Raw genomic sequence first — 72,089 nt, 5'->3', positions numbered from 1 at the left:
AAATCTATAATTTTGCACCTTGCTATACTCGAAGATTAAATTTTTTGAAGTTTTGAATCTTCAAAGTATATTCAACTTTTGTTTGTATATCTGAAGGCACTTTTTGCTTTCTGCATTCTTAAAAGCAATGTAAACTCTACAAGCAAAATTTAACTAGCAAAAACAATAACCACATGAAGCCTATAAAAGAATGCAGCTACCTCATTGACAAACTTGTGAATCCTAACTAAAGTTCCTCAATTACCACATTCGGATATTCTTATAAAGTAAATGCATTACCTTTCCCAAAAAAAAAATTCAAACAACAAAAATACTAACAAATTAAGGCCAAAAAAAGAGAAGAAAGTTTCTTTGACATACGAGCTTCCATCAGGGAAAATGTAGCTGACCCAATTGAGGAACTCCTCAATCCTATCCAACTCTTCAATAACCGCCTTCGGGTTCGAAATATCATAATGGTTATCCGGTATAGCCGGATAAGGCTTCCGATACGGAACATAAAACGGGGCAATCCCCGGGTCCCGACCCGCCTTAATCTCATCCCTCACAATTTCCCAATCTTCCTCATCAGCCCAAACCGGGTCCCACCCGGGTTTGGTCATCTCCAACGGAGCATCCACCCAATACTCCTTCAAATCCTCTTCCCGCCAATTCTCGGGATCTTCTGGAAAGTCCCATAAGTCTTCGTAGTAAATGTAGTCTTGGTCTTCTTCTTCTTGGATTCTCTTGAATCTTTTACTCTCGAGCACTCGATTGTACTTGCGGATGTTGGCTTCAGGGGTGTTTTCGGTTTCGGGCAGGGCGTCTCCGGGTCGAGTGTAGGTGAGAGTCTCGGAATCGGATTCTTCGATGTAGTCGTCGGAGGAAGAGGAGGAGTAGTCTGAGTCGGAGTCGGAGTCTGGATATTGTTGTTGTGACACAGTGAGTTGTTGTAATTGCTGTTCTTCCTCGTCTTCTGGGTCTTGTTGTGGCTCAGTGGGTTGTTCTTCTTCGTTAGACATTATTTCAGAGGGGAAAGCAAGAGAGGAAGAAGAAGAAGAAGAAGAAGAAGAAGAAGAAGATAAGGTGGAAAGTGTGAAGAACGATAGTTACAAAGGGAAGATGAGAGCAGAGAGTGACAGAGTGGTTTATCATTTCAAAAGGGTTTTGGGCATTTTGGCCTTTTCCTTGTCCTCCGGTGATTTTGTCTTTTTTTGTTTTTTGAAGTATTATCCTACAATATAATCGACCAGTAGTTTTTTTTTTTCTTTTAAACATTTACAAGTTGTAAACTTATTACTGTTTATTTAATTATAAACTTATAAAGCTAATAATTAATTAGTCAATGTGTTTAATACATGATAAGTGTATAAATTAGTTTGCGAAGATTTTAAATTTAATTGTTGACATATAAAATAATAACAATTTATTTATTTATTTATTTTTAGCTTGTGATTAAAATTTTGGAAGGAATAGAAAATAATATTAATAATAATTATATTGAGACCTCCTATTTAGTTATCACTTTTTTTACCTAAATGAATGAAAAGAAAAAGGAGTAGCTTTATATTCTTTCTTAAAGTAAAAAAAAATTAACATTTATTTAATATAAAGTAACTTCTTATTTTTGTTTCCAAATTTCTTATTTACTTGCCCCTTCATATTTATCCTATCTCTATTATTTAGAAAGAAAGTATATTACTTTAAAAAATCTCTTAACTATTTATGAAATTTTAAATAAATTTTTATTTTTTATTAGATTTAATTAAATTTTTATATTTTTATTTTAAATCAAATAAATATTTATTAATAATAATAATATATAATTAACTATTAATCATAATAATTTATTCAATATAAAATAAAAATAAAAATTTAATTGAATATAATAAAAAATATACAAATACTTTTATGGAAAGTCTTTGAAATTTAATTTTTAAGTATTATGAATGGCTTAAATGTCACGAATTTTATATCAGTAAGAAATTAAATAAATTTTGAGTATATAAACATAAATTTTTCACCATTTATCAAGTACGTTTTTTAAGTTGAGAATGTGAGTTCGTGATTTAAGCTCTATTTTCAAGGTTAAGGTCATACAAACTTGAGTTTAAGTTATATATTTGATATTAAAATAAACTTAAATACAAAGATCAAGGTAAATCCAAATCTTTATTGATGTAGACCTAAAGTAGTGTGAAAGTCTCTCTCTTTCATGGTAAAAGAACTAATACAACGAAAATATTAAATAATTAAGTGAAATAAAATATCACAAATCTTATATAAATAATAGATGAGGTGAGTCCTAAGTATATAAATATAAGTCTCTCACTATATATTAGAGAATGGTTTGATTAATAGTACAATCAAGGCAACCATAGCAAAGCTCAAATCAGAAAGCACATCCAATAACAAAGAAACCAAGGCCCAAGTTGGATTCAAAACCTGACCCAGAACAGAGCCTAAAGCCGTAAAACCTTTGGAAAGTTGAGAACAATCCGGTTTCCTTGGACCTTGAAGCACAGTGAAAATCGAACTCATCAACCCTTCTTTTTGTTAAACTAAACCACCAATTTTATTGTTATCGTCTAACAGCAAAACCATCCATGCTGTTGTCTCCCAAAAAACCAACATTCACTGTTTTTCTCTTGTAAACTCTACTTGCCTCTGAATTCTATGCAGCATTGACTGTATCCAGTGAGTACAGTTTCAAAAGTTCAGTCACAATTTATAGCATCATCATAGCAAGAGCTGTTTTGGGCATTGTTTTTTTACTTTTAATGTTAATTATTTAAGCTGTTTCTGAAGAATTTGATTGCAACAAGCTCTGTTAACTTTTTTTATAGCTGGGTTTATGTATGTTTCTTTGTTACTGTTTTTGACTGCTTACTGCTCACCTGAATTACTCTTCTTTTACTGGCCCCTATTTCTCTGACTCTCTCTCTCTCTTTTTGTTCTGGTTTTGCTTTTTCTCAGTAGAATTTACGTGTTTTCTTTGGTTCTTAGGTTAAACCTGAAAAAATGTCAGGGTATAATATTTACAGGAGAACACCAAAAAGGGCTAAGTTTAGCGATGCAATGGAGGAAAAAGAAGGGAGGAAAGAACAATGCGGTTGGGTTCCAGGGACGCCGCAGACCAAGAACGTTTATGTTAAAAAGCGGTCGAGAAAGAAGCTTGCTACACAAGAAAAAGATTTCGACTCGCTATTTGGGAGTTCTTTTGCTACGAGTTCTTCATATGAAAAGAACCTTCTGTTTACTCAACAAGAAATTGATTCTGACAGACCATCTGTTACTTGTGTTACTATGATTTCTGCGGATGAAGAGAATGTTCAGTTTGGTTCTCGTGTGGCATTGACAGGATACGAAAAGGAGCAAAATTCTGACAGAACAGAAAGCACATGTTTGGATTCTGCAGCCATAATAGACTTGAACATGAGCTTGGATTCTCTAGGGACGATAAATTTCAATGCTAGAAAGGAGGAACAGGATTGTGCTCCAGGCTTGATAGATTTGAATGTAAGTATGAAAAAGGAACATAATTCAGTTAAAACCAGAGGCTCATGCTTGGAGTCTGCTGACTCCACAGGCACAAGCAAGGAAAAGGAACAGAGTTTCGATGGAGTAGAAAGGACATTTTCGGGTTCTCCAGGCTTGATAGATTTGAATATAAGTATTTATAGTTTGGAAGAGGTTGATGGTTCTACAGAGCAAGCAATGCAGACTCATGAGAGTGAATCCACATGTTTAGTTTCTGGTGGAGTGATTGACGGTTTAGGCATCTTGGACTCTGGGGAGTCGAATAAAGGTCTTAGTCATTGTGATTCAGTATTGAGTCATAATCCTTTCAAAGAATTCCTAAGTTTCCCAGAGCCTAAAGCTTCTCAGGCATCTGTATATGCAGATGCAATGTCACAAACTTTTTCAACTGACAGAAAGATTGAGAATTCCCCTCCCATGAAGGAGCCTGATAGTGAAAAATTAAGCTCAAACCTTAACTTAGTTCAGGGTAAGGGATGCTGATTTTGTCCTTTAGTGTCTCATTGATATATTTATGTTGCATCTCTATTTTCTTATTATAAGATTTCATGTTCTAATATAGCTAACTTTGGGTTCAGATGATGGCTTAATGCAAGAGAATGTAACTTGTGAGCAGATTGATGCCAAAGATTGCATAGATTCCAAGAAGACACAAAACAAACCAAAAAGGAAGAAACACAGGCCCAAAGTTGTAATTGATGGCGAACAAACCAAACCAAACCCTGCAACTCCAAAGCAAGCAAGGGAAAAGAAACCAAAGCTTGCAACTCCAAAGCAAACCAAGGAAAAGAAACCAAGGGTTTCAGCTCCAAAGCAAGCTAAGGAAACAAAATCTGAGCATGTAAGGAAGCGTAGAAGCTCCAGTTTGAAGGATGTCATCATTGAAGGCACAGCTCTCAATCCATTGGAGACCAAAAATCTATCTGACATCCAAAGCAACCTGATCATAGAGATCAAAGAAACCAAAGCACCTATCGCAAGGGCTTTGGATTTTCAATCTGAAAGTTTGGATGCTAAAGATGTGGGTTCTGCTTCTCCTACTGTACCAAACAAGAAAGGAAGGTCCAAAAGGAGAAGGAAATTGAATTTGTTCAGTTTCACTTTTATGTGTGAGACAAAAAAGGGCAAGAAGAGCAAGAAAAGACTATTAACTGTTAATTGGTGTCCGAGAAAAAGGAGGTTGCAAATGAAGAGGCCACAGAAGGTAAGAAGTAGAATTCACTCAAACTCCAGTTTTCTTAAACAAGTTACCCTAAACCTTTACTAATGAAGCTTATAAGGTGCTTTATTCATTGATATACTACAGGTAACTGAGAGGAATGCTTTACTCAGTGATAAGTCAGAGGTACCTGAGGTGGATGCAAAGATTGGTCTTTCATTTATTGATAAGCCAAGGGTAATAGAGACAGATACTAACTATGGGCTTCAAACTCACAATGCTGGATTTGCTGAATTTCAAGTTCACGACAACATTATAGTCACTTATATGAGTGATGATGCTTTAGTCTCTGATAAGAGGGATCTTTCCACAATGGGAGAGATGGAGGTATCTGCTTTAATGGAGAGGTTGATGGAGGCCCCTACTTTAAGAACAGAGATGGAAACCCCTGCTTTAACAGAGAGGTCTGAAAGGACAGAAACTCCAAAAGAGTTTGACAATAGTACATGCAAAAGGAAAGGTGAGGGAAGCACATCAGTAGTTCAGAAAAGTACAGGCAAGAGAAAACCTAAGGAAAGCACACCAGATGCCACTACCAAGTCAAAAGGTATTTCCCCTAGGCACAACACAACATAACATTAACAACAGAAAAGCTGTCTTTTCTATATTCTTGAAGCTAAAACAGTAAAATACATCATGCATTTGATGCAGGTCGAAAGGCAGTCTTAAGCAAAAAGGATATTAATCTAATTATTCAGAAACTGCAGTCTTTGCGTATCAGTGATGAAGGCACACTGGTTCCCTATCAAGGGACTAAGAAGAAAAAATCGTCGAAAGTTGACCTAGACTCGGAGACATTGAGAGTTTGGAACTTGCTGATGAACATAGATGATGGCGGGAGTGAAGAGGAAGCAAGTGAAGAAACTGAGAAGTGGTGGGCAAAAGAGAGAGAAATTTTTTTTGGTTATGTATCCTCGTTTAATGCGCGTATGTATCAAATACAAGGTACATTGAATCCTTTGCTAAGCAGCTTATCTCTACCTTATCTATGGAATCTTTTTGTTGATGATTATGTGTCTTAATAAGAATGCATTATTTTCAATATACATTTTTGGTTAGTGATTTGCACAACCTTACTGACAGCAAACTTTCTTCATAGGGGATAGAGGCTTCAGAAAATGGAATGGTTCAGTTCTGGATTCAGCAGTAGGAGTTTTCCTAACACAGAACGTATCAGACCACCTTTCCAGGTATATAACAAACTTCTTAGCTTTATTTTTATTTTTTTTCTCTGCTCTCTTTTTAACAGATTGACAATGAAAACTTAGAGATAATGATTGAGAATTTTTAGTTAATTTAATGCCTTTTTTGTCTTTCACAGCAATGCCTTTATGTCACTTGCTGCAAAGTTCCCCCCTCAGCCAACATGTCAGAACAGAGCAAGTGATGAAGTCCTGGAGATCTTACGTATCCAAGAGTCAGTTGGAAGAAGCATAGCAGCAGAATATGATGCTGAAGGTAACAAGTATTTTGTCAGTGAACCTGAACCAGAAAGGAGTATGGAATTGGGAAGAGGAACAGAGACCTTGGCTGGTGGGGTAGAGGGAACAAGCTCCACTGAAATTGAAGACATTACATCAGTGTGCATGCCAAATAGTTTGGAGACTTCTAGTGGTTACGGAGGCAGTCTACAGATTAAAAACACAAACTTGCCAGAGGAATCACGCTATAACCCAAATGTGATATTATCATGCAACAAGAAACCCGAAAATGAATGTAATGAGATGAAGCATGGAAATGAAACATCCAGTTCAAAGAGATCAGCTAACCTGAAAGGTAGCTGTGGACGTATCTCTCCGTCCTGTTCTCAAGATTCCCTTGATATGTCCCTTCGCACTTCCAATCTGGAGGTAGATCATCCAGAGATTTCAGAAGATTTAGAGGTACATAATGAAGCCAAGCGTTGTGTACCCCTTGCACCAAAGGAAGAGGCAGAAGCTGAAATGGGAGAAGTTTCCCATGCTAGACACTGCTTCCAAGAGGAGATGATGAGCTTCCAGTCTCAAAAGACGCCAGTTGATGCACCTGTATTCCCTGTAGACAAAGCAGAACAAACTCAGAACACTACGATGCACCATGATGATGCACCTACCATTAGCAAGAAAAGGGGTAGAGGGAAATCACCAAAGAAAGATGAATCTACTTCAAGGGGAAAGAATAAAAATAGTAAGAAGGCAGAAGACAATTTTGACTGGGATAGTTTAAGGATAAAGTATGCCACTGGCCCAAGAAGTAGCGATCAAATGGATTCTGTGGACTGGGAGGCAGTCAGGCTTGCAGACATTGAAGATGTAGCAAATGCCATTAAAGCACGAGGGCAGCACAGAGTAATTGCAGGGAAAATCCAAGTAAGGAACCTACGTATTAGAACACCATATTCAGCATGGTTTATTCGAGATAAAAATGTAACTCAGATGGAAAATTACTCTTACAAATATTCCCATTTGTTCATTTTTGCAGAAATTCCTTAACCGAGTGGTTAACCTACATGAATGCCTTGACCTTGAATGGCTACGAAACGTCCCACCTGATTTAGCGAAGTAAGCCCACGAATATTTGGACTTGCTAAATTTGCATGTACTCATGTTTATTCTATACCCATAGGGAATACCTGCTGAAAGTTGATGGACTGGGGTTGAAGAGTGTCGAGTGCGTACGGCTTTTGACATTGGAGAATGTTGCCTTCCCAGTAAAATTTAATCTAATAAAATAATGATTACTTGTTCGTTAATAAAATTGATCTCTTCACTCAAAAAGTTGGTTGTTTCTTCAACAAGGTTGACACAAATGTTGGTCGAATAGCGGTACGTCTAGGATGGGTTCCCCTCCAACCACTGCCTGAAGAACTTCAGATACATCTCCTTGAACAGTAAGCATCATACAGCTGAGAAGCAAAATCACTAATTTCTACAAGGGAAAAGAGGATGAAAGGGCACTAATAATATTTTTGTGCAGGTACCCTATAATGGATTCCATTCAGAAATACCTCTGGCCGCGACTCTGCACCTTAGACCAGAAAACACTGTAATTCCAAAGCTTCCTATATATTAAACAATCTTAAATGAGTGTGCTTAGATGACAGAATATTTGCTGATTTCATTAAGATTATTAACTAATACTTTGACATACTGCTTGATTCAGATATGAACTACATTATCAGATGATAACCTTTGGAAAGGTATTTGATCATGATACTGTCTTTTTCACTTATTATTTATTTTTATTGAAGATGCTAAATGGTTACCACATACTTCAAAATTTTTCCAGGTTTTCTGCACCAAGAAAAATCCAAATTGTAATGCTTGTCCAATGAGGGCAGATTGCAGACACTTTGCAAGTGCATTTGCAAGGTTTGTATCATATCGATAATTAAAATTACTAAGGCCAGTTTTATTTTGGATTTAATGGGAATGTACAGGAGACATTAGATGCTGAATAAGGAAAAACAGATTTCCCCATAGTTTTTTTTTTTTTTTTGAAAGGTAGATTTCCCCATAGTTATAGATCATGGAAATAACAAAACATTCCAAGATCTCAATTGTCATCCTCATGTAAGAAATAAAGAGGTACAGCTAGATGTTTCAGCATGCTATAAACTTCCCCTTTTAGATTTATATCATAAATAGCTTGTTCTTACAAATCAAAACTGCTGGATGCAGTTCAAGGCTTGCACTGCCAGGGCCATCTGATAAAATGAATGCGAGTCCAGCAGTTCCTGAAGGTTCAACTGCAATTTTCGACCCCCTACCATTAGTATCTTCATCAGAGGCTACACCATTTCATTGTTCTAGATCGCAAATCAAGATTTGTGAGCCTCTCATTGAAGAACCCATCGAACTACTTCCAAAACTTGAATCTCCACAATCAGAGGAACCAGAGATTGAATATGATTCTGAAGGAATTCCTATTATCAGACTAAATCTTGAAAACTTTAAGGCAAGTTTGTGCAGCTACGTGAACAACAGCAATATCACGTTTGAAGATGGTGAAAGTTCAAAAGCAATAGTTGCTTTGACTCCAGAAGCAGCTTCAATTCCTGCCCCGAAACTGAAGTATGTTAGCCGGTTAAGAACAGAGCATCTAGTGTAAGTATTCATCTTTCATGTAAACTTATTGTGTATCATTTAACTCAGGGTAGGAACCTAATATAAAAAGGTAAAATTATTTAGATTGTGCCAAATAATTAGCAATACTGTTTGAACTGTACGTTAAAACTTCATGTTCATTAGAAGATTATCTTTTTTTTATTGTTGGGTACAGATTATCTTGTTATTTCAAACATAGGCAATTGATACTAACAATTTACTTGTCTCATGCAGTTATGAGCTGCCACGAAACCACTTTCTTCTAGAACAGGTAAGCTAACCTAACGAATAAAATTGTTCTATGATACATGAATTTAAAGTCTGATTGCCTCTTATCTATTACAGCTAGAACAAACAGAATCTGATGAAGAAGTGCAGTACCATCTTGCTATATGGAGACCAGGTATTATGTAAAGTAAACAATATACATTCATGAACAAGCCAATTTATCTTAATAATCCGTTAGTGCATAAAGATTAGCATATGATTGATAGATGAAATAATATGTTCTCTGGACTCTAAGATGCATATTCCCCCAAGTTTTCAAGCCTATTCTCACATTATGAAACAATATGTTTTGCATTGGGGCAATATATGGTGTCAGGTGAAACTGAAGACTCATTGGTGCCACCAAAGAAAACATGCAATTCTATGGAGTTTGAGCTTTGCAATGATCAAACATGTTTTTCATGCAACAATACTAGGGAACAGAATGCCAACATAGTCCGTGCCACTCTTTTGGTGAGTGAACAAAAAATCACTTCATAAACCCCATCCCCGCCCCCCACAAAATGAAAAACTTAAATTGTATGCATATCCTTGCTAAAGTAGTTGCAATATATATTACTAAATTACTAATTGGATGAACAGATACCTTGCAGAGTAGCAATGAGACGTAGCTTTCCACTGAATGGAACATACTTTCAAGTGAATGAGGTGAAACCATTTATATAATGTTTTTGTATTTAATCAAACTCTTATCTGATCACTAAAATTGTGGATCAAAAACTTCTGCCATGTAACATTTGATCTCCTGCGTAGGTATTTGCTGATCATGAAACTAGTCTTCGACCCATTAACATTTCAAGGGATTTGATATATAATCTCAGAACTAGAACTGCATACTTTGGATCGTCAGCAACAGCAATATTTAGAGGTAGATAATCGTGATTCACAGTTCAACATGTAAACCTCAAACATTTTATTCATAAAATACCTTTTTAAACAGGTTTATCAATGGAAGAAATTCAGAAATGCTGTTGGAAAGGTACGAAAGAAGTTCCTAAAAACCATTCATCAGGGGTTTTATTGTTGTTATAGCTGATTGTGTCAAGGACAAGATTTACAATTAGCATCAATGAAAGGTCAGAGTGGTGCAAACCCAAGACCAATACCATCGAGACTGAGTGAATCTTTAACTATTGAGTCAAGCTCTTTTTAGCTAGCATGAGCCAGTTACTATATTTTGCCAGACATGTTTTATTTTGATCCTTGACATAATCTCTGGTAGTCAAATTTTAGTACTAAAACTTTTTGATTTTTCAGGGGTTATTTGTGTGAGAGGATTTGAGCGTAGTACAGGGGCTCCTAGACCACTCGTAAGAAGATTTCACTGCTCACCAAGTAAGATGGAGAAGGTAAAAAGAGAGACAAGGGAAGATGGGATGTCCAATAAAGGTAGCAAAAGGAAAGCAAAAGAAACACGACATATAATTGATGACAGAACCTGAAACGATTTTCATTTCAATCCTCAATTTGTAAATAATTTATCATTACCAAATGAGTGGTATATATTTCCATTTGTAAATTTTTGACAAATTTACATCAATTTGTAAAATATTTCCATTTGTGATGGATGGTATTTTTTAATTAGAGATTTCAACCTAAAAGGTTTTTCAAATTCAAACGATGGTATAAATGATGTAGAGTTTACTGAATGAAAAGAGAATTACATTTTGTTATTATAATAATTTATTCAATTAAATCAATATCAAGTTTTACATTTTAATAAAAAAGAAACCATATTCAATTTTAGTTGATGAGTTGACGTGACCAAAAAATTTTGATACATTTGGTCATCTCATTGGTTGAGGTTGAATCTAAAGACAGGTTCAATTTTCATTCAAATTAAAAGTTTATTTATTTAAAATTAAAATTTAAGAATTCATTTATTATTATAACACATAAACATTTTTAAGATTTAAGCTTTAACAAAAAAAAATTAAGAGCTAATTAAAATGTCAGCTGACATCCTTTTAAAAATTTATTGAAGTCTTCTTAAACAAATTCTACAAATAGATAATTCTCAATTCTCACCGAACTATGTTCACATATTAAATAGGTATGTTATAAAGTAATTATTAACAAAGTTAATTTGTTGAATTAGATTGACCACGCGGACGATCCATTACATTAATCATGGTTCTTTCCCTTTTAATGAATTTGCCAATTACGTAGGCACACATGCTAATATTGGTCTCACTGTGCGTGATACTGGCCATATTAAGTGACCAGTAAACCATTACAGGTCAAAGGCATCCCGCGTTATAAAATATTTTATTTCAACTACTGTGGAAATGGTCCAAAATAATTTCTTCTTTTCTTGTCTTTAGATGTTTTTGGTCAATTTGTAAATAAAATTGACCCTTCAAAAAAGCGTGTTTAACAGAAACTAAATCCCTTGTCTATGTTTCCTGTCTTATTGTATACTGTAATTCTCATAAATTGTCTTTTTTTTTTTTTTTATAATTGTGTCGACATTTATTTGATTTTATCTCAATTTTATTTTCAATAGAAATAACAATAATTACACGAGATAAATAAACAAAAATTGAACACTCTCCATCCATAATTTTAATTCAAGATCGAATTCTTCATGGTGAGATCTTCCCTTTAAACTATTTTTCGAAGATTAATAAACCAAAAAGAATCCAACCAATAAATCATGAAGCCTACTTTTTTTTTTTTTAAGGAAGATAAGCTTTTAAGAAATTATCTTCACGATTCCTTTGTAATTTCCGAGGTTTCGACTTTGATTAACAAAATCCTATATCTCTACGGACAAGATATGGACGGCTCAAATAACCTGTACCTTTTAAGCTTAATATTATAATAATATGACGCCTTGGAGTAATGTATGTGCAGTGCCGTCAACAAATTCTCGCCTTTAACGGTGGGTAACAGATTTTTGCATATTTTAAGATTCTAACTGTTTTAGTCAACATTGTTGTAGCTTCACACGTCATTCAAATATTATTAACTTCTAAAAAGTTTAACGTTTTAACCTTTTGAGGCATATATATATAAAAGTATTTTTACTCTTTGGTGCATTTTTACAAGCAACATCTAAATATTAATTAAAATAATCATATAACTATTTTCTTAGTTCACCTATTCTTTCAGTTATTCTTCTTTTAGAGACGAGTATCACGTACTGTTAAATATATAATATATTATATTACAAGAAGATGGCACTTTGTGACTTGATGCACCTCTTATACTTGTTATGCGTGTGTTTGACTTGCAGCCTAGGATTTTTCCAGGAAATTGTACTGCTTATTACCATCCTTGTGTAGCTTAATTTACATAAAAATTTTCAAAGCTAAATTCCTTTTTTTTTCTTTTTTCTATGTTACATGCAAGACTTGGATATTGTAAGTGATACATAATTTAATCAGGAATTGCAACAATATTTCAATCAGCAATTTTTTAAGATCGAATCCAGTCAAGATTAAAAGCTTAAAAAAAGTAGAGGAATATCTTAAAGAACGAAAACTATTACATGGATTTCATCACCTTAAACGCTGTCGTTTCTTAGAACCAGAATTCCGCGCCAACGGCTGAAGCACCGAATCCTTGTACCTGCACGGCAAAACCCGTGTCCTCCCGCGTTTCGTTCTGACCACCTGCGAAGCCTCGTCGGAACGTCCGTATAAATCTGCCACCCTACAGTCTCTCCCTTTCTCCATCGATTCCTTCCCGTTTATCTCCTGAGTTTCCAACTCGCTACTGAGTCCACCACGTTCCAACTCTCCATTTGCCGAACTTAGATCCCCTGTCTCAATAAGCAAATTAGCTAAAGAACCCCCCTCCTGTCCGAGCTCGCTCCTGCAAAACGGCTCCGTTTCCTTCTTTTCATCTTCAACGTCGATTTCAGGAACTGGGTTTCTTTTCTCTTCGTTTTCATTTTTCTCTTGATTTGAGTTGGCTTCAATAGCATCCGAATTGCTTTCAGTTTCAGGTGAAGAAGTCAACTCCAAGTTCAAGTCAATAAGGAAACCCTGATTACCAAAAGACTGGGCCTTATCCTGGGAGCTTGATGAGGCGGAGGAAGAATCAAGTTGAAGAAGTTGACGATGAAAAGATGGGTTGGCTTTTGAGTTTTGTTGATTTGGAGGAATAGAGCAGATGATGCTAAGGATCTTTTGCAAGCACATGTGAGCTTTCGAATATCCTCCTCCTTTACCACCAAGGAATTTATTCGAATCCATTGATGTAACACAGGAAAGAAAAAGCGAATAAAAGATAAAAAAGAAGACGAAGCCCCCTTTCCTTTTAATTCATCAGCGATCCGATCCGCTATAGCTAGAATTTGAACAGTTTTTTCTTCATCAGTTTCTGCAAAATCACAAGAAAGAAAGACACGCCAAATTCTGAAAGGCACCACGCAAAAACCAATCTCTTTCCTTAATTAATTCCTTCATTCTTTGTCGCTTCTCCCTTGCTTCTCTCTTGTTTCTTCCCTCCTTTCTGTATATAATGTATTTCTGACTTCTCCCCTAGAAAGTTGTTGAAGAGTCAAATGAGACGAGAGGGTTAATGGGGTTAATATAAATGACGTGGTGCATGCGGAAGGACGGATAGCGAGCAGTGACGATAAAAATATGATCACGTGGAAGGGAAAAAAAAATATGACCCTTGCTTTATCTGATCATCATAATGATGATGATATGGGTACTATGATGAGCTTTAAATTTCTGGACTGATATCAGTACGACGTCGTTTTGACTAGGCTTCTAGATTCTAATACCGGCTGCTGCGGCTTTTTCGCTTCTGTACCTTTGACCCTTGGCAGGCAAATTCTTTTTATATTTCAAAGAGAACGTACAGTTTCTTGGAAGCCGAGTTTCAAAAGCAGAAGATGAAGGAAAAAACCATTATATATCCTTCGGTCCGCTTCCACGAGGACGAGGGATAGCTGCTTTCTGCGGTGCGCGGTGACTTACGGTAGAGTTTGTACTACTAGCTAGGGTGTTTTCTTTTCAGACATTCACTTAACGAAAACCAGTGAATCTTACACTGTCATTTAAACTTTGCAGTCGGTTATAGTAGTAAACATCATTGATCATTGTAATATACTGAGGAGAAAAAACCCAATTCCGGGAAAAATAAAATTGTAAAAAGAACGTGAGGGAAAAGTTTGGGTTCAGGAACTGGGCCCTTACTTTGAAACATGTGACACTGTTTTTCCTAACCTGGGGAGCTTCACACGACAGAGTGAGACAATTGACCTTTCAGTTGTCTTCAAGCACAAATGAAAAATTCACTAGTACTCCTTCAATTTCAAAGCCAATAACCATGTCTAGACATAGTTGTAGACGCAGAGTGATAGACATAAACCAGTTTTCAGTTTAGTGAAGAGCATGACGTTTACTCATTAAACACATTATTACAAGGAAAAAGATTCTCCTCATACTTTAAGCCAGTGCTGACACCCGAAAATTATCACAGACAAAAGGAATTGAAAAATTAAAAAGATAAGCTAAAGGATTTATACTTTGTCAAAATCTACAACTGGATAATATAATTCAATACTGCATTAATAGCTACAAAAAAAAAAGACAAGAAAAAAAAAACATCTCTGTCACCCAACTTAACATTCTGCAGTCTGCATTTACCTTTGACAGTTGACAGACACCATAGTTCCTGATTTTCTCCTTTACCAAAGGCCATCTCTTTCTGCCACTTCGTAGTAACTCCCATAAAACCCTCCAACACGTAAACAGTAAAAAAAAATTCACTTTTTTTTTTACGGTCTTTCTTTTAATTTTTTTTTTTTTTACCTCGACCTCCGTTTCTTCTTTGAAACCACGGCTGCTGCTGCTGCTGATCTCTGTGGTCGCTTCTTCCATGGCTCCAAAACCGAGTCTCTAAACCTGTGTGGCAAAACCTGACTTCTCCCTCTCTTTGATCTAACCACCGGCGATATATCTTCAAATTCCCCGAGCCCTTCTTCTTCAACGTTAACCGAAGTGTCGTCCTTATTCCTTTTCATTGAGCCACCACTTTCTTCAACCTCTTCAACTTCCTTATCCTTTTCACTCACACAATAATCCCTGTCTGAAATCATGTCTGCCGCTTCTATAAGTAAATCCAAAGAATCAGTGAACGCTGCCGCCGTTTTAACTTGACCGTCAGTACCGCTTTTAAACTCGTCGCTTTTTTGCATTTCCGTGACATCAGAAGAAACATCAGTGGCTGTAGCTGTAGCTGTTTTCTCTTGAATTTCTTCAGTTTCTTCTTCTTCTCCATCTGGGTTTTTGCCGACGAAGCTGTTCTCGGCTAAAGACTCAGATTTTTCTTCACTCTCATCATCATTGAGAAAAGACCCTAACCTTAAGTTTAAGTCAATATCAAACCCTCCCTTCTTGAAAGGGTTTGGGATATTTTGACACGGTGGTGGAATAGTTGAAATAATATGAAGAATCTTTTGAAGACATGCTTGAGCTTTGGAACATGATCTTCCAAGGTGTGCGTTACTAAAGCAAGAATCTCTTACCTGATTATTGCAGCACAAAGAAGCCATTTTGGGAGTCAAGCAAAAGAACCCAGGTTCCCTTTCCTTTCACATCTCACAAGGCTTTGCCAAATTTTTCCAAGAAAATTCAAGAGAGAAAAAAATGAATAGTAACTGAGAGAGAGAAAAGAAACAAACAAGCTAAAGCATGCTCGATAATCTTTCCGTATTTAATAGTAGCATTTTGTTTTTATATTCTTGGAATTTCGATTTATAGCTATGAGATAATGGAAATGAGAGGAAAAAAAACAAGACATGGGATACTTTGGTGCTTTAGTGACGTGGCATGTTGGCTACCAGTCATTGCATCCGTGGCGAAAGATGATTGGGTGTTGGACATGGTAGTGGCACGTAAGTAACCGATGAGAACAAAAACTTGGCACCGGGTTTACGCCCTTGGCCTTGGGCGTTTCTCTTGTGTTTGCAAATAGAATGGTGTCCTTTTCTGGAAAGCTTGTTTTGTGTGATCTTTTGTTTTCTTTCCTTTCCAAAGGAGGATAATTATTTTTAAAAAATTAATTTTTAGTAACTCCATCAAGAATTTTCCATCTTTTTTATAATAATAATTCATCATCCGTGTCTAGATTCCGTCAGGTATTGGGAAAATAACTTACGGAATGAAAATCTTTTCGGTAAAAAATATTTTATTAAAAAATTTAATAATTTGTTTATTTAAATAAATTATCCAAAATATTATTTCCATTTTATAAGAGATGCTAATGAGCCTAACTCCACACATTTTTTTAATTTTACCAATTGTCAAAATATACTTGATCTCATCATCTCAATAGCCATTCAAAGAAGAAACTTTATATTATATTTTTATTTAAATTAGTCAGCATTTTGTCTAGAAATAGTCAGAAATTGACCCTCCCTTGTGTGCCTTTTCTCGTCCTTTTTAATTAGTGGGGTCCTCACAGTTTTGCGAGGAAAAGTTAGCTAATGAACAAAGTGAAAAAAGGCCAAAAAAATCACCAAATTAATATAAACAAAACCACTTTGATAAATCCGATTAGCAGCCACTCCCCAAAGATTAGTTGAAAATTATTTTTATTTTAATAGGGAGAGGGAGATTCGGACTTCATATATTAATTAATGAATTAAATATTCAGATATAATTACAAATGATTTTTATTAAACTAAATATATATATATTATATATATTATATATATTAGTACTAAGCTTTCTGATAAGAGAGTGGATAATGTATATAGGCCAATAAAGAAATGAGCAAGTATTTTTGTCTTGGATTGATCTACCAAACCAGCTAAAATGCCTAAAAGCTGGGATTACTGCTGCTATCTCTTCAATGCATGGAGTGGTCCCTCCTGAAAAAGCTACAGAGCAAGGTTTTTTTTTTTTTTGTTTGTTTCATTTGGACGCTGATTTATTGAACCTCGCCTCTCTTTCCTTAACAGAATTTGGTTGTGAATCAAATTGGAAAGTTGCACACCAGAAACTATTAGGGAAATGAAAACTTTCTTTCCATTCAATTCTTAAGTGTTGAAGAGGGGTACCCACCTCTTCTTAAACACAAAAATAACGTCTCCAAACATGTATAGAAATTTGCAATTTCATGATATTTCTGCAAATATAATAACCACGTTTTTACTTGTATGATGTCTTAAAATTTAGTGTATTCAAAAATTATTATATATTTATATATATATATGTATGTATTTATGTATATATATCCACGTGAATACACGGCAGGGTGTACCTTTATGGCTCCTTCTAAAAATTTTAAAACTTTTTATATATTACATATATTTTTTAATCAGCCATGAAATAATTTTTTATTGAATTATTAATTCAAATAAAAAATAATAAATGTCCCTATAAATTTATTTAACTTCATCCTAACTTTTAAATGTTTTTCCTTTTAAGTTTCTTCACATCTCTTTTCATTTTTTTTTCTCTTTCCCTTCTCTTTTATCCTTTCATTGTAAAATTACATGGAGATAAACTTTTTTTTAATCTTTTATTTTTTTATATTATTTATTTTTTAATATTTTATTATTTTTTCAATTTTGTTCTATTTGATCATATGTTTTAAGTTTTTAAAGATTTTCTTCTTCAAATTTCTATAAATCATCTATTATGTTCTTCTTTTTTCTTTTTTGTTATATAATTCTATATTCTACTTACTATATATTTTTTTATTATACGTTCTCAATGATTTTAGTTGAAAGAAAATTATCTTTGAGTATTTAGCTTTTAAACAATAGTGATTATATAAAAAAAATTATTAATCTTGCATATCGTATTTAATTATTTATATTTTATACATTATTCCTCTTCATCTTTGGTCCCTAATAAAAGTTAGTTAGCTCCACTCCTGCATAAATATGTATTTATAATGTTACACACTAAAGTTGTTGAGGTGTAATAATTAGTTGAAAACACAAAAGTACTAGTAGTTTGGGACGAAATAAATTTACTCATTGATATTTAAAATTTGACATTTAATTATCTTATGTTTATTTTGTTAAAATTTTCTTGACACAGTTAAAAATAAAATAACTAGAATATCTCTTAGTTCATTAAAAAAATATTAATAATAAAATAAAAATTGAAAATTCTTGAAAATAAAATTAATGGTGTTAAGTTAAAGGGTAACAGAAATAAATACATAATAATTAAATGTCACATTTAAATCTCAATGAACAAATATATTTTATCTCAAATCACATGGTATTTTATAATTTAACCAAATTAGAAAAAAAAAATACTAGGTATATGACTTACTTTTTAATAATCTCAAATCTCCAAAACAATATCCAAACCAACATTGTCAAAGATTTGTCCATTGTTTCCAATTATTATTAGGGTGGATTCCAAACTCCGTACCCATGTTAGTAAAATATGGTTATTCATTCTAATTGTATTCCCAAGTTGACATAAGTTGGAATCATTATCTCATGTGGGGATGCTAAAGCTTTGATAATGACCTTATTAAAGTTAATATCGTTCCATGGCAAGGGTGCTTTTGACAAAGGTTTGTTCTATAATTGTGACTTGCCAAGAAGTTGTGTCTTAATGGGGTAATAATCACATTTTACACCATAAAAGTAAGTATTACGACATGTTTAGTTGGAGGAATGGCTAAACCATTATCTCTTTATTCTTTAAAAAATTTTCTCTTTATCTTAAAGAATAATTATTTCAAAAGAATGACTTTTCCTCAAAGCTTTAGAACATCTTGGAATGACGGTTGCCCTCTCCCCTCATGCAACAAGTCTCAAAGAGGATCACAAGAAATTGGGCTGAGACCCAAATTGATATAAGCTGGGTTCAAAAAGTTTGTTTAGCCAGGCCCATAAATACTAACTGGGCCAAAGTACAACCAAACAGAATCCATCAAGCAATGTAAAGAGATGACTGATTTTGTAGGCAAGCCCTTAATTTCATGAAAAGTGTATGTATTTTTTTATTTAAAATATTTAATTTAATTTTTTTTTCCAAATGAAAAAAATGGGTTAACTTAATTTTTGTTGTTCTTCGTTGTTTTGTCCACTCTAAAAGTTATTTTTGCATGCATGTTATTCAAAGAACATTAAGAAATTAATCATTTTTTTCCTCCGAAGAAGGTTCATTAATTTAATAATTTAAAAGTTGGTATATAGCATTGCAAACATTATGATTATGGTTTATTTTATGCTAGGTGCATCTATTATGTGTAATTCATTATTGTTAATTATGCAGAATAATTCGTTAAAACCAGAGAGTAAAGGATCCCACCAATGTTCATTTAGTTGAATTGAAAAAGAAATTAATTTCCTCTTTCTGTAGTCATAAAGGCATGACTCTCATTGCAATGCAGGGCTACTACTATAATTACTGACGACAAATGAAATAAGGGATCAGTTTTGCTGCATTTATGTGAATGTACCTTGATGCAACTCTTTTACGGGCATGCAGACCAATTATATATCATAAATTTGTTGCAAGTTTTCCCTAGAATTTCACTATTTATTATTGCAACCATCGTGGAATCTTGTTCCAACATCCTTAATACACCATCGTTATGCACAAGTCTGAATCAGTGGACATTGTGATTTGCTATGGGTTGCCTTTGAACTAATTGTTCTGATATTTTACTGCCCTTTCTTAAGATGTAGCTGCAAAGGCAATGTAGTTTGGACATGGTACAGGCCTTTAAACGAATCAGTGGACATTCGTGCATGACGTTCATTTCTCACCTCTAGAAAAGAATTGGATTTTACTGTTGTTTTTGGCTTCACACATCCTTTGTATTAACTAATGCCTTGCTTTTATCTGTTGCATGCCACTAAAGAAGCCAAAAAAAACATAAAGAAGCAGGCTTGTCTTTTGTATGCAAAGAAAGGAGGATTATAATTTAGGATTTACAGATAATTGATTAGCATCTATTCTTTTTAGAGTTGTTTTACAATTTAATGTTGTATAGAGAATAATGAGAATAATTAGAATAAGTGAAACATGACTTTACACAGAACAATTAAAACAAGTGAAGTATTACTTCACACGGAACAATTAAAATAAACGGGATATTATTCCTTGCAGAATAACTAATATAAGTGGAATAACTACTTTGCATAGAATAATCACTTTATACAAATGACAGTTAAAACAACTCGAAATAAGTGACAAAGTTCACAGGTTAATTTTTATTGACATGTTTCGAAGAATTTGATTTGGTAATTCAAATATAGAGATAATTAAAAAGGTATTCTTCTTAACATTTTCTTGAATTATAAGTGTTTCTCTCTCACCTTTACCTTATTCTCTTGTAATGGCTTCTTTTCTTATACTTGTTCACTTACACCTTTTTTTCTTAATTTGTTCTCGTATAATTTTTCTCTATTATCTTTTACTTAAGAATAACTCTTGTTATATCCAATTACTTTAACAATCACATAATAATTTTCTAATTGTTATTTATTATATGCTATAAAGTTCCCATTTTAATATCCATATAATAGATTATAGTAACTATTAGTCACATTAAAACTCTTCATAATAATGTCATTCATTAGGCACATTAAATTTATTTTTGAGTAATTGCCACTTCTAGCACTATATATGGAGCTTGCACAATTTATTTGAAGACTTCAAATCTCTAGATCATATTCTCACCTAAAACTTCTCTCTAACTTCTCTCTTATTCTCTTTTACATTCTCTAAATGTTCTTTTCTTATTTTTTTTTCTTGTCACGACACTCAATACTTCAGGAACGATTCCGATCTTGCTTCCCGCCATCTCTGATACATCATTTTAATTATTTGTAATGCTCTTTTTCACTATCACAAGAATTCCTTTATAGGATTTGAGGGTTTAGATTCTATTTGTTGCAAATCTTGGGTGTCAAAACAATTCTCGTCTTCATATGATTAGAATTTTATCAATTAAGGTTACGTTTGGTTAGCGGAATATATAAAAATAAAATAAAATAATTATTATGTGAAGATAGAATAAAATGAGGATAGTTATTACGTAGTTTGGTATGACAAACAGAATAAATGAAGAATATTTATTATGATTTATTATAGTATTTGGTTAGTAAAAATAACTTTGAAATAAAAAAAAATAGAGTACAAAAAAATAAAAATACTCTTTATTATATATATGATTATTATTTTTATTTATAGTATTTTTTAATATTAATAATTTATAATTTATTTAAAATATTAATAATTGATCATTTAAATATTTATATTTTATTTATATTTTAATCATTAATATTTTAAAATATTAATATTTTATTTATAATTTAAAAATGTTATTATGATTATTTATTTTTATTTTATTTTTAAAATATTATTTGTTATAATTTATTTAAAATATTTATAATTTATAATTTAAATATTAATCTTTTAATTATAATTTAATAATTAATATTTTAAAATATTAATATTTAATTATAATTTAAATATTATTATGATTATTTATTTATATTTTATTTTATTGTTTAAACATTAAGAATTTAAATGATATTATGATTAAAATATTAATAATTTTAATCAATTTTTAATTTTAAAAAAATATTTTTATTATATATTATTATAAATTCAAACTTTTTTTCTTTCCATAATAATATTAATAATTAATAATTTAAATATTAATATTTTATTTATAATTTAATCATAACATTTAAAAATATTAATATTTTATTTATAATTTAATCATAACATTTAAAAAATATTAATATTTTATTTATTATGATTAAAAATATAAATAATATTAATTAATTTTTAAAATTAAAATGTTATTTTTTATAATATACAATTAAAAATTAAAATTTTTTCTTTTTTTATAATAATATTAATAATTGATAATTTAAATATTAATATTTTTTATATAATTTAATATTAATATTTTATTTATAATTTAAATGTTATTATGGTTCAAATATTAATAATTTAAATTAATTTTTAAAATTTAAATATTATTTTTTATAATATATAATATGTAATTTTTTAAACTTATAAAGAACATTTTGGTCTTTATAATTTTTTGAGGCTATTCCTTGACTAAGGAATAGCTAATACCATGGGAGTGTTGGTATAAGCTATTTCTTAATTTTAACTTATTTTGGGTATGTAGGAACTAAACAAAGGAACATATGTTCCTTAGGAATAGAGGGAGAATGGCTTAGTCATTCCTCCAACCAAACAACCAAACATGTTATAAAGTGTTCAGGTTGTGAAGAAAAGCACTTATTTTGGTTAGGTATGCACAATCAATAAGACCTGTCGCAAGTAATGTTAGTTACTAATCCTGGCTGCCTGGCCAATTTCATGCTAATTTGTTTGCAAGTAAATTTGTAGAATGGTGCTTGCCATCTATACCTTCTATGGAGTAGACACTCTCAAATACTCTGAGACTTGCGTGTTTGCTTCTGTAATTTATAGCTTTTACATTGCTTTATCATATATTTATCTTGTTTTGGTCACATTCAACGGGCTTAATTTAACATCTAACGCTGAAAAGTTTATCTTGATTTGTACTGTTAGCTTTCTGGAAGCGTTAGGTACTCAACTACTCATGAACATTCAAAATCAGTCAACTTCGCTGATAGTAAAGCTTGGGGGAGAATTTATATTATATAGTATGTTTATCTCACTCTTGTTAGCTTATAATCAGCTGTTGTAACTAATTTCTCTGCTGGAAAGAATAATAAATAGCAAGTACCTGCCCTGTCTTTAAAGAGAGAGAAGAAAAAAAGTTACCCTCTGCTGGATTTTGTGAGATTTACAGTCTAGAGAATGGGGTTTTGTTTTCAACAGCAATCCAAGTAGAAAGGCTAAAACGCTTGGAGCATTGAATCATATGTTGTCCTTGTCAGACTTTGATACCCGCATCTGCTGGTAAGATGTGGCATGTCAAGGAAATTGCTTTGAATGATAGGGAGACATCCATGTTGGTCCCAGATACATGTAGGGAAACCAACCTGATATCGCGATCAACCGTTTTTTGTGGTGTGGTTTGGTGTGTGCAATGACTTGTAAATGTTGAGGTATACGCATAAGAAATTGGCCATTTAACCTCTACATTTATCTATGTTTTGGGTTCTTTTTCCCTACGCTGTTCTTGATTCTGAATTGGGGAATCAGTTGCCAGAAGAGGTGTTGACGTGTTGTCACTGCAAACTCACCCTCTAATCCTTGCTCTTGCACTATTCCCGACGGACAAAGGCCGCATAGGTGAAACAAAGATTAGTACAATTACAAATTTTCAAGGTCCTTCTAACAGCTATCAGAACATCTTATCAAAATGAAGGCAGAACGATCAAGTGGACCCTTCCATTTAGTCTATCTGGTTATGTCTGTTTCCCTGCGTGTCTATCGTGTTGTGACTATGCAAGTCTTTTGCGTACTTAAGAGGCAATGAAAGATCGAGAGCATGAAAAAAGAGAGAGTTTCATCAACATCGACAAGAACTGGTAGTTTTCATTCCCTCTCACAACTGAAAGTTGTCGGTTAAAAGCTTAGAAGGAAGAATTCAAAGTCGCATGTAGCACTGACGTTCAAATGTTTGTGATTATCTTGAGTCTTGACTGAAACAGTCTCCAAGCACTTTTTTGCCTTAACACGCATTGCCCTTATATCAGACTGCTCAAGAAATTGCTCTTTTCTGTTAAAATTTGAGGTATATATATGAATGGGAGTTTTGGTATTAATTAAAATTTTATGTTTACTATTGCTGACACCTTCTAGCCACTTATCAGACACAAACTGAGATGTGGATCAGGGGTTTATGGATTTTTATGACTAATTCAGAGCGCATGATTACAGGCTTACAGTTTCACTAGGTAGCTAGAAATGTGTAAGCAGGACAGGTGTGCCTTCAACGAACGCAGTTCATTCATACAAAAGAATAAATATATCCTTACGTGTATTATTTCATTGTCTTTTCAGCATTCAGACAAAATTGCGTTCCTATATCCTGTGTAAGTCCATATCAATCAATCAATCTCAGGAAAAGCCATGCCTTATCTAAATGTAGCAAAACATTAAGGCACTGGACCCCGCCCCTCATGATTCGTCATCTCGCACTGAAGTAAAACAATTTCATCAGAATGCTTTTAGTTGCTTTTAATAATTCTCACTAGAATTAATGAACTTGTTCATGTAAGTCGCATGAAAGCGGTGTGCAGGGAAGCATTTTAACGTGGGTGACATTACCTTCTCATCCTTTCTGCAAGTTGATCAAAGTGAATTTCTAAGGCACCAACGTTGGGTTGCTGATGAAATTATAATTGTACACATCCATACAGGAGAAAAGGGTTGTCTGTCTGAAAACCATGTAGTGCCAGGATGATTCAACCAACGCTGCTAGTTATTTCATAAATTAAATATTATTTCTTGTATCTCTGGCTATGTTGAGAAATAGCATGTGGTAGAGCAGTGGCTTAGTTTAATTTCGTTTGCATTCGAACATGAAGTCATTTATGTAATTTTTCTCATCATTTATCTCCAAAACTTAATGACAAAATTACGAAAAATAATTCTCTTCATAAGTTTAATTAAAAAATATTTTTTATTATATTTTAATTATTTTTAAACAATTTTTAACGTGACTTGATAATAATGTCCTTTAAACAATTTTAAACAAATTAAAATGATTTCGATTTCTTTATTCCGCCATTCAAATAAAAATTTCAAAATTAAATCTCTATTTTTTTCGTTTGTCAAATACTGTTTATCTCGTCATCCAATTCTTTCTCGCTATCCAAAGAGTAGAAATGATATTAAAGTATGTGTTTTAAGTTTTTAAATTTATTAGTTTTTATTCATAAAATCCTAAAGTTGAGGAGTTAAATTAATTGTAAATTAGAACATTGTATAATTTTAGTAGTTTAAACCTAGCTGCGAGCAAACAAATTAATTAGTTACTACTTACTAGGTATTATATTACTGATTTTTAAATATTGTAACTGATTTTTGAATATTACGAGATTAATTTTTAAGCATTATGTAACTTAATCATTGCATCTCTTATATTTAGATATTATGTGATTAATTTTTAAACAATACCTAAGTCATATTATGTTTAAAAATTAATCACACAATACTTATCATTCAATCAAAAATTATTTTAAAATACTTAAAATGTTCAAAAAACTTAAAAATTTTTCTTTGTGTATCAAAAATTACTCTAAAATATTTAAATTGTTTAAAAGTTTTCTTTCTAATAAAAAATACTATAAAAACGAATAATTTGATAAAAAAATTTTAAAAAATATAAATTGATTTAAGATGCGAACTTAAATATTTAGATCGATTTCAATACACGTAATTTTATCCCAAATTAATTTTTTTATTAAAAATATAAAAAGACTATTTTTCAAAACACGAGGAATATTTTTGAAAAGAACCTTTAACTTAATGCTGATATAGTTCTTTGACCCTGGTTTCTTAAGAAGAGGTTGCATTGACGGTTTCTTTCAATATTATACGCTTTGCAGTACAGATATTTACTAGCCATCGGAGTAGGCGCAAGTGAAGTGGTCCGAGTAAGCTAGTCAAAAGAACATAATTAATCTAAGCTGTGGAATCTGGCAGCCTACGGCCTACGCCTCTAGAACTAACACTTCCAACTACGGAATGTGAAATGCAGTTGAAATCTGATCACTAAATTCGCAAGAGCATAAATTCCCAACTGTCTGTTTAATTGCTTTAATCCCATAGTCACCGACCTAGCTAGACTTTAAAGTTTCTCCCTGGACCCCTCTCATAAAATTCTGGAACTACTTGGGGCTTGCCTCTTACATTTTCCTTTGCTGATCGAGGCTGTAGCTTCTGTTTTTTTCTCTATGGTTAAATCTGACACTCTAAATCTTCTGTATATATGCAGACTACATCTCAACAAGATGAGCTTGGTGGAATCAGCATCACAAATTTGAGAGAAAAAAGTTACAGACAAAACTATCTAGTGATATATAGCTGCACTTGGGTGTTACACTTACATTAATCATAAGTATTTAGTAACAAACATAGAATTTTAAAACTTAAAACCCATTCTACCAGTTCTCATACTATGAAGATCAAAGAAGAACTTAATTATACATGGAATAAAATCAAACCTATATATGTAGGTTCTAAGGTAAAAATATGAAGAAGCTACATGAACTTCAAATCCTTAGCATGGAAATTCTGATCAAGGCTTGTGATGCTGGGTGTAAATGTAGTCTAAGTGAGCCTCTGAGACTATTCTTCTTTTCAAGCATTCATCATCTCCAGTATCACATGCTTCCACCCCCATTAGTTGCTGCAAAGCATTGGGAAACCAAAACAATAGTACGTTATTAGATATTTAGCCAATATTATAGGATATAGGGTTCGAAGTTGATGAAAAAGAGGTAGTTTGAGCTTACATTTATCAGTTCAATGTCCTCTCTATCTGTGATCTTACTAAGCTCTACATCTTCTTTTCCTGCAAAAGATATCTGCTGAACTTTAGTTTCTAGATTAGTAAAGAAGGAAAGAGGACAAGGATACCGATCGAGAAACTTGCCTTGTTTGTTTGCTATGAGTCGAGCAGATAAATGGGAAGAGGAAATAAGAATTAGGAAGAAGAGAAGAAGAGCACCAGAAAGAAAACTTTGCTTCATGGTTTCAGCTTGAGACACTTTTTTTAACGTATGCTCGCACTTAGACACAAATAGAGACACAAGGGAAAAGAGAGAAAAATAGAGAAGAAAGAAAGGGATGGAACACTTGAAAGTGTTGGGAGTTGGGATGGTGGAAGGGGGAGAAGCTGGATATAAATACATGCAAAGGAAGCTACCACAGTAAATCACATGAAGGCTTCCTTAACCCCCCAAAGAAGGCAGTTACAAACTTATAATGCAATACCGCATGATGTGGTCCTAAAGCCATGCTTTTAGAATACTACACTCCATGCTTGTGTGACAAGAGCACCAATATTATGAAGAGAGAGCGAGAGAGAGAGAGGTAAAGCTTTAGTCACTGTCTGCCATAGTGGTCCTAGCAAACTCCAAGACTCTCCAAAAATCAATGTAATAGTGGTTGACAGTGTCTACAAGTCAACCTTTTGGACATGCTGACAGCTGTTGCCCATTGCACATGTTTTAATACATCACAATATTTGGACAAGTGGAAAGATGGTTAGCGTCTAGTTACACTATGAAAAGACATCATACATATGCACAACATCCTTTGTTTTGGGGTCAGGTAAAACAAAGCATATGAGAGCATTCCGAAATACACTACAAAAAATCCATTACTGTTATTGCATCCACATGTAAGCCCAACTATCCTCAGTGGAACTAAGTCACAAACCCCCCCTTTTTAAATTTTTGCATCCTATGCTATTATACCAAACCCTTTGTCTAATTGTCAAGTTCTACCTAAGTTTTATTTTTCTAAGTGATACTTTTCCTTTGGTGCCTGGCACGGATATGAAATCAATTTTATATCTGTCTCCCAGATTTAAGTTTTCTATCATGGTAGTAATGCCCTGGAATCTGTTTGCATGGGGAAAGATGGGGTGATCTTTATTGAAACAATGGTACATGTTTCACCAACAATGGTGGGGAGCCACTTCATTTTTTGAGTTTGTCAGATATGTGTTTTGTCCACTCTTGATGGGTTATTTTTAAAACTTTAAAAAATGGTGATTATGCTTCTCTTTTGGAAGATTTGAATCTTTCATTATTTGCAGGAAGAATAAAAAATTTTCAAAAGAAAGCCATTGATGGGATTGGATTCTGTGAAGGCAAGATGTTTATTGTATGATCAAATTCTCTTGAGAATTGAGTTGGAATATTGAAAAGATCATGTCTGCCAGCCCCAGACAAATTTGATTGGGAAACATGATCAATATTTAACTCCTATATCAGGACTTTTACTAGGTCTGTTTGTGTCATATTGGAAAATGATACTGTTAAAATAACACATTTGTGAAATTTGAACCATTCTTTTGCACTCCTGATTTGAACTTGGAACTATAATATATGCATAGATTCGTTTGTAATGCAAGCATCAGATATTATTCTTTTCCTTACCATTTGTTCGAAGTAGGAATATTACAACTCGAACTTGAAATTTCCTTGATGTGAAGCAAAATTGTAATATAATTCTTTGCTTGTCTGAAAAGAAAAAGAATATGAGAATTCGTCATTGCATAACATATTCATATAATTCGTTGATGAACTAAAACTAAAAACATATATAGAATAAATTTTTAGTAAAAAGAGCCTAACTTGTTGGCATGTATATGCTATCTCTTAATTTAATCATGTACATTTCTTTTTGGCTTGAAACCAATCTTATCACCAAAAGGGAATGCCCCATTGCCCATTTTATGTGCTCAACTCAGTGAAGATTTCCCCCTATACATCGAATATGCCACAGCATGTAGATAAGTTCTAAACTGATCTGTGTCATGGAGACATGCTGGATGGAAGGACAATATTCGGGTGTTCTCATGACTAATCATCTACTCATTACCATATATATATGTTTATATATATATGATGGGGATAATTACATAGTTGGTATCTAAACTATTATTGAATTCTTGATTTAGTATCTAAAATTTATATATTTTGCAATTAGATACTTGAATTTTTTATTTCGTTTATTAATTCACGCACATGACTAACATTGTTTGTCAAATTGACAACATGTCCAAAACATCTAATAAATTATAAAATGTGACATTAATGTGTTTATTTATTGTTTTTGGACACATCATCTATTTGATTAATTGTGTTAGTCTTATTTGTAAATTGATAGACAAAAACAGAGTTCGAGTGCTTAAGTACGAATATTAAAAATTTAGGTATCAAATCTATAATTTAACTATAATTCGAATATCAAATGTCTAATTAACTCATATTTTGTTGTCTTGATTATTTTATTATCCTTAGGGATTTGTGGCACCGATTTAATCACCATTTTTTTTAAAACAAATTCACACAGTTATTAAACTTGGTACCTTGAATATGATTGTTCCTAGTGTATTAAATGCAAAATCTTTTTTAACAGTCCTCCTAAAATATGTCTTTTAAGGTGTATATATATAACAATAATAATAATAATAATTATTATTATTATTATTATGTTGTCTTTAAGAGAATACCCTAAATGGTTAAAAACAAGAGAAATGAATTCAACCCGAAATACGTATTGGAACAAAACTTCCCTCCAATGGGTACTTGGTAGTTGGCATTAAATTTTGTTATATGTGAGACTTTAAAGTTGCAATCAATGTGTAGATTTTGTGGTCCATAATTTTAGACATTCACATTTCATTTTTAACCTTGTACTCACTGAGACAGTGACCAATGTCTTCCTTTGCTGCCCTCTTGCAGCTGAAAAGAACCAAACAAAAGGTTTTGGCGCATTCATTGCATGAATCAATCGAAAGGAGCTTTCTCTTTTCTGGAAGGGGGATAAGGGAGGGATGGCACTTCTCTATCTCGACGAGCAGTATATGGCTTTCAAAACAAAACCCATTCTTCCGAGTCAATACCGGTTGCTAAACTCAAGTGCGAAACACTATACCCAAACGTGACCTGTGACAAGCCTGCTTGTGAGCCTGATCGGATAACAAGACTCATAAAACACAAACACAAGTATTTGAAAGCCATCAACAAAGCATGGATGCCCCTAGCAGGAACCCAAAATTTTCACCCCATTTGAAAAGCATGGTGGGAACTTGGAAGTGGAACTTCAATCTGACAACGCATCGGGAACTTCACCAATAAATTTGGCCTCTTCCTTAGCCAAGTTTTGGCTGTTTTCACCGGCAATAAGTCCTTAATTTACAGTAAAAATATATTTGTATAACACAATAGGTAGATAGTTGGTCCATGTATTTATTGGAGGAACGAGTGTTATGTTGACTTCGCAGTCACCCCTGCAGCCTGCTGGATTTCTTCGGTATTTGGGATTTGTTTGTCTCTTTGGAGCCCGGTATACCGGCGTGAACACTCCAAGGCTTCCACGCCTGGTCCTTTCTTTCTTTATTTGCATGCATGGCCCCCTTTCAGATATGATTCCACTTCTATGCAGTCCAACTCGTATTCCTGACTCTTTAAAATATGCACTCGATAATGATCTAACATTATTCTATTCTTGATAAAGTTCCATTTTCAAACCTTGACGTTTGTAATTCTAAGCAATATGTCGAAGACGAAATTATTTGTATAGCTATCAAAAGAGTGATAGTTTTTCCAAAATTAAAGCTGCAAAAGCAACACAAAAGTTTCAACTTTACATTAGTTTTCATTGCTACTAATAATGGCGAATGTATCACAACTCCACTATTGACTGTCCAATGAACGTTAGAGTTGACCTGCTACCCTGGTCTTGCTGGGAGCTGATCACGAACTTAAATTTGACCCAAGGTTTCAATGTGGAATGAGAGACAAGACACAGGAGGGAAGGGAAAGTGAAACTATATGGTCTGTAAGTGACTTGATGAATCAAAGAGATAGAAATGGAGTAGTTTGCTTTCTCCCACAGCTCCACTAACCTCAACTTTTGCTTTTGAACCCTTTTATCAAAGTCATATATTGCAACAGGGAATATGCCTCGACTCCTAACTTCAATGCATTGACATTTCCATCAAACAGAAAAAAAAAGTACTCAGTACTCACAAATCTGAAATCCCTTTAGTTTTGGTGCTCCTTAGTTCCTCATTTCCACCATTTTCCAGCTTTTTGGTTCCTTTCCCCTCCCTCATTGTATAAAAAAGGTCTTTCTTTTCTACCTCATCTCTTTGTGGCCTGTGGGTATGCTCAACCAAAGTAAGACTGACACTCCTCTTTATCCTCATGCATGGACTTTAAAAAACCAGCAGATATTGCTAGTTTTAGAAGTCATGAAAGCCTTTGAGTTTGACAGCAAATATCTAACCAGATATATGCAGTAGCTACAGCCTAACGAGTAACACTCAAAAAGAGTTCGGATTTTGTGGCAACTTAAGTGATTTACCCTTTAAAACACTTCAGGATTATGTTATATCCTCCCCTACATTTGATTTGATATGAATTGATTCTTAAAATTTTATATAAAAGTTCAAGTCAATCACTAGTAATAATTTAAATTTAAAATTATAAATGGCAAGTAATTTAAATTTAAACAATAAGTGATAGGTTTGAAATGTCATCAATTATCTTTAGAAACATAAACACATTAACTTGGATCATTGCGAAGAGTAAGGCTAAGTTATGATCTAAGCCCTCTTAATCATCAGAGCCTCAATGTCATTAAACCCAGAAAGGATAAACTTTGGCAAGTTGTCAATCCAAGCCTTTCTTAATATTTGTTTGTTACTAGGTAGAAGTTGAACTGATCATACACACCTAAGGCCAGTTTTTGCCATGAGAAGGGGAAGGGGGCCATTTCTACTTGCTAGAGATCAATTACAATGTGGATGTAATAGACATAACAGATAAGTATGATAATATTAATCATTAAAGTGCACCATCTTTTTTCTTTTTTTTTTTTTGCTAGTAGTAGGCTTGTAGATAGAAACAACAAATACTTGGAGATGGTGGAAACACCTGGGCGATTTCTCTGACCCACCTACACGCACAGATATGACACCTACCCAGTGAGTGACCAGAAAGTCACTCTGAAATACTCTTCAAACAACTATACTATACTTCTGGTAAATTGCTTAAAGAATCTCGCATAATGTGCTGTCAAATCCAAGCTGACTCGAAGCTTTTTCTTATTACAGTCATAACTCAAAACCAGCAAATTAATTTTCTTTGCTAAATACCGTAACGCATGCACCAGCTTTGAGTTCATTTAACCCAATCTTTGTGGTGTCTCTGGGTAGCTATGGTTCCGTGCGCTTAGTATAATAGTAGTAGCAGACAATTAGACCACATAATTTCATTTTCAAGAGAGAAAGGCTGCTTTGATGGCTGCCAAAATATCAGTCCTTCGACTCGTGTACTTGTTTAAGAGACAATGGATTCTCCTGTGCAAAGCAAAATGGTAGTGAGGTTTGCACTCCTCTGACACCCAATTGGGTTGGTAGGCTTCACTGATTGGGCCACTAATTAGTTGGTTTTTACTGTTTCTTCATTTTTCGCCAGAATGCGAATATATATAGTACATGACCATTGATTCCTCGTGCTTGCTAAAGTTAAAAGGGTGGTTGCCAGATTGCAGCTGAATCTGACATGTAAGAAACATTTATCTGTCATTCGAACACTTCTTGTCGACGTTGAGATGGCCGAGTTGGTCTAAGGCGCCAGATTAAGGTTCTGGTCCGAAAGGGCGTGGGTTCAAATCCCAGTCTCAACATGATTCATATTTTTGGAATTTAATAATCTTAAATGGCCTAAAAAATAAAGACCATTTCCTTTGCTCTTCCCCCTCTTTTATTGTGAAGTGATATCATTTCATCATTTATGCTCTATGATTTGCCTTTCTGTCAACCATTAAGTCATTTGCAAGTCGGCAAACCCTCCCTTTGTACAATTCCACATCACCAATGAGATATATTAAAGTTCAAAAGATTTAAGTTAGAGTATTTAAAACAATAATGAATACTTTATCTGTTGACATTTTTAATCAATTTTTGAAACCCAAAGTACAAGAGAATCAGATTACGATTGGATTGGACCAGAGTGTTGGGCCTTGACAAAGCTATCTATCATTTTTGGATCCAAGACATTTTCAGCCTCATTTGGGCCTAACAGCTTAGTATAACAAATTGGGCTCAATCTGATATCTAATGCCGTCAAAAGAATATGTATATATTTTCACTCAACTTTTGGTTTTAAGATGGAGTAATGATGTCAATCAAATACGTTTGTACATGTATGTTTGTATATATAAAAATAGACACACACACACACACATATATATATATATATATATATATATATGNACACACACACACACACATATATATATATATATATATATATATATGCATACACGTATAGACATATATGTAAAGGCCAAATTGTTATCATTTTGCAATATAAAAGATTCTACTTCCTTGGCTTATTTAATGTAACATTGCTGCCTAAAAAGTTAGATGCATTGTTTCAACTTGGAAAAGAAGACTGCAGTTTAGCCTACTCTTGAAGCATAAAAATTACTCCTTATTTCAATAATTTGAAAGCAAGCCCCCCTTCCTTCTGAAATCTTGCTATACACCAAGGTATGTACCTTTTCAAGCAGTAGGAATAATAAGAATCTCCTTCGATTTCTGAGGTCACAGGGCTTGTTAGATTTTGAATTTGCATTAATAAAACAAAATAGCTGGAGATTGCAATACCAAAGTTGGTTAATCAATCACTGTGCAATATCTATCTTCCATTGAGATTGCAGTTCATTAATTAGCAGTGTTCAAATTTAAAAAATCTGAAGTTGGTAAAATCCATCAACTAATTTTGAATAGGACCCTAATTAATTGTTTCACAATCAAGTTTAGGTAAGGCGTTTCTTTGCTGCAATAACTTTTGTGTCTGTGTCTGATGATGAAAGCATAAAGAGATAGGGGGGGAAGGGCAGCAAGTTGATGTGGAAAAGAAGTAAGTTTGGTTCAAGCAAAATCCTTTCGACAAGAAGTTGTTGAAATAAATGTGGTGCAAGGCAATGTTGAACTAGTTGGAGAGAGACTAAAATGCTACTCAATTTCTATTTTGGGAATTGACACTTTGGCACATAAACTTCACAAGGCAATCATGTGAAGTTTTGTAGGCACTCTTGATCTAAAATCTGGGGGGCTTTTTAGGTATTGTGAGTATGAAAATAGTTGTGATCTTCACTGCTTGGTCTGGTGACACCAGGGCTATTTTGTAAAGCATGTAGGTTCCCCATTCTTGAAAATTCCTCTTGTAACAATAAAAGAAGGAACTTTTATGGAAATCCATGAATAATTTTTGCAATGGTATATTAGAAACTTTTCTGGAATTTTCCTCTAAAGTCATGATTCATGAAATGAATCAAGTTGGTACAAGGCTGAAATCAATTGTATTGACATGACACAATGATTGTTCGATATTAAACTGTGGATGTTATATCCATAAAAAAAAAAAAGGGTGAGCTAGAGTGCTAGACAAAGAAGAGACCAAAATTTAAATGACAAAAAAAGAGTGGGTTTATTAGTTGACCAAAGAAAATGGACATTTGGAGGATGACGATGAAGAGAAGCAAAGGAACAAGCCTTGAAAGTGCAAAAAACATTGAAAGAGAAGGATCAATGCAGCTTCTCAAAAAGTCCTGAGCTTTAGCTTTTAGCATGAGCTTGAGCTTCTAGTAAGGTTGGTGAGTTTTGTGGTCAAGGGGCAAGGGTCAAGACACCAATAGAGACCCCTTCAATGAGTTTGTAGGGAGGGGGGGTGTGAACGCCTTCAATGAGTTTGTTGGGCGGGGAGTGTGAACCCCTCCAATTTGGAATAATGTTTTTCTCATAAACCTTTCTACTTCAGAAATATATATACCTTTCTGCTTGGTATCTTAATGGATGAATATTTCTATTTCTATACCCTGTGAAACACACCAACACAAATTTCGAGGACATTATGGTAGGAATAGAGACAGATAAATGTGATCCACAAATTATTCTGATAAAGGTCCAGCCCTATAAAATTCCTTTTACTTTAAAGATATTATTTTGTTCTAAGTTTTAATAACTAAAATCCTTGCATTGCCAATTATTTGTTAATTTGTTGTTAAGGTGCAGAGCGAAGCGTTATAGTGAAATTTCTTTTAACTTAGTACCGCATTATTTGTTGGGATAATTTTTTTTAGTCTTTAAAGATAAGATGTCTTTAAAATTATTTTTTTAAAAATTTTAACTGTTTTTAATTAAGAGAAAATTTTTTTAAACAAAATTACCCTCAATAAAACTTTCTCATATTCAAACATATGTGTTGAAAAAATGTTATTTCATGTTGAAAAAATAATTGTTACACATTAATTTTTTTTATGATTACAAGAAATGTAACAAATAAAATAACCCTAAATAGTAATTATCCAAATTTAAAAATTTTAAATAATATCTTTTTGTCCAGATCTATTTCATCCCAACAATAACGTTGAGGTTAAATAACTTTTCAATATATCTTCCTTTCCATGTCAAATTCTTTTTTTACTTTAAATTTTATTTGATTAAGATATTTAACTCTAAGAGTTTATATCTTAGTGAAATATAAAAATAGAGATCAAGTTACAAGTTATGTTTAAAAAATGTTGTTATTACACGCATGTTCAAAAAAATGTTATTACAATTGAAAATTTTTTTTGCACATTTTGACTCTAAGAGTTTATGTTGTAGCGACATACAAAGGAGCAAGTTACACATTATATTCAAAAAATGTTATTACACGTCATACTTAAAAAAATTTTATTGCACATTATTTTGAAAAAAATGTTGTTACATGTAAGCATGTACAAAAACATGTTGTTATACGTCATGCTATATTTAATAGATTTATTGCACGCCAAGTGCATTAGAGTTGTTTGATGCATATATGGTGTGTAGCAATTCTGTGCAATGTTCTAATTTACAGATTTCATTTCACTTATAATTTTAACCCATCAACTTTTGAATTTTGTGAATGTAAACCAATTGTTAATTTTTCAAGAAAATTTTGTAAAAAAATAAGAATTTTGAAAATTTTTAGAAAAAGAAGAAGTCGAATAGAGTAAAGGATTAACAACTTTAGAGCAAAAAACTCTCTCACCTTCATACATATATATATATATAACCACAAAATATCAAAAACTACAAATCTATAGATCTATCTACAATAAAAATAACAAAAAAAGAAAAATAAAACGACACTGCAAGTCTAAGTAAATGTTACACACTTTAGCAGAAAATGTTACACAACAAAACTTTAGTAGCAAATGTTATACGCCAAAGTCAAAGCTTCAACACCAGATATTACACTCCATAGCTTCTTTTTTTCTATTGATGTTACACGTCAAGACATGAATCATTTTGTTATACGTCAAAGCATATTCTACCACACTTGAATCACTAAAAAACTCAACACTAATAAATCCAAGAACATATTGTTACTCATCATGTCATGATTTTAGTCTGTAGACCAACGATGATATGGCAAGATAGCAAGAAATCGATAGAAAGAGTTTTGTGAACATAAACCAATAAACCCAATAACATGTTATTACTTGCCATGTCATGCTCTTTAGTTTATAGCTTAATGACGATATGACTAAATAACAAGACATAGACAGAGAGATAGTGATGGTGGTAGAATTAGAGAAAGTTGAATGGCGAGAGAGAAAAATGAAAAACATAACAAACGGATGGGAGAGAAAAAAATCGAAAGCATTTAATTTGTCTAAAATAATTTTAAAAATATTTTTACCAAATCATTATAAAAGTTGAATGAAAATAATTAATTTTATGTTAAAAAATATTTTTTAAATAGACTTATCGAGTTGGTTATATATCACAATTTGCTTTTATTTATTTCTTCTGTTTGAATGACCTCCGGGTTGTTTGTTGTTTTGACCCTAAAACAATATTGTAAAGAGTGTTGGAGTCAATTTCTAATGTGGGACTTAACCTGGATTCAACACTGATTTTATTATGGAAAATTGTATTAAGTTTTCTCATGCACGTGTGATGGCTTATGTGGACAAATCAAGGAGAAGAGAAAAAATATAATTGGGGACAACTTTGTTCTTTCCAAGATAAAAACGTATATATATAGTATCATATGGTAGATAGGTTGGTCAGATTTTAGGTCTAACAAAATGTATTTTATCTCATTAAAATCGTGCATTTAAAATTAACATTAATTAATAAAAAATTCACTGAGGAAACTCGAAACAACATCACTTATTCACTTACTAATTATCTGTAAGACTTTAATAAATGTACGTGTGACATTAGAATCAAGAGTTGAAAATGTTTGGGGCTTTAAAAATCATGTACAACAATTTTTTTTTTAATTACAAATAAGGGTGAATAAAAGTTGATTAAAATTGACTTAATTTACAAAAGTTGGTTAATTGGACTATGTTAAGTCAGTTAAAAAGATTAATTCGATTAAGGGATCAATTAAATTGATTAAGTTAGGTTAGTTCGATTAAAAAAATTTTAAGATTGTTAACCAAATTAGTCGACTTTATATACACTATTTTTTAAGGTAAGTCTTGCATGTATCTTACTCACACAGTTTCATCATTTGCATATATAAATTAATAGCTTAGATTGCAGTAAACAAATGACAAGCATCATATAATCTCATTAGTTTTTTTTTATTGATTTCAAATTTTATTTATTTACTTTTATGCATATAAATATATAATCCATGTCAATATTCAACTTCCCAATACAAAAAAAAAACCAATTTATACTTTTATATATATCTTTATTTAAACATTGATATCATTGATATAATAATATAAAACACTTATAAAAAAATTAAACAAAATACAAAACTAATATTTATAAAATTAGTTACATGATTTTTTTATCAAAATTTATTTACAAAATATTTGATCATCGTCTCACTTATTCATTCAAAAATGTGAAAGATTTTTTTTTATTAAGCAATTTGTTTTATTTGAACAAATCACTTACAAAAATTATAAACCACTCACATAAAATCTAAACGAGTAATTAACTAATTAAGAACTTTTTATTTAATTCTTAAAATCTCTCAATCTTTAATACTAAGTTCACTATAATTTATATTAGGATCATTTTAGTTTTATGTTAAGAATTAAGATTTCAAATCAACACATCAAATAAGATTTATATTTAAATAATTTCATACTGTTTTTCAAAAAAATAGTTTAATAAATAACTTCTATAATAATATTTTTTCACAAAAAATCCTATTTCATTCACTACTTCGTTTTCCTTTTTTATTTGAAGCAATTACTAAAATGTCAACCATCGTCATTTTAATCTTATAGATATATGTAAAAATCATGCTTCTTGAATTGGTAGTGGAGTAAATTCTATTTTATTATGTAAAAAACTTATGTCACTAATTCATTTTATTTTAATATGAAAATGTTTTGTATCCTTTTCCTTTAATATCAAAGCACTTATATTAACCATAAAAAAATATAATGTCAATACTATTTCAAAATAAATTATTAGGTAAATTGAAAAGTTAAAAATTTTAAAAAATAAAAAAAAAAGTCGATTAAGTCTGTTAAAACTAAATTATCATACTAAAGTCAATTAATTAACTAGTTAAGAGTCAAAGTAAATAGATTCGATTAAATCCCTTAAGAAAATAAATGAAGTCGGTTGTTGAAAATTTTTAATTAATTTAACCGATTGCTCAACCTCTAAGTATGAATTAGGGTCTCATTAGGTTAACATAGATATAGACAATACCATTACAAACTTGGTGCATTCAATTTTCAACAACTTCTGGGTTAATCATTCAATTTTGTCCGCACTTGAGTCGACAATCGGCTCTCAAGTTTTAATTGCCTGAAAGGTTACAATGGTATTTGCGGCAGAGGCTGCAGGCTAATATGTACACCACATTGAATGTAATTAGCTTGCCTTTTAGAAGCAAGTTTTGATGAATTCAAATATCTATGCTTTTTCTAACTTGACTCTTTACCATTTCTAAAGGGGGAAAAAAAAATAGTTATAGCTTCATGTTTATACTGAAAATTTCAGCTTATTGTGATCGTCGATCCTCCATGGAAAGCAAACACTGAAAAAGATGAAGAGAGGAAGCATTGCCGTTTAAGCATAAAATATTTATTTATACTACCATACCTCACCCTTGCCACTTAAGTTAAACATGTGCTAAAATAAAAATAATGTAGATGATCTGTGGATATTGGTGAGCAGGCACATGTTTAGTTGGATAAAACAAAAGAAAAGAAGCCTGGGGGAGGTAAAGAAAGGTGTGCCAGCGCCAGGGTAGATGCCCAAGAAGACAGTCGATAATGACGAAATATTCAAAGGGTAGGAAGTTGAAGACTAGTCTAGGAGGCTATTAGGACATGTGATGAAATTTTGGTCCCGTTTGTTTGCTTTGTCTTTTAGCTTTTTCTTTGCTGGCTAAAGCAACTAGCATCCATCAATTAAAGAGTTACGGATTTATTTCAACCCATGCTTCCGTACTCACTCTACAAGACCCCTTCTTTTTTAATTTATCATTAAACAAAAAAACATATCTTTAATAATTATAGAAAAAGTTATTGTACATTAACACTTTATATAAAGTTTTGAATGTTATAATATAAAATATACAAAAATCAAAATTTCAGGTGCAATATATAAAAAAAATTAACTATTTAAAAAATTTAAATTTTTTAATTTTTTTATTGTATTTATTCAAGTTTTTATATTTTTACTTTTGATAAATTAAACTTAATTTAATGATTGATTAATTTTTATTTATCATTTTATATCATATAATATTAATGTGACATACAGACATATCATAATAAATAATGATATGATATTATGATATAATCATATAATATTTTTAACTCCCGCATCAACATCACGTGACATAAAAATAACAATTGACATTTTGATCAATTAAATTTATCAACCGTTAATAATAAGAATTTATTTGATTGAAAATAAAAATATAAAAATTTGATTAAATGTAATGAAGAATAAACATTCATTTAAATTTTTTCAATAATTCAAGTGCTTTTTAAAATATTAAACTAAAATTTTAATATACATGAAAGTAATATATATATATATATATATATATATAATACAAAGAAGAAGATGTTATTTCTACACATAATTGTACTTCTCGTGACAGAACACATGTTTGGTCACATGGGAGTCCCGCTTATGTAGCATGTAATGATTGGTATTTGTATTAAACAAGTCAAAAACATGCATAGAAATATGGTCCCCATATGTAAGTAATTATTTGCCTACTGCTTTCATTATCCCGAGCTGCATACACACGAAATAAAAAGAAAAAAAAAGTAGTAATTATTGCATGTGAAGGCTCAGATTTATTTGGTGAGGGAGATCTAGTTTATACATGTATGTATGTATGTATAAATTCTAATCGAGAGATAAGATGAGGCTGCGAAAGTTTGGTAGAGATTTATTTCTGACACTGTCACATTGGGTAACAAAATATTGGTTGAACAACTTATTTATTTGGTTCCCGACGGTCGTCACGTGTATTATCAATAAACTTGGTTTATTTATAAAAGATTAAGGTTTAAGAAACAGATCCAGGAAAGGGCTTTCTTTCTTTTGCTGGCTCTGTTTCCTTCCTTGCATGTATCATATATCATATTATGGGCATGCATTCATAATTCTTTTTTTTTTTTGTTTAATTTTATGAAATTGTCTATTAATCAACTTACCTCGTCTTTGATTTTTTATTTCAAGATTTAATGTCCAGATTTTTGAGCATTTTAATGGCTTGAGTTATAGGTAATGGTGAATTCAAGATTTTATATGAAAGATATTTAAAGGATAATGATAAAAATAATCATATTTTATATTTCAAATTTTACACCTATAGCAATAAAAAAAATTAAAAATTGAGGAGTGACGATCGCCATTTCTTTAACTCCGTCCTTGATTATAAGTAGATTTTTTTACATTGATTAATATATATATATTATGAGGATTAATTATATATTGATTATATGTCTTATATATTAAATGTCCCAATACAATTAATTTAATGTTTATTTTTGTTTTATCCAATAAGAAATTTTTTGAAAAACTAATCCCATTTGGTCCTTCGACCTTTTGTTCTCTTAAACTTTTACGTTGGTAGAACATGCACTCCGTTTCTAACTCCTTTGTTAAAATCAATCATTAACTTTAAGATCTCCAAAATCACAATCATTAAATTTTTTATTTAAAAGATCTATTTCAAAATAAAATAAAAAAAGATGATCTTTCTTAACAATCACGAATTTTATTACAAGATGAGAGATTTTGTATTATAAATTATTTATTTTATTAAAAAGAATGGAATTAACAATATTATAATTGTAATCTTGTAATATCATATTAACATAATTATCCTAATTTAACTATCTTAACAGTTTTACACGTAACTTACATAAAATAAATTTCGAAATAGAAAAGGATCGACTTGATATACATTCATATAAATTTCACGTGATACCGAAATAAAATTGAATTTCTACTTATAAAGGAACGTACGTATGATAAAGGAGTGTCGGGTACGTGGAGGAGGAGAGAAAGAGCAGTAATAATGAAAGAAAGAGGAGCAAGTGGGGACAGCCATGAGCCATAACCGGCCAGGAAATGCCGACGTACGTAAGCGGGAGGTGAGGGGATCGTCACTAAATGTGGGGAAGAAGGGTGTAGTAGCTTTCAACTACTTAGCAAAGGGCACATCTCCACCTACCACACCCCATTTTCCCATCATGCTCTCCCCTTTGCCAATCCTCACCAAACCCCTCCTCTTATTTCTTCTCTTTTTTCCCCCCTTTTCATGTTTTCTTAATTTCTCATTAATTATTATTATATTAACAAAACAAATAATGACTCCGATATCTCATTTTCAATAATCATTTCCTCATTATAATAGTGCTTTTAGTGTGTTATAATAGTCACAGTTTCTCCTCCCCAACTTTTTCCCTGATTGGGTTTTACTTTTACTGATTTTTTGTTAATAAATATCTATGGTATGGTATGATAAATCATAAAATCTTTATTGAAATTTGTCTTGATTGGTTGCATAGAAAGGGTAACATTGACAGATGATATCAAACAAAGTTTTCTTTTTTTTTTAACTTATGTTGTATGGCATTTGATGAAAATGAATTAAGCTCTTGGGAATTTATTTTAAGGGAGAAAACAAATTGCTTTACCATGAAATTTAAACCTCATTTAGTTGGTAGGTGGAAAAGCAGGAAACAAGAAAAAACACTCATAGGTTGGTAAGTGATATATATATATACGGATGTTGAAAACAATTATATTTAAGATTGAATGATGGATAGACAATGAAAATTAATCCAATTATTTCATAATTTATTAATTCCATTACCATATCATTATGTTACTTTCATTATTTGCGTTCTTCCATTTATCTAATGAAAAACTTTCATGAAGATTTTAGATGAGATAAAAAGTTTTTTTTTCTTTTTTTGTTAAGAATTGGCGAAAAAACCTCAAGTAAAAAAATTTTCGACATGTAAGTCGATCTATTTCCCTAAAAATCCTTTTGTGAGTAACAAATGATAAACAAAGAATATAATTAACTCAAATCTCAACAGAGACACTTCAACTTCAAAAATACCTTGAAAATTTTGAAAAATAAATTATTAGTTGTGCTCAAGATTAGCAACATTTCTATGATTAGAATTAGAATATGAATATAGAAAAGAAAATAAAAAGCTAGGTCTTTTAGGTTTGGTAATGGCCATCCAAAGGATTAGAAAAGTGAAGGGGACCAAGCTACTTAATTATTCAGTGTTTAAGTGTATAATGCTGTCATGCAATCTGATTTGTTAAAAAAGAAAGCGAATCAGATCTATTGATACCAATTAAAATAATCAATTTGTTGGAATATTAAAACTTTAATATGACAACTAGTGCATTTTTTTTTTTTTTGGGTTTCTGGTGGCAAGGCATGGCAACTACCCACTACCCAGGCCTTTGCTTCCTAACTCATAGTTTTTTTTTGGTTTAAAATTTGATAGGGTTGGCTGTGGTTCTATCATAGCCAACACAGTTATGTAATTGAAGCATAACCTTTTCTCTAAAAGGAAAGCAAAATGAAAAATAAATATGATTAGGTTTCATAATCATATTTGCTATTTTCTTACCAAACAGATTAAAATGAGGACTATGGAATTTGTCAACAAGGAATTGGAATAATACCCTTGTTCCCACAACAGAGATTAATGACAATCAGACTTGACCATGACAACACTTTAATTGATATATTTATTTTGTAGCTTGACTGATATGTAATTTAATTGATAATTAAGATATTATTTTTGAAGAAGTTGTGTTTACAAGTTCAGATCCCATCCTCCCCAAATTATCAAAAGGGAAAAAAGAAATCCCTTCTTAGCATACAACAATTGACTTAATCATAGTAACAGTAAAGCTGTTCTAGATTTCAAGTTCCTTTCAACATTGCCATCATGGTCCCCAAAGAATTATTAACATACAGAACAAAAGAAGGGTTTATAAAACAAGAGGAAGAAAGATTGAGTTTGAGATGGTATTCACATTCTTACACGAAACAAAGAAAAATTTTGGGAAGGACTTAATCAACTATATTATAAAAATATTTACCCAACAACAACAATAACAACAACAATTCTTTTTTTTTTTAGCTTGTTGTTGAATCCATTGATGAATTAAAAATTCTCATAATAACAAAAAAACAAATAAAAAAGTAAAATTAAAATTAATTTCCCCAATTTCTCTTTTTTGTGCAAATGATTTCTTTTTTTTTACTTTTTTGTTTATTTCCATGGGATTTGCTAATCTTCCCTTGAGGGGCACCATGGCGTCATATCCATGGGGTAACTTCCCAACACCCTCAAGAATGACGTGAACTCCTGGACCTCAGCCAACGCGTTTTGGGCCCTGACCTCCGCCATTGACGCTTCGAAATCCACGTAAAACATATACTCAAAATGCTTGGCAGTTCCCACATTGGCGTCGTCGACCAACCGGATCGGCCTGTTGCGGTGCGGCCGCGACTCGATTTTCGTTAGGCTGATGTTCCTAAACGCAAACGCAGACAGCACTTTGAAAAGCACGCTCGTCCCTTTGTCGTGCGCGAAAACGATGCTCGTTTTAAATGGCCGATCCGTACGCGGGATGATTGGCTCCCGAGCTAGCATGACGAAGCGCGTGACGTTTCCCGAATCGTCCTGGATTCCATCGGCAAGGACTTGGAGTCCGTAGAGTTCCGCGGCGCGTGCGCTTGCTATGGCGGCGGTGTCGCGAAGGTTGTTGGTTGCGATGTACTCCGCCGCTCCGGCTGTGTCGTCGACAGCTTCGCGCGTGACGTTGAGACCGAGTTTGGTGAGTGTGTGTTCACACTGGGAGAGAGCTTGTGGATGAGAAATGACACGCGTAAGGTACTCTTTGCGGACTCCTGGGAGAGCTAACAGGCAGTGGTGGACTGGGAGTTGGACTTCGCCGACGATGTGGAGGCGGTGCCGGAGAAGTAGATCGTAGTTCCTATGAATCGAGCCGCCGAGTGAGTTTTCCACTGGTAACACGGCTCGGTCGGCGATCCAAAGCTCAACTGCTTGAAACGCGACTTCGAACTGGTCACAAGGGATGGCTTCACAGTTAGGATAAGCCTTTCCCGCAGCAGCTTCGGAGTACGCGCCAGGTACTCCCTGGTAGGCTACGCGCAGCTGAGAGCCATGCATCGGAGCCGGGGACAAGTCGGTGATGGTTAGCGGTTTTTGTGGAGGCAGTGGGGAAGGTGGTTGAGGCTTGTTGTTTTTGTCGATTGGGACTAGGTTGAGATCGATGGAGGTCTTGTGGCCGTTAACGGCGGGGGCGAGGTGGTCCGAAGCGGAGGGAGGAGTGGATTTGTCACCGGAACCTTGGTCCTGAGAAAAGACTTTGCTAGAAAGGATGGCACAGGAGCTTTGCCAATCGGCGCGGCTTGAACCAACTCCATTGGGGAATTGGACCGAATCAGACCGGTGGACGCAGCGAACGGCGAACCGAGTTAGCTGGTTGAGCCGAGGCTTCGACGGCCGAATTATAGAAGAGTTAAGATTTTGTGTAGGAGAAACCGCCTGCATATTTGTAATCAAAATAATGTGTTTCCTTTCAGAAAATATATCAAATTGAGAGGAAAGAACGGAAAGAGTAAACAGAATGTTTTTTTTTTCTTTTTTTTCTTTTGATGGAAAGCTTGGTGTTCTCTCGGAGAAGGGAACGTCAAGCTGAGAGGAAAGGAAGACGAGAGGGGAATTTATATTAAGAAAGGTAGAGAGAAGAGTCTTTGAGAGGATGGTGTGTGTGCGGAGGTGGTTCGGTCAAATCTCACACCTACCCCTTTCCCTTCTTTTTCCTTTTTTTTTTTTTTAATTTTGCCAATTTAGAAAAAAAATTATGGCATTTAATTATGTCCTGTTCACGTTTAGATATACTTACGGACTCACACGTTAATAATAAAAAATAATTTGGCACATGTCAGAAGCTTTTTTACCTCTTTATTATTAAAAATAGCTAAAGCCAAACCAATTTCTTAAAAATTTTAATATTTTGTTTTTATCGATTTATGAATTTTTTTATCACTGATAATTATACTTTTTATAATCTTATGACAAATATGTTAAATATACCAAACATGTTTAGCTCATTAAGCAAATTCGGATTGGTATCAGAATCATGGAAAGTACATATAGCATTTTCATAGCTTTTTTCTTAAGGTAAAATACTCTGATTTTATTAAGTTTTAATTGAAATTATATGAAAATTTATTAATTTTTGAAATGAACATTCCGCTTTAAGATTGCCTGTTGAGCTTGATTTTTTTTTAGTTTAAAAGCTATTACAAAGTTTTTATGAAAAATAATAGTTTTTAAAATTAAATTGAAATTGTTTGATAAATTTCTTTTTATAAGTTATAATTTTGATTAAAATTACCATAAAAGGTATTTTTTTAAGAAGGTAATATTGTAATTATTTTTAATAGATAAAAATATTTTTAAAATAAAAATAAAAATTCTCTTGCATTTTAAAAAAATATAAAAAAAAGCTCCTCATAGCAGTTTTTCTTAAAGCTTTTTTTTTAAAAAAATTTTATTCTTTAAAAAAAAGCTACTTTTTTTGTGAAGAGCTTTTTAAAATTTATATTTGGCCTGACTTTTGCTTTTAAGATGTAGATAAACTGAAAAAAAGTCAAACCAAACAAGCACTAAGAATACTATTAACAAAAATAATAAAAAATTAAAATACTTTTTTTTTATTAATTTAAAAATTATTTTTATATTTTTCAAAAAGTTAAAAAAATAAAGAACACTGATCGATACTCCCCAACTCCCCAAGAAAAGGGAGCACAGATGATCTAGTGCTCCCCTTGGGAGCTCGATTTGAGGCTCCCTTTGTGCTCCCTAATGGGGAGTTTTTTTAATTAATAAAAAATAATAAAATTATATAATTATAATTATAAAAATTAATCAAGAGTAAAATTTATCTTTTTACCCTTACCACATCAGTAAGTTGACGAAAGTACTAATGGTTGACTAATGGCTGGACCTATATGTCCAGTAAAAAATATTTTTTTGTACCGGAGTATCCATTTTAAAAACTAATGAACTTTCATATAATTTCGATCAAAACTTAAAAGGGTCAAGGTATTTTACTTTTTTTCTTATGGTAATATTGGAATGATATGGTATGATAATGCATCTATATTACTATACAATGAGTAACTGAATTAACATCAGAGTTAATTATTGAATACTACCCATACCTGTTTTATTATTATATAATGAATAATTGAATTAACATTATGAGGTAACTATTAATACTACCCATGTCTATATTATTATATAACAAATAACTGAATTAACGTCACGAATTAACTATTGATGCTATCTATATCTATATTATTATATAACGAATAACTGAATTAACATCAAAAGTTAACTATTGATGCTTCCCATTTATCTTATTGTATAACGAATAACTGAATTAACATCACGAGTTAACTATTGATGCTACCCATATCTATATTATTATATAACGAATAACTGAATTAATGTTACGAGTTAACTATTGGTGCTATTTATATCTATATTATTGTGTAATGAATAACTGAATCAACATCACAAGTTAACTATTGAAGTTACCCATAGCCATATTATTATATAACGAATAACAGAATTAACATAAAGAGTTAACTATCGATGCTCCCCATTTATCTTCTTGTATAACGAATAACTGAATTAACATCACGAGTTAACTATTGATGCTACCCATATCTATATTATTATATAACGAATAACTGAATTAACGTCACAAGTTAACTATTGATGCTATCCATATCTATATTATCATATAACGAATAACTAAATTAATGTCACAAGCTATTTATTAATGCTACTTATATTTATATTATTATATAACGAATAACTGAATTAACATTACAAGTTAATTATTGATGCTACCCATATTTATATTATTATATAATGAATAACTAAATTAACATCACAAGTTAATATATCAAATTGAAAATAAATACATAAAATTATTTTTTTTCAAAAGAAAATTGAGAAAATAAGTACTCCTATCACTTTTTTTTTGTTTTTTGGAAAGAAGTACTCCTATTACTTTTGTAACTAGTTATTTTTCTACAAGAAAAACTTCCCATTTTAATATTAGTGTACTCATATGTTATCCTTACTCTGTTCTCCTTTTTTTTTTTGGCATGTATTGTGCTCTATAATTCAATCCTTTTATAATTCTCATTTTAAAAAAGTATATAGTCTAAAAAAACCCACTATATTCCATAAAATTGAAAAAATCAGGGAGGAAATCTCTTGCTGGGTGTGGATGTGACAACCGACAATGTTCTGAGGTTTTTACAGAAAATTTGGACCCATAATTATCAATATTTAGTTAGTATAGTTTTACTAGGTGGGGGATACTTGGTCCTAATTTATTGGCTGCCCTATATGGGCCATGCTCTTAGGACCACTGCCACATTGCAGGCCACATGGGGTAGGGTCCCAAGACCTAAAAACCCTATGTTTTGTCCTTGTTTCGTGTTTTTTTTTTTATTGATTCTTATTATTGATTCTCCCTTGTTCGTATTTTGTCTCTTGCTCTGAAGTTAATGGGTAAAATAGCATAATGTTTTGCAGTTAATGCTACCAAACAGTTGAAATTAACTTGGATTAATTATAATTAGGAAGGGTTTTTAATTTGGTTCTGTTTTTTCTCTCCTATGTACTAATGAAAAATAAAAGAAATGGAAGAAAAAGGCTAATATTTTCTATGATTCTGTTTAGACAAAAATATGATGAAGTCATTATCATGTTATAATGTCATCAAAAGAAATAGACCTACCTTACATTGTAGAGAGGCAAAGACTTATATAACAAAAAAATGGTTATTTTCATTAATTGTCCCATTATAGTTAGACAACAAAAAAATCCTTTGCTGGTTTTTCTATTAATCATGTTGTCTGTATTCAACCCTCAAATTAATTAATATTGATAAAAAAATGTGTTTATTCCTAATTCTAACAAAATTTCTTGCTTAATCTCATGCAATAATTTCATCTCTCATCGTTGATCAATTATATTTTTATTATCTCATTTTGTGTTCCATGATTCCCACCTCACTTTCCCCTTTATTTTTAAGAGTAAGTCTCCTAAGTGAAATCCCAAACATTAAAAGACAATGATTTTGTTTATATTATACTTGGAATTATTCTTTTTATACTTTTATGTGGCAGTCAGTGACCACATGGTTGAAGCTTGGAGATATAAATTACAATTATTGACAGAAATTATAGACAGTGGAGAAGTTCATTTACTCTTGTAAATTTACAGTTTGTCCTTTCCTTTTTAATCATGCAAATCTATTGGGAAAATAAAAAAGAGGGTTTTATTTGAGAGTCTGGAACCTTTAATCAGGGGAGTAACTCCCATTCAGAAAAAAAAAAAAGGGCAGATACATTAAGGTGGAACCCATTTTGGACATATCAATTTCATTGCATTTTTTTTTAAAGAAAAGGTGAATTTCAGTAATCATCACCATAACATGCATTACAATATGAATTCACAAAAAGCAAACATACTAGAATCCCTTATATTATAATCACAACACTACCATTAACACGAAGGAAAAACTTCATTAAAAACCTCTTTATAAAAAAATCCGGTGAAACAAAAATCATGAGAAAAAAGAATACTTTTCTAACATGCTTTCCATTATATAGCAACAGACTTTTTCCTCCCAGCTTAACAACAAATAGATACAACTGGTTCAAATCTTACAAAATGACTTGTTTAACTCTGCTTTGCATATTATCAAATACTCTCCACACAGCTGTTCTTCCTCTTAAAATGAGCCAACATATGGGCTGCCATGTTCATCGTTCGTCTACCATAATTAATTGAATTACAGCTCAAATATTCCATAACCATTCGACAATCTTCCATCACATGTCTCAACCCACCATTATAGCTTTTCAAATGAACCCAATTCACCACTTGTGCACAATCAATCTCGACTTCATTAACTTCAACATTTTCCTACACACATCTATTCAATGCCCACACTAACATTCACAGCTCTGCATCAGGTATAGTAATTTCAATTTCAAATTGTCTTGCACCAGCTAAGATTGCCTCCGATTCGATCCTCGAACAATGAATCTTGCTTTGACGATCTTTGCATTATTGTATTCAAAGATAACTGCATCTAAACAAGAAACACATGGTTAAAAAAAAGCCTAAAATAAGACATTATTGGAGTGTTTGATAGGTAGCTCAGCTTATATTTAATTTTGATTATATTTATGTTGTACTTAATTTTTTGGGCTTTTGAGAATTAAATATCAATAAATAAATTAATTAAATATACGTCAATATTATGTGACATAAACAGATAAAAGTTTATTTGATTAAAAATAAAAATATAAAAATTTAATTAAATATAATAAAAATAAAAAATATTTAAAAAATTTAAAATAATTCAAGATTTTTTTTAAGTATTATGTCATTTAATTTCCACAAGTTTAAGCCAAGACACTAAACAAACAATACTGACATTTTTTTCCTGTAAAATGTAATCCATTTTTTGCTTTGATTGGCAAAAAAGAAAAGCATGAAGAGAAAGATATTTTTTATAATACTCTATTTGAATGAGGACAATATTTGTAAGATTCCAGATTTTCTAACGTGCAGTCTTAGGAATCAAAGGCAAAGTGACCCAAGATTCAAGAGTTGTTGTCAAAAAATCAAGTATACGTCCCTAAGGCAAGCTTCATAAGTTGGGGGATTGATTTTGCACCACAAACTTTATGTTTGCTTTTTTCCTTTTCCCTTGATTGGTTAACTTTACCAGGAAATCAAGCAAATGCATGTCCGAAATGTTTGGTATAGAGAAAGCCAAACGCAGTGAAAAATATAGTACTGATGAGGGGACGAAAAGCGCAAGGAAAAAGGTAAAATATAAATGATTATGTTTTGCAAAAAGCATAAGACATTTCTATTTAATAAGTAGAAAATCGGGTTGTGGATTAGAAACTAATCTGTAATTATACAAAACAAACCGACATAATTATCATAGCCAACGATATGAAATTGAAAAAGATCTTTCTCTAATTATATATAGTTCATCTATACTAGTACTATAAAGTTTAAATATTGTGGGATATGTATATATAAAGACTTTCGAAATGTTATGTTATAATTAAGTGGTAATATATAGATATTATATATTTATATTGCATCAAATATAATATATCATATGCACCCAAGGCGTTGATCTTTGATTTGTCAACATGATTATCCCACTAAATTCCTATCCCACGACCCTCACCAACCCACTTTAGTTATCACATATAATTAGTAAAACCAATGATATTAAAATTTTATGTGCAGGCCGGCTATACTTAGCCGCATATATAAGACCAAGATCAAATTATATGAACAAATTAATCAAAACCAAGCCGTGGCGCCTATTATCCCCTTGAATAATGATAATCGAAGTAAAAAACCTAGAAGTAATAAAGTGCATTAAGAAAATTAAGCAGCCACCAATTAACTGTTTGATGTCTCACCAATTAAGCATTTCTAGATAGCTTCTGACTTGACCAAAGAGAAAGCTTGTCCAGTCCCTTAGGTCATGTCCAAAAAGCTTATTATACATCTGTAAATCTCCTTTGGTCATTTTTCAAGACTTGCTTTATTGAAATCAAAGGATTTAAATTTTCTAAATGATTCATCTACATAAAGCAAGTTCAATTAACCTTTGATTACTTTAGTCGGCAGTAATGTTAAAGTAGGTGAGAAGAAAATAGTAGACACCAATTTTGCTACCTACCCAACTATATGTACTTTTCTCTCCCCCTCGCCTTATCTGAATATATATATATTATATAAAATTGGGTTTGAAGTTTTTTTTTTTTTAAAAGAAAAGTCTAAAATTGAAAATTTCTTGATATAAATTATGATATCATAACGCGGTTGGTTTGTTTCTATGCATGTAAAAGGTCCAACCTATCATGATATCTTGATATATGCATATCGCCTTATATGCATGAACAACGTTTAGTCCGTGGTCTTAATAATTCTAATAATGTATACAAAGCGACAATTAATGTTGCTCACCAATTTTCATTGAGAATGACTATAAAAGTTTTTTATGGCTGTTGAAAAATCTAATTAATACACTAATATCTATAAAAGCTTCTATATTATATATCTATCTTTTTTAACCAAGAAAACCTTGTCCATGCCGTGACAGCCATAATCAACTCTTTTTATTTATTTTTCATTTATTCTTTCTTCGATTGCTTTCTTCCTTTCCCGTGGCAGTTGATTTCCGCTTTCTCCTCCTAGTTTTGATTTCTTGTTGTTAGTAAAAGATAATCTTTTTAAAGTATTTATACCAGATTTAACTTATAAAGTAATTGTAGATGATTTTTAAAGAGTGAAAGCTTTTATTAATTATCTTTAAAAAATTATCAGTGCTACTTTTCATGTAAAAAAACCTTCGAAAGTTTCGTACATATGTAGGCCCATGTGAAGCAGTCATAACCTTAAAATTTGCGGAAAAAAGCTACTTTCTAAACCACAAGTAAAAAAAGGCATTTAGAAGTAAGGATAAATTTAATTGACACATGAAATATTATTTAAATTGCCATTAAATTAATATTAAGCAAGAACCCAAACTTTAGATGAAACAACTCGTCCTATTTTGAAGATTTTCTTAGGCCATTATATAGAATACCTGGCAAATCAAGTAATAGAATTGAAGTGATTCGTTATTATACGAAGTCAATATAAATTCTAATTTTTTCCAATTTTCATAATAATTAATTGTATTTCAATAGGAGTAAGATAAAAAAGATAAAAAGTTCTAATTAATGCATAAATTTTGCTAAAAATCCTATATAAAAAAATTATCCTTAATAGAATTTAAATGAAGTGACTTTTCAAAAAAAAAAAAAAATGAAGTCAATCACTTTTAGCAATAAAATATCAAAAGAGAAAAGGCTGATTTAGGGAATCCGTAAAATTAAAGAGGTTTCATGGTTGTGGCTGTCGTAAAGGAAAATTTGAATTTTCATAGTCTTTTGAGACATAAATTAGGTTTGTGATGTCCATCACAGTGAAGACAGAAACAATATCAGCCATAAAATTTGTGGAAAAAAAAAAAGCATTCGTCACATTACAAGCATCATATATAAGTGTCGGTGCGCGTGAATTTAAAATTTTAATATAAAAGAGAAATCGTTATTAATATTTTTATTTAGATATAACTAAGCATTCAAATAAATCTATCTTTCTTAATAAGATTCTCTACTTGAGTTAGATTCATTAAAAACGATGAGTTATGACGTACGGGAAACAGTTAGGTTTGAAAATACGTTTATATATGGAAAAGTACTAAAACAACACCATATCCATTTAAAAAATGATATCAATTAATAATGTGTTTTCTTACTTTTAATTTTGATAAATAAACCTTAATTTGATATTTAATTTTATTTCCCTTAATTATTTTATTTTTATTCAATTATTATTATTATTATATGTTGGAAACTTTTTTTTTGAGTGTTTTCGACAATTTTAATGGAAACTAAGAGAGTTCCTTCACCCCAAAACTATTTAAGAAAAACACTTATTTTATTTCCTTGAAGAGATTCAATCGTCGGATTTTTATATTTTAAGAAAAAAAATGTTTGGGTTAAATTCTTCTTTATTTCTTATTTCTTATTTTTATTATGTTTTATTATTTGTATAAATAAAAATCCTTTTATGTTAAAAAGTTTTTTAAATTCTCCAACACTTTTGATAGAATTCAAGAAAATTTCTCACCTAAGGATCTTCAAGAAAATTATCACTTACAACTTTCTTTAAATTTAATCCTTTGAAAATTTTATTCTTACACTCTAATTAATTGAGGAAAACAAATCCCCAACGTATCGTTTATCAATAAATTTCGAGTTTCAACGGTTGGAATATCAAAAATAAAATAATCATTCTCTATACAAAATCTCTGAAATTAATCATCTGATAGAGATATGTCACGTACTAACTTCCCATTGACGCCGAAGTAGTTGTTGAATGACATGAATTATATCAGAGTTAGAACATGGATGGAATAGGGGTGAAGTAATGGCTTGCACAACTAGCTTACTGTCCACTTGCAAGTCAATCTTCCGATAGCCCAATTCCCATGCTAAATATAAACCACAGTAGACTGCCCACAACTCAGTCCGATGTGCCGTGCACTTTCCCGGCCGAATAGCACAACCACCATACCATTCACCACTTGAGTCTTAAAATACACCACCTGCAGCCGATATATCAATCGATTTTCTATATGCTCCATCAGAATTCAAAGCCAGCCATCCTGTAGGGGGAGACGACCAGCCGATGAGAACCTCCTCCCGTCTCTTTGTGTTAGTTCCTCCACTGTCACCAAAAATGCAGGAAGCGTTGTTGATGACTAAAGCAAGACTAAATATTGCATTTAAGTGCTCTTCCATAGATACCAGCCTGTCTTCAAATATAGAAGAATTTCTCCACTTTCAGAAATACCAACAGGTAACTCCAAAGATGACTGACCATGGGACGTCATTCACCACTATTTTGCATCGACTAACGTTAAAAGATAACCATTCCAATGTGGTTGACAGGTAAAACTGCATATGGTTTCCCTGAGGTAAGAGTCTCGACCAGATGGCATTGGCAAATGGGCAGTCTCCAGCAAGTGTATGACTGATTCTTCCTCCTATCGACATTGGATACAAATCGGATCATTTGACATATATCGGCGGACTCGTTCTTTATTGGTAAGAATGTATTCATGTAAACACTGAAAGAGAAATGTACGGACACATTGGGCTCCATTCCATTTCCAAGCAAATTCCACTCTCCATTACTAGCTGTAGATCGAGAAACCGTGGCCTCTTTCAAGGATTCATAAGCTGATGAAACTGTAAAGTACCCAGTAGAAGAAAGAGCCCAATAAGGCTCATCTGACCGATCAATGTATATAGGTACTAGGTAGAATGGCATTCGATAGCAACTTTAGCTCCTTTTGTAGTAGAAAACAAGTTAAACGATCTACATCCTAATTTCTATATGGCAAAATGAAGTCTCTAACGCAACTGTTATCATCAATAAACGTTCCCACCATTCGAGCAGCCTCTATTAATGGTTGTTCTCCAAGCTAAACATCTTCAAAATTCTTGATTCATAATATGATCTCTTTTTAGCAATTTTATACATTTGCCTGTTAAAATACATAAAATCGAATAAAATACATTGAAACCCCAATTCCATAAGTTTAATTTCCAAGATATATCTCTTTCCATAGCTATATAGGAAAGATTTGCAGGGTGAGGGCTAGCACATTTGTTTAGACACTGTCTAATCTTTTCCAAATCCATTTTCTTGAAATTAAAAACTTGTTTCAACAATGTCTATTCTTATTTTGAAAATAATATAACTTTCTTTTAACTACATTTAAATCGTTATTAACAATGCTTATAAAATATTCCAAAGCAAATTTTGAAATTTTTTTCTCAATATAAGCTTATATTAATTATAAAAAAGATTTAATGTCAATATATAATGTTCCAAAAAAATATTAAGTAAATTGAAAATTTAAAGATTTGAAAAGGTAAAAAAAATTCAGTTAAGTCAATTAAATTCGAATTAATGGATTAAAGTCGATTAATCGATTAAATCAGTGAACAGTTAAAGTCGAGTTGATAAATTTGATTTTTTTTTTTTGAAAAGGGATAACTTTGATTTTCAAGGGTATAATATTGTTAATTTGATCAATGTTAGGGGTTTATGAGTCAAGAACCTTTAGCAATTAAAAAATCCAAGAAAAATAGCCTGTTTTGGTGGAACACATACGAAGAAGTTTTCAAATTTCAATATTAGAATCACGGTTTTGGTTGTCATCAAGGGAAATTTGAATTTTAATAAAATATCTCTTATTATGGATTAAATTTTTTATTTTAAACATTTTTCTATACATAAATTAGATTTATAATATTCTTGGGTAATAAAGATGGTTTTACACTTTTTTATCGAAACAATCTCAATGTTGAGATTCATGGGAAAAAAAAACAACTTATTTGCCAAAGTATAGACATGAAAAAATAATTAGAAGCAATAAAAAATTTAATTGATATGTAGAAGACAATTTAGAAGTATGAAACGACAATTAAAATTAGTGAAAAATTTATTAAGAACTACTATTAATTCTAAATTAAATAACAAATCCAAACTAAAACGCATTTGGTTCTTAATTTCAGGTTCCCTATAAGTTAAAGAACTCGTCCTCTTCTGAAAAGTTATTTAAGCCATCATTCATTATTTAACATTGATTTTATTTTTTTTAATTTATAATATAATTAAAAGATTATTGAGTATACGTTTGTTCCACAAAAATTGAAAATGATGCAAAGAAAATCAACAAAAACTTGTTCAAGGGTTTTAATCAGTAATTGATTGATTGTGAAACAAGCTGTTGTTATCGATTGTGAAAAGGTTTTCGAAACTATAAATGTATTCCCAATGCTTTATAAAAAAAAAATATTTTTTCAATGTTTTAAATTAATCCCTTCTTGAAAGACTCCAAGGGTTTTTCCCCATGTGAAAGAAATGAAAAACAAGTGTTTTATTATTTTTGTTTTTTGAAAGGATAGAAACACATATAATGAACTAACAAACGAAGGAAACAGGAGACGTGAAGTTTCTCAAGAAAAACAACAAAACCTGGCTTTAAACAAGGTTCGATATCTCTGCAATGCCACGTGCTTTCTTTGAGCTGAACAAGATGACTTCTTTCACGATGTTAGCGTAAGCCCAGGGCGCCCCCCTTCGCTGAATTTGGCCAACATTCACAGCTAGCAGCATGATATTGAATATATATATTGTATAAGAAAATGACATTTTGTTAACAACGTGTCATATTAAGAGTTTTGTTTTGATTTCTTACTTTTTTTTGCTAGAATGTTAAAAAAAAAATTGACTAATTTTTAATGTTTGAATGCAAAAAATAGAAAATACTATGACAATTATGACTTGGCTTCGGTTATTTTTTTTTAAAGAGGGATAAGATTATGGTTCCAATCCTCGCTCTTTTTTCGATTTTTCTTGTAAAAAAGTAAAAATTTAAAATATAATATTTTAAAAGTCTCTAAAATATGTAAGAAATTTTAAATAAATTTTTATTTTTTTATATCATTCAATTAAGTTCTTAATGTTTGACTAAAAATTATAATCAAAACTTCACTTGTTAACTTGGTATGTTGATATATTATAATCGATAATAATATGACATGTTGATGTAACACAATGATAAGATCGCATGGTAGTTTTTAGCTTCTATATGTTATGTCATATCAATACTATGTGAAATAAAACTGACAATTGATGTTTTAACTAATGATAATTAATCAATAATTAGTCAAAAGATATTATTTGATTTAAAACAAAAATATAAAAACTTAATTGAACGTAATAGAAAAATTAAGACTTATTTAAATTTTTTTAAATAGTTCAAAGCTTCTTAAAACATTATGTCTTTTTTAAATTACTACACGATTAAAGAACAATAGAATAATTCCAATAAAGATTTTGAATATTCAATAGTTTCATTATATTCCCAAATGACATGTAGATAATAAATAACAAAATTTATGAGTATTTATTTTTTTAATAAGTAGTCCGACCATCCGATATTTAAACATTTCTCTACAAATAAAATCCAATGGCAAAAGAAGAGGTGTTGTCTAATGATCATACTCATTTAGATTATAGAACTTAATTGTGGTAGGAAGTTCATGAACCGACATGACGAGATTATATTAACAAAATAAATTATTATTATTATATGTCTAATAATGAGAAAAATTAAGATCTTTATGCACATGATTGGTGAGAATCACGCCAATCCTATTAAATAAGACTAAAAACTACATATCTGTATTTGAATATTTAGTGTAATGGTTGGTCCATAATCTTTTTTTTATATTAAAAAGCAGCCTTCGAATTTTCTCTTCCAAAATCTGTTTTTGAGGGAATCATGATGAATAATGTCACCCTCCTTAATAATTAATACTACTATATACTATAAACATACATAATTATGAGCAAGATTTTTGCTATGTCAACGTCTATCTGGATAAATATAGTTAATATGTGCATGAGAATAATAATAATAATAAATCTCGATTTGCTGAAAATTTTGTATAGAAGATCCAAGGAATCTTGTATTGTGCCAAGACGTGGGGCAGTTTTTCTTTTTGTTCTTTTTTGCCCCAGTTTGGCTGAACTTTGATTGTTAAGTGAAGTAGCAGCAGATAGCATGTGTTGCATGTTGTCAGTTAGTTGATCACCTTAACTATTTTTTTATTAATTTATTATTTAAAATTAAGGGCCAACAATTTGAGCGAAAATTCAATCAATTAAAGAGAGAATTAAGGTGACAAAATAGAACCTAGTGGTCCTCAAACTGAAGGATTCTGACCCTTAAAAAGGAGGGCAGTGGCATGTCCCAGTTGACAAGTGCTGCATAAAATTGTGGCCCCAACAAGTTTTAATTATTTGAAGCTATATTTATGGCTGAAAATAAAATGATTTATACACAAAATTGTTTGTCAACTGTTGGCTCCAACAGTAGTTTACACAACAACATAAACCTAACCTTCAATTTAAAACTACAGACTGATCAGTAATCTTATATCAGTAACAGAGAGCCTCAAAATTTCCTCTGGTTACCCCTCCAATTATAGAAGCAGTTTCACTTTCTGCAGGTGTATAACAAGAGTAAGAACATTAATACCATAGAATCATCGCTTCTGGTGGGATCAGCTGCAAAAAGTTTCTTTATAACATCATTTCATGCTGACCTTCATTGAGAATTTGGTCTCTGATATGATGATAGAGGATGTGATGTCTAGCAGGCTTGTTGGACTCAAAGCCGCTCAGAAATCACAAAAGATTTCTTTCAACTCATCATAATCTGCATTATTATATTGTAATAGCAGTAAAATATACATGGAGCAAAGCCCTCGAAGTCTTTGAGATCGAAAAAGGTGCATTAATCATTGCATTTCCGAAAGTCAAAAAGTGTAAAAAGATTAACTCCAGAAGCAAGGTGCAAGATAAAAAATGAGAGTTAAAAGAGGGGAAATGCCCATAGTTTCAAACAGAGATTAGACATGTCAGCATCTGCAGTCCATTGGAACCATTTTCCCAATAATAGAAGAATGGGCAGTTGATGAATTATCTCACAACAACTTTTTGGCCCTGTCACTGGATTCTAAGAAAGCAGGCAAAAAACAAGAATGATGAGTTACAGCTCTTTTCCAACTAAATCTGGACTTTAAGAGACATGTACCTAAGTCTAAAAAATATTTCTTCTTTTATTTGTTTGGATGTCAAATATTTTAAGAAATAGCAATTTCTCTTTAAATTTCTATTCCCAAAATTTATTAAAATCAAGAAATAATTAATACCAACTCTTTTGATATTTACTATTCTATGGTTGACGAATAGTTTTTAAAAATAATAAGATTAAAATATTTTTTATAAATTTAAAAAATTACAGCTTTATCTATATAAAAACATTTTTTCTCGCTCTTCCTCTTCTTCTTTTATTCCGACTTTTGCCTTTTCCCTTTTCTCTCTAATCTTCCACCCATCACCGGAGGGGGGTGGCAGCAACGAAGGCAACAATGGAGGTGGTTTTATGATCAGATCTGAAACTGTTCATCTAGATCCAATTGAGAAAATGCCAAATCTAACATTTACGACTAGATCTGGTCACGAGAAGCGTGAAATCTGACTTAGATCCCCATGACTGGATCTGACACTCCACAATCAGATCTGGTCAGGGGGAGTATCGATCTAATGCCCTAGTGGCTAAATTTGACCATAAAGAACGCCAAATCGACACGACATTACACCGACCACATCTTCGATGGCCGATCAAAGGAGAAGAAAGGAAAATAAAAAAATTAAAACAAAAAGATTAAGTTTTTTATTATATATTATAAAAAATAATATTTTAAATTTGCAAATTAGTTAAAATTATTAATATTTGAATTATAATAGTATTTAAATTATAAATAAGAATATTAATATTTTAAATAAATTATTAATTGTTAATATTTAAAAACTAAGATAAAAATATATTATTAATATTATAATAAAAAATAATATTTATATTTTTTATCTTGTATTCCTTGGTTATTTCAAAATCAATTTTACCAACCATGCATTACAACAATTCTTACCTTATTCCTTTTTATATCCAAACTATATAAGAACATTTTCATTTTAATCCTCTTATGTTTTATCTCTACAAAATACCTAAAAATACCTATTCTATTCCGCAATCCAAATGTATCAGTTTTTGTTTCCTGGGCAGGGGTACAACATCTATTTCCCTCCCCTTTTAATGGATTTCCTCTTTTTAACTCTGAAAAAAAAAATCCAAATGTATAAGCAAAGTTTACAAAAGGTCCACCGTTTGCTCTTCAACCTAGCTTCTTCTGTTCACTTCAAAAAAAGCAAAATCATACAATTTATGAATATCACATGAAAAAAAACAGCAGATTACCTCTTTTGCCCTTGATACACATTCAGAAGAGAGAAGAATGTCTAAACTCTAAACCATTCTCATTATTCCAAACAAGTTTGTTTAGTGATGAGCCGTGCTGCATTAAGTCATAGATCACATTACCCTGACACAGTGGATATGACTCTTTAACCATAGCTCTCACTGAAACATTACGATCAACCACTAGAAACGCACTACACAGCATAAAAACTGCAATGAAGAAGGAAGTAAATGCAGCACTCTTGAAAGAAGCTAATGAAATAATAATGGGAAAAAATATACAAAAAGATAGTAGCAGCTAGAAGAAGTCTCAAGCAAAAGTGAAATGCACCTCTCGACAATTTTCAGTGACCTAAAAATCTAGATACAATGTTTATAATTTAAAATTACAACACCACTGGATCCTTCTGGATCCTCAATGTACACAAATAACTTATCTCTATAGCACCTATAGCCCCAAAAAAGTCCCATCGTGTGAGGAAAAAAACAGTTCAGGCAGCTATTTACCAATATGAGCCTAAGGGTATTCATTAAAATCGCAATGCAGGGCAGTGACCCCAGAGAATGGCTATTGATGAACTTAGACCATGCGCTGATGACTTAAATACCTACAAAAAAATTGTCAAAGCCCAACCCACTTTACCCATCTAAAAACCCGACCAACCTGGAAGGGCAACTCATAGTCTTTGACGACTGCAGGTTCCCTTCTTGCAGCCTCAGATTCAGACCAGACGTAAACCCCACGTTCTTGCCTACTTCCAGGAACAGTGTTGTCCAATATAACAGCCACAAGGAATGCTATTACCATGTGTAATGATAGCAATGTATTCATTATGTAGTTTAACTGCAAAAAAGACAATTAATAAACAGATGCTTATTTATTCGTAAAATAAGTTATGACAGCTAGTTGTGAACTAGAACATTCCAAGACATCCAGTTAAATTAATGGAGCATGGCAGGGCCCAAGAATTTCTTGGATTTTATTGAAAAGGATTTACAAATAAAAAATAGCTCCATGATCATATTTCTCATAAAGTTTTAATTGTCCATGTTTCAACATACTAGATATAATTATGTTCTATTAATCTTAGGTAATTGCATGATTATCAGTAATATCAATCTAAGAGGTTTATTTCCAGCCACCATGCTTTTGCAATGTACGTGTGATCATGCAGCTATAAATACTATGAGAGGAGAAAAGGGGGACTTCTGATGGAAGATCTATTGGTTTTCATTATATCCTTTCCATTTTTCTCCAATCATTCAAACATGCATAAGACTAGATAGGAAGCACGAAATATTGAGTTTATAGTTTAAATGAAAGTTAACGAGAGCATACCCCTCCAAATTTACTGTGGAAAGGTCCATGAGATGCCACAATATATGGTTGATAATAACTTGGAACAGACAAGTTGGAATTCGAAGAGATGCCATATTGCTGAAAGTAAGCTGGTATTGAGAGCGAGAAAAATAAAGATAATCCAACTATTATGATATTTCGAGAGCTTCCAGCCTCACTATAACGTAGATTTGACAAACCCAATGCTGCAAGCATTGCCCACATGAAGCACAGGAGAGCAGCAACCATGACTTCAGGAATTGAAGCAATAAACCCTCCAACTTTACCTGTGTGTGGCAGAAATGTGGTGTATTCGTGAGAAAAACAATTAGACAAAGAAAAAGGAGCTTCAACTTTGCACCATTCCATCTATCAAAAACATTTCTTTTTCAATAGATGCATCGTAATAAGACAAATTAAGTCAGTGTAAATTTAAAAGACAATACAATGAAATTTATTAATAATATCTATGACTAAATTGGGTGTAGTTAATTAGTGAGATAAAACATAGACAGTGCCCTAAGTCCTAAATTCCTCAGCCATGGACTTCTGTATATAGAACTCCAAATTTCAACTAAACCAAGAAAGTCATATCAGCCTAGGCCTTATTGGCCAAAGACTTGTTCAAGTTTCACCTATCGGATGAAAATGATTTCCTTCTCCTTTCTGCCCTTTTTTTGGGAGCAAATTATCCACCGAGATTACAAAGCCAGACCACCTTTAGACCCTGATTTTTTTCCCTCCTCATTCAACAAAGGCCTAAATGTCTCAAAATCAAATGTCAAGACCAAGACCATGGTGCAAACTTTGTTATAGATAAATACGTAAGGATGAAAGAACACATCAGTGCTCAACATATAAACATGAAAAGCACATTTAACTTTAAGACACTACAACAAAATCAAAATCACTCAATTATATTAAACATCAGACTTACAATGTCCCAGTAATACTTCAAACAGAAAAAACAAAATGTAATACTTAATGGTGAGCAGCACTTATCCCAGTGCAGTAACTTTTTTTATCATATTGTTGGCTTAATGCCACCATCATGTTATACAAAGGAACACCAATCTTATCATTTATGATCTTGTGAAACAAGAAAGTACTTTGCAAATGCACTGACAGAAACATTCCTAGGTATAGTGCTCCTAATCATTACATGCTTGAGTTCTATTCTTAAAAGAAACTCCCAAAGACAGATTTCTGTTAAAAAAAATGGATTCTATTTCAACCTTGTAAAAGCTTCAGTATAAACTAAATGATATATATAAACAAAAAATAAAGGCCAAAATGCAGTAGAATATGAACTAATAAAACAGAAAGAATCATCTGCGTAGTCATTAGAAGTTGATTCATCCTTGAATTATCTTAATTATTGATCTTTGCAAACAAAAATTAGACTTAGCATGCTGTGGCACATTAACATATCTCATGTCTTTGACAGATTAACAAGGATATTACAAGTTTTAGTCGTTGCGCCATCTTCAAAGTCCAAACATTAAAGTTGATTAAAACATACCTACAAGGGATAAGACTATCAAAACACATGCACCCAATTCAACAGCTCTGCGGCTTCCCATCTTAGTCACGGCAATTGTATGCACATTTTCAGTAAGAGTTGTGGACCCAGTTCCTGTACCCCAGAGACCAGCTAATACACTGGACAGACCTTCAAGACCGATTCCTCTGCTAACAACACCGGGAGTTGGAGGTCTGGATGCCACCAGCAACGATGATGCATGGTATGAACCAACCTAAGAAATTCAGCAAGTAAGGTCAAGTCAGGATCTCATAAGCCACTTCAAAGTTCATACAACAAAATGGAAATGAAGATCAAAAAAGGCTAAAATCACATAAACTACATGTGTGTCCCTAAAATCTAGAAAAAAAAATAAATGTACTGCAACACGAGCTAGACATGAATTATTTTATGGTTCTATACTCCCTAGATCTGAGGAAGTTTGGCATCAGTTCCACTCCTAGGGCACTTCAAGAACTGCATATATGAATATATGCAAATAGATATGCATGCATGCATATGCTAGATTCGATAATTTAACCATCCACAAGCTTCCCCTAATTTTGCAAAATAAGCAGATCATATCATAGGAATTTGGTGGCAATATGCATCTGATTCTGTGCATAAGAAACGGATAAATTGAGCTAAGGCAATCCAAACCCTTAAGAGGACTCTAACCCAGTGCATATAATACATTTATAAACAAGAACCTACGAATTTACTTTAGCCCTTCCAATGGGATTATGAAGGACTTATATTTCAGTCAGTTGCAAACGACTACAACAATTTGTTATTCCCTCCTCTAACATTTCAGAACTTAAAATTTCTGCCCTTCACTTTTACCACCTTGACTCTAAAGAAATTACAATACCATTCAAATTGACCTCAACAAGAATTCAGCATACCCTTAGCATACACTTGGACTTTATGTTCAATTTCAAGCACCAAGGTTAAGAGTTTTTTCTTTTTTTTAAAAAAGAATTCCCATCTTTCTTGGTAGGTCAGAACCAAAACCTTTTTGCTTATACACACCCCCAATAGTACGAAAATAAAGAAATTAACATTTTATTTGCATGAAATTCCAAGGCCTTCCAAAACAAAGTAACAAATTTTAGCTCAAAACAGAGAACATGAACCACCATTGAAGATGCAAATTCAGAAGAAAAAGAATCTATGATATGAGTCCAATTGCAATGAAAATATGATTCTACAGTAAATGCATCAATGTTATAGATAATAGGAAACTAACCGAATCCACTGAGGCTATTACTGAAACCACACACATAACAAGGGCCATTTTCCAGTTGAAGACAGGAGTTCCCCATTGTAATGGATAAGGAAACCTAAACCATGGGGAAGATTTCAATGCATGAGATGTATCAACTCGACAGTGCTTCATCCTGGAAACATGTTTTCTGCAGTGCTCAGATATTATATTTGAGGCAGGCACATTGGTATCACAACCTTTATAGCTATAAGCTCCTGCTTCAGTGAGCAGGAAAGCAGCTGCCCATGTGATTCCAAGGCCCAAAGGAACCTGGCAATTAACAGAAAAACCCGGAAAATGGTCACAAAAGATATGTGCAACAACATTATAAACTGTGTACCAAAAAGTTTTTTTTTTCTTTAAAAAAGCATATACAATAATGAATTCACAACTCTGTAATGAAAAAACTTACTGCATAGATTAGAAAAATGCGATGGCCGAGAACAGATATCTTACGAAGATACTGCACAAATGGAAACATAGTCAGATGTTTTCTCTCACAACCGAGTAAGAAAAAAAATTTAGATTTTAATAATTTAGGGATTCAGCCAGCAATAAAATGATAAACAATAATTAGAAAAAGGAATAAAACCTTGCAAAATTTAAAATGAGTTTCAAAAACTTACAAGAGAAAAAATAATAACCAACAATATCTGCGCAGCGCCAATCTCAAGACAGGTACCAACTAGTGGGAAACCATAACTATAAAAAGAAAGTCCAACAGCAGCAATAGTAGGTGCAACAACCACTGGATTGATCAACCTGAAAAAGAAACACAAATGAACTCAGTATAAAACACACCATTCAGTGAAGGGATTTTGTGCAACTAAGTCTGTTATGATCAAATAGCTGCATTATGTTGAAGCATCTTGTAGCTTATTTTGCATTGAACATGATGTTTACAGATAACTAATATGATTTTCTGCAAAAAAGTTATAAGCAGCTTTGGAATCAGGTTTGCACAACGTTTTCTGTTGACATATCACTGTTCATAGCTTAATATAGTAACTCTAATGCCATTCATAAGAGGCATAAGATGATGCCTGCACTTCATGGTTGCAATAGAGAATATGACTTTGAATAGAGGTGGCTGCTGAGAGTGTGAACTACGTCTGCTTTGGTGAAGGCAACCTCTCAATTTCAGAATCAAAACCAATTCAATGCCAAACCAAACCAAATCAAATCTTAGTCCAAACCTTACTTCGAATAAATGAGGGTTGAAACAAAGTTATGGTGGCAATTATTGACTTGACCTCTGGACCAAATTGGATCTGCCCAATTTCTTAAAGGTTTGGGTGATTGGGTCTTTAGTTCAACCATTTACAAGTACAAACCCAAAGACTTATTGTAAATAATACAAAAAGAAAAAAAAAATCTAGATCCTATTAGAAAAGAATGATAAATATTATCTACAATTTTTACCTAGTTCAAGTTTTTATGCTTTTCTTATACTAAAGGGTTTCTTTACCATCATGTAAAATTTGATAGTAAGACCTCATTATATCAAATTTTTAGTTGATATTTGAGATTTATTAAAGATAAAACAAAAAAAGAATATAATTAAAACAAACAAGTTAAACCTACTGCACATGTTTAACATAATTGTAAATGTGCTAGACTTAGGTCTATAATATGAATGTTAAATAAATGGGATGGGTTTGGAATGTGCACAAGCATGTTATATTTTGAGCAATTATTGGCAGCTTGGGACCTTAAGCAACTTGCAAATTAAGTTATATCATCATGGTATTTCACAACACAAATGGCCTAGTGCACTTCCAATTTCATGGCCAGAGAAAAAGACAAGCCACCCAATTGATCTTGGATCATTGACTCCTCAACCATATTACCAACATACCGCCCTAGGAAAAATGAGCTTGGCCTCAACAGCATGTATTTGACACCATGAAATGGTAACAAAAAAAGAGTCACCTAATCAATATCAGGTATTTGACTCCTCAACTATACCAATACAACCATATGGCAGTCACTAAGCACCCTAAAACATATACAAATAGAATGAAGCACCATTTCTAACCCATATGTAGACCATACAACTTACAGGTTAGGTGCAAGAAAAAACCTAAGTTAACTTAAGCAGTCCAGAAGAACATCCACCAGATACACTACTTTGATCAAGCCAAGTAACTAACTCAAATCCTAACTTGAATACAGTAATTAACTTATGCCCTATGCTTACATATACAAGATGCCCTAAAGAATTGAAATGATTAAAACATCACACAGTTTCTTTTTTGAGGTTCTCCTGCGCTCTAAAGACATAAGAAAGATGCATGCATATATATATATATATATGCATTAGACACACACACACAGATACACATTTATGATCTATGTTGCAAAACCATATCAAACTCATCAGCTTTGCATCTACTCAACCGATAAAATTTTAAAACCTCAATGGATGAATGGCAATATGAAGAGGCATTATACATCCAATTACCTTTCAATATCAACAATTCTTTTTAAAGATTTCTTCACAGTCGATATTATCACATCCATGGTCAGTCATAGCTACCATGTCAGAAAAATGGGCAATTGGGTGACAAGTAAGAGTTATCAGTAATGCTGAATAGATGCCAAACCTATTTATATAAACTCAAAGCAACATTAATATAGAGATGAGACTAATGGTTAGAATAATGATTTGCTTGACTTCTTAACTAGGTTTATCTAATTATATAATTCATGATACAACAATTAAAGCAACTTAACTCTAACCAATCTACTCATGTTCCCAATATTGACTAAGTCTGACCAGTAAAAGGAATGATATTGATTTAGTAGTTAATTTTAGACTTTGGAGACCAGTAAATGAAACATACTAATGAATAATCAAACTAGTAATGAAACATACCTCAAAAACAATGACATTAGTCCACTATATCCAAGTATTGTTTGAAAAGCTGAAGCTATGATAATGGCTCCCTGCAACTCCTTCATAATATGCTTGAAGTTCTGCCAAGTTGAAATGATTTCCCAAATGTAATGTTAAAAAATCAAAACAGTAGATGTTCAGCAAACTCAAAATTGCCATCACATAAAATGAACTTTTAATATCAAAAAAGGAAATACAGATATGGTACAAGATTCAAGTTGAGGTGAAAAGAAAAGTACCACTGGACTAACTACCTTATCAAAACAAAAAAGAAGAAGAAAGAGATAAAAGACAGCAGTCAGATTAAGATTTCTAACTAAAGATTTCCAAATAGTAAGCTGTGGTCTTCCATTACGTCTTCTTGCAAAACTCATCAAGATATTACAATAACTAAATTTTAGATCCCTAAAATCATCCTCCTAATCCATTTCTTACATAGTTCAATGATCTCATAATTTCTTGCCTGTTGTTTGAATATATACTAACAAGTCACAACTCAAAACAGACCTAATGTGGACATGAATCTTTGAAAAAAGTTGTGGCTTTTCAAAAACAAAAGATTCTTTGGTTCCAAGAAGTATAAATAACAACCGAGGCAAATAAATTAGATCACCAAGTTATTGAGTACCAGTCTGTGCCCAACATTACTCGTTTCTTCATAGAGTTTGACAACCAATTGTTCATCTTGTCCTAAATAATGATGACACTAGAGAAGCAACAATTTCAACCTTTACACAGAGATAAAACAAAAGAATTATATGAAACTAGATCGACTACTTAAATTGCATCAATTTGCCAGTGCCATGTTGATGCTATAGTGAAGAAACAACTTCTTTAAGTAATTTTAGCAATTCACAAGTGTTTTCATATCCAGGACAAATTTGTAATTTGCAGCTTGTTGTCATGTGTTTTACTTGTTCAATTCCTATTTGGAATCCTAATCCTATTCAGTAAAGAATATCATAATAGTTTCTATAAATTTCCAAACTATGTGTTATTTTATATGACTTGCTGTTTTGGTTATTAAAACACCAATGCCTGAAGTGATATCCTTCCCTCTAATTGTTCTATTTCTTCTTCTTTCCCAATTGCTACGGACTTTAGGCTTGGCAATTTTGTTTACAATGCAACAACATGACACGGATTTAAGCAAGTTTGGATTTAGAGTAATCATGTTTCGTGTATTTATCATGTCGACATGGTTAAAACACAAAAAAATCTTATCTTAACCATGTCAAATCCACTTAACCGTTTAAGACTTGTCTAAGACACATTTAATTAATTGTGTTATTGAGTACTCGTATAACTCGTAACCCATTTATTACCCATTTACTTAATTGTGTTCACGAATCAGGAGACAGGTTTAGTACAAAGTTAAGACCCATTTATTGACCTACATAAATACTAATATTTTTCTGATGATTAAGATTTATTGATATTAAATTTGATTATATTTGCCTTTCCAAAAAAAATTATATTTGATAAATATTATGATATTTATAATTTTTTATTATAAATTTGAATAATAGAATTATATTTTAATAGCATATATCTTAATTTAATAACATTAATCAAGTTAATCATATCAATTGTGTTAATCGTGCAAATAAGTTACAAATAGCACCAATTTTATTCGTATTAATAGTGTAAATAAATCGAATCATGCTGTATAAAATTTAACTCTACCCATTTAATAAATGTGTTAGTCATGTTGCACCGTGTCGTGTTACATGTTTAATAAACATACCTATGTATGTATTTAAGATCTTGACACAGTTAATTAATCGTGTCATGTTCATGTTTACCCATTATAACTATTAATACCTTATGTTTACACAATGCAGTTAAGACACAAAAACATGAATTGTCGGGTCTCAATTGCCCGCAAAGTAGAAAACCTCAAAACCTAAGAACTACATCTCTATCATAGAACAAATCAAACTCTGCTTTTGAAACATTGAAATATTAAACCCTCTACATGTTTTTTCATCAATTTTCACCATAAATCATCCACATACAGCATTAAATTTCAGCAATTACAATCCTTAACCATTGCTTTGTTAGGATACTATCTAACCCTAAAGTTACAAACTCTAATCCTACTTCCCATCGCAATACATTATTTAACCCCAAAATTTCAAATTCTAATCTTACTTCCCATCACACTATCAAATAGTTCTAAAATCCTGATCAAACAACAATTTAATATATGAAATAACATATCTATTTGTCAAATAATTTATAATTTGTGCATCTGCAGGCAAGTGAAATAATTTATCAATGGATAAATGCAAAACATGTTTACTGAACTAACTATAACCAGAGAATAGAAACATACATTTCCATTTAGGCCTTGAAACTCCGGAGAGTTAATTATCGCCAATGCAGGAGCTAGGAAAACAAATGATGGACCTTGTATCAGAGGCAACCGTGACCCGAAGAATGAATGCAATAGCGTGGTCACTCCTGACACAAAGAGCACTGTTGACACCACATTTGCAGTATCCTCCTACACCCACTAAAGCCAATCAGATCAAGCCATCCACAGTCTACATTTCTAAATATATGCACTTCGAATTAAAATAAAGCATAGTTTAATCACTCACATAAGTGCCACCCATTGGAGGAACTATAACGAGTGGAATAAGAATCAATGAACCCAACATCGAAAGAAAATGCTGGAACCCATAAAGACCAATGGGAACTGGCAAAACAATAGAAGCTGTCAAAAAATACTTATTCCCAGATAACCACAAATCACATTCTTTTAAAGTTCCAATAGCATCTAATTGTCATCAATATACAAGCCAATCATCAAATATTCTTACCTATTTCCAATGAACATAAATACATAGCATGATTTCTTTTTGGCTCCGTCACAAGTCTTACTATCACCAATTTACAAGCAACAACAGATCTTAAATTATCAATAATTTATCAATAAAATTAAGCAAAGAGCACATTGCTCACAACTAAATACGAAATAAGATAGAAAAGAAAGCAACTAATAAACCATGGAAATAAGCCTATCCCTATAACCAATGAAAGCACACAGCTTTCACCTAAAATAGGAAGAAAATTTACTAAACAAGTAATACTCCAAAAATTAAACAATTAAGCTTTCAGTTGTCAATTCAGATAATATCTCACAGTATCAAAACGGCTTCTATACAAGCTAAACTACAAAGACCAATTAAACAATTAAAAAATCTATCTTTCACTTTCAAATAATGTGACAAACACGAACAAACAAGCCACACTTCTAAAAAGAATTACAACTACCCCATTTCACTAAAGCCATAAAAAAAAATCTTCTTTTCTTTTCAATTTCACCTCAGCTTTGAAACATTAAAAAAAAAAAACAAATTAGACGTTTTTTAAGGAAAACTAAACCTCTTTTTTTTCTTATTTTATAAACTTACCAAGACCAGGAGTATCTCTAAGCTCATATTTCATATGTGAATGCCTTCCTACAAATCCTTGATCATCTACATTCTGTGGCAACACATCCACCACTTCCTCATTTCTCAAGGGCCTCCTAGTCGGCTGCTGCGGCTGCGACGAGGCCCCTGTTTCCGCAGCCCCATTCGTACCCGTATGGCCATTAGCACCGGCACCGGAGCCCCCTTTATTCGCCCCATCAGCCTCCCTCCTCTTCTTCACCGTCTGATCTTTCTCCACGGGACCCTTCTCACTCACCGGCTGCTCCCCATTCGCCACAGGTGGCGCGGGTCGAACCCGACCCGCTTCGATATCAGGCTGGTTCTCATTCTCTCTAGCCCTTGGAGGCAAAGCTATTTGTCCCGACTCACTCGCATTCGTTTCTCCGGAGAATTTGGGCCTAAACCCAGTTCGCTTAGCCCAAGAAGTCGGCGGAACGGGAGCTGCATCGGGAGCTGGTGGCCATGGTCCCGGTTTCGGTCGGGTTTTCGGGTCAGAACTCGACATTATAAAAAAAGCTACACAATCCCTTACTGGGTCATAGCTTTTAAGCTTGTATATGACGATTACAGATCTGGGTTTTCAAGGGAGAAAGAAAAAAGCTCAAACAGTAGTGGTTTTGTTAGGGCTTTGCAAGGAGCTTTTTAGGGAGAGAAAGAAGGGAAGTTTCTCTTGTTTTTCAGAAAGAAAAAGGAAGAAATGAACTTAGTTTAGTACTAGTAGAAAAGGGAAGAGAAAAGAAGAGAGGGGGAGGGAAGTGTGAGAGTGAGTGAGAGAACTGGGTTCTTATTGGGGCAAGTGAAGTGAAGTGAGAAAAACGAAAAAAGAGTAGAAAAGATGACAAAAGAAAGAGAGACTGTAGTGGATGGGGGAGTGAGCTAAAACCGCGTTTTTTCTTTCTTCTTAAATTTTTCATGTCGTGGGGTTTGGTTTGGTTTAGTTTAGTTTCTTCCGAGATAATAGGGATGATGTCATAAAAACACAGGGGTTCATTTGATGTTGCCTTGACTAAGATTATGTTTGTTATATTTTAACGGCTAACTAAACTCTCTCTTTTTTATACAGCTAAAAAAACAAAACTAATCCTCTTAATCCATGCAAATAAAAAGGAGAAAATTATTTTTTTCCCCCCATTTTATCAATGTGAAAGTGTAAAAAAGAAAAATAAAAGTAGTTGAATATAACATGTTACCTAATAATTAAGATTTGGCTTAGCATTGTTGTTACTTTTCTTTAAAAAGAATATAAGATTCAAGATTTATATTCTATCTTTATGTTTTACTTTCTCATAAGCATACAATAGTTTAAAAAAAAAAATTTCTTTACGTGTTTTAAAAAATTTAAATAATTTTTTTTATTTTTTATTATATCTAATCAAATTTTTATATTTNTTTTAAAAATTTAAATAATTTTTATTTTTTATTATATCTAATCAAATTTTTATATTTAAAATCTTAATTATCATTTTTTTATATTAAGTATGTTAGTGTGACTTATTAACATGTCATAATTAATGATAATATGACATAATTATATGATATTTTCACTGTCACAATGATTTTATTTGATTTAAACTAAAAATATAAAATTTTTATTAAATGTAATATTAGTATAAAAATTCCATAAAAAATAATAATTATCAAAATTGAATGGTATTTAAGTCAAATAACACATGATTGCAAGTTGACTGGTTTAAATAAAAGATTATTTTATATACAAACGCACAAGTTACAAAATTTGAGTGATTCTTTTTCCA

The 72,089-nt window shown here is 32.1% G+C and overlaps 5 protein-coding genes and 1 non-coding gene across 7 annotated transcripts in view; 2 read left to right on the top strand and 4 right to left on the bottom strand.

The window, feature by feature from the left end:
• LOC18590400 (protein TIC 100) overlaps positions 1-1,125 on the bottom strand; it is a 6,428-nt gene extending 5,303 nt beyond the window's left edge. Inside the window, exon 1 of one of the 2 annotated variants that reach the window (XM_018128047.1) lies at positions 361-1,125. In XM_018128047.1, coding sequence (XP_017983536.1) covers positions 361-1,001 — 641 coding nt within the window. In that variant the 5' untranslated portion in view covers positions 1,002-1,125. The remainder of the gene's footprint in view (positions 1-360) is intronic. The other variant, XM_018128046.1, reaches the window with a different exon arrangement.
• LOC18590397 (protein ROS1) lies at positions 4,991-10,691 on the top strand. The gene is made up of 18 exons (XM_007015883.2): positions 4,991-5,285; positions 5,390-5,683; positions 5,838-5,928; positions 6,060-7,086; positions 7,199-7,278; positions 7,343-7,427; positions 7,516-7,607; positions 7,694-7,762; positions 7,880-7,916; positions 8,006-8,088; positions 8,398-8,823; positions 9,058-9,094; positions 9,169-9,226; positions 9,428-9,564; positions 9,694-9,759; positions 9,865-9,979; positions 10,052-10,090; positions 10,369-10,691. Exons 1-18 carry the CDS (start codon positions 5,006-5,008, stop codon positions 10,551-10,553), a joined length of 3,201 nt encoding a protein of 1,066 aa, XP_007015945.2. The 5' UTR covers positions 4,991-5,005; the 3' UTR covers positions 10,554-10,691.
• On the bottom strand, positions 26,019-26,915 carry LOC18590395 (putative phytosulfokines 6). The gene is made up of 3 exons (XM_007015880.2): positions 26,620-26,915; positions 26,480-26,538; positions 26,019-26,373 (listed from the first exon to the last, which is right to left on the bottom strand). Exons 1-3 carry the CDS (start codon positions 26,876-26,878, stop codon positions 26,263-26,265), a joined length of 429 nt encoding a protein of 142 aa, XP_007015942.1. The 5' UTR covers positions 26,879-26,915; the 3' UTR covers positions 26,019-26,262.
• TRNAL-AAG lies at positions 32,316-32,396 on the top strand. Its single transcript has one exon. It is a non-coding gene; the product is annotated as a tRNA-Leu (tRNA).
• On the bottom strand, positions 43,248-44,995 carry LOC18590394 (arogenate dehydratase/prephenate dehydratase 6, chloroplastic). The gene has a single exon (XM_007015879.2). It carries the CDS (start codon positions 44,823-44,825, stop codon positions 43,536-43,538), a length of 1,290 nt encoding a protein of 429 aa, XP_007015941.1. The 5' UTR covers positions 44,826-44,995; the 3' UTR covers positions 43,248-43,535.
• LOC18590391 (nucleobase-ascorbate transporter 12) lies at positions 60,090-71,218 on the bottom strand. Its single transcript, XM_007015874.2, has 10 exons — positions 70,315-71,218; positions 69,499-69,596; positions 69,231-69,401; positions 66,872-66,972; positions 64,620-64,755; positions 64,406-64,456; positions 63,976-64,263; positions 62,727-62,961; positions 61,205-61,491; positions 60,090-60,709 (listed from the first exon to the last, which is right to left on the bottom strand). The coding sequence occupies exons 1-10, from the start codon at positions 70,838-70,840 to the stop codon at positions 60,488-60,490; spliced, it is 2,115 nt and encodes a 704-aa protein (XP_007015936.1). The 5' UTR covers positions 70,841-71,218; the 3' UTR covers positions 60,090-60,487.

Source organism: Theobroma cacao, chromosome 9 (genome assembly GCF_000208745.1).
Source record: "Theobroma cacao cultivar B97-61/B2 chromosome 9, Criollo_cocoa_genome_V2, whole genome shotgun sequence".
In the NCBI taxonomy this organism is placed as follows: Eukaryota; Viridiplantae; Streptophyta; class Magnoliopsida; order Malvales; family Malvaceae; genus Theobroma; species Theobroma cacao.
Note: the sequence above shows the minus strand (reverse complement) of the source record. Positions and strands in the feature narration are given on the sequence as shown.

What these genes read in the sequence shown, in the direction of transcription:
- LOC18590397 (XM_007015883.2), top strand. Translation starts at nt 5,006, where the DNA reads ATGAGTGATGATGCTTTAGTCTCTGATAAGAGGGATCTTTCCACAATG. An exon ending in ACCACTTTCTTCTAGAACAG is followed by an intron (nt 9,095 to 9,168) that starts GTAAGCTAACCT and finishes TATCTATTACAG; the next exon opens with CTAGAACAAACAGAATCTGA. An exon ending in TCTTGCTATATGGAGACCAG is followed by an intron (nt 9,227 to 9,427) that starts GTATTATGTAAA and finishes ATATGGTGTCAG; the next exon opens with GTGAAACTGAAGACTCATTG.
- LOC18590395 (XM_007015880.2), bottom strand. Translation starts at nt 26,878, where the DNA reads ATGTATTTATATCCAGCTTCTCCCCCTTCCACCATCCCAACTCCCAAC. An exon ending in ACTCATAGCAAACAAACAAG is followed by an intron (nt 26,539 to 26,619) that starts GCAAGTTTCTCG and finishes TATCTTTTGCAG; the next exon opens with GAAAAGAAGATGTAGAGCTT. An exon ending in AGGACATTGAACTGATAAAT is followed by an intron (nt 26,374 to 26,479) that starts GTAAGCTCAAAC and finishes AATGCTTTGCAG; the next exon opens with CAACTAATGGGGGTGGAAGC.
- LOC18590394 (XM_007015879.2), bottom strand. Translation starts at nt 44,825, where the DNA reads ATGCAGGCGGTTTCTCCTACACAAAATCTTAACTCTTCTATAATTCGG.
- LOC18590391 (XM_007015874.2), bottom strand. Translation starts at nt 70,840, where the DNA reads ATGTCGAGTTCTGACCCGAAAACCCGACCGAAACCGGGACCATGGCCA. An exon ending in TAGAGATACTCCTGGTCTTG is followed by an intron (nt 69,597 to 70,314) that starts GTAAGTTTATAA and finishes TTGTTTTGCCAG; the next exon opens with TTCCCATTGGTCTTTATGGG. An exon ending in CTCCAATGGGTGGCACTTAT is followed by an intron (nt 69,402 to 69,498) that starts GTGAGTGATTAA and finishes TAGTGGGTGTAG; the next exon opens with GAGGATACTGCAAATGTGGT.